Raw genomic sequence first — 72,089 nt, 5'->3', positions numbered from 1 at the left:
GTGGTTCCACCGTGTCTGGGAGATGGTTCAGGCGCGTCCAGCAGGTGGTTCAGGCCTGTCTGGAAGGTGGTTCCAGCGTGTCCAGCATCTGGTTCTGGCATATCTGAAAGGTGGTTCTGGCATGCCCGGAATGTGGTTCCGGAGTATCCGTCAAGTGTTTCAGGCGTATCTGGCAGGTGGTTCAGTATTGTCTGGCTGGTGGTTCAGTTTTCTCTGGCTGGTGGTTATGGCATGTCCACCCGATGGTACCTGCGTGCCATTCTGGTGGTTCTGGCATGCCAGGGAGGGGGTTCCTGTGTGTCTGGCATGAGTTTCTGGTATGTCCGGAAGGTGGTTCCGACATGTCTGTTGTGTGCTTCCGGTGTGTCCTGGTGTTGGTTCCCACATGTCTGGCAGGTGATTCCAGTGTGTCCGCCAGGTGGCTATGGTGTGTCCAGGACCTAATTCCCTCATGTCTGGTCACTGCTTTCAGCGTGTCCAGGTGTTGAATCCGGCGTGTCTGGCAGTTGGTTCCTGCATGTCCGGTGCGTGATTCCAGCATGTCTGGCATGTTGTTCCGGCCTTTTATGGAAATTGGTTCTGGCGTGTCCAGACCTGGTTCCGGCATGTCCGGCAGCTGATTTTAGCATGTCTGGCAGGTTGTTCTGGCGTGTTAGGCTGGTGGTTCCAGCCTGTCTGGCAGGTGTTTGTGGCGTGTCCGGCACCTGGTTCTGGTGTATTCAGCAGGTGGTTTCAGTGTATCTGGCACCTGGTTCTGGCATAGCCAACAGGTGGTTCGAAGTATCTGTCAGGTGGTTCCTGTGTGTCTGGGATGTTGTTCTGGTACGTTTGGAAGGTGGTTCCAGTGTGTCTGGAAGGTGCTTCTGGCATGTCTGGCAGTTTGTTCCAGCTTGTCTGGCAGGTCGTTCTGGCATATCTGAGTGGTGGTTCCGGCATGTCCATTGGGTGCTTCTGCCGTGTCCGGGAGTTGGTTCTGGCGTGTCTGGCAGGTGATTTTGGCATGTCAGAGTCGTGGTTCCAGTTTGTCAGGAGGGTGGTTGTAGGTGGTTCCATCATGTCTGGTGGGTGCTTCAGGCGTGTCTGGCAGGTGGGTCTTGCACATCTGTGTGGTGGTTCCACTGTGTCCGACAGGTGTTTTTGGCATGTCTGTCAGTATTTTCTGGCGTATAAGGGGCCTGGTGCCAGCATATCTGGCAGATGATTTTGGCATGTTTGGCATGTGGTTCCAGCGAGTCAGGCAGGTGGTTCTGGCGTGTTCGACAGTTGGTTCAGGTCTGTCCAGAAGGTGGTTCCAGCGTGTCTGGCACTGGTTCTGGCATATCTGAGAGATGGTTCCGGCATGACCAGCATGTAATTCTCAAGTGTCCGTCAAGTGGTTCAGGCATTTCCGGCAGGTGATTTTGGCATGTGAGTCAGGTGGTTCTGGCGTGTCCTGCAGGTGCTTCCAGCATGTTCTGGACATGATTCTCACATCTCTGGTGGGTGCTTCCAGAGTGTCTGGATGATGGTTCTGATGTGTCTGAGAGTTAGTTCCAGCATGTCAGGCAGGTGTGTCACACATGTCTGGTGGTGGTTCTGGTGTGTGCAACAGATGGTTCTGGTGCATCCGGAAGGTGATTTCAGCATGTCTGGCAGGTGGTTCAGGCCCCACCAGCAGATGGTTCAGTCTTGTCTGGTAGGTGGATCTGTTTTGTGGGGCACCTGTTTCTGGCATATCCAGCAGGTGGCTCCGGTGTGTCCAGCTGGTGGTTCTATCTGGCACATGATTACTGGGTATCATGCAGGTGATTTTGACGTGTCCTGTGGGTTGTCCTGGCATGTCAAGCACCTGCTTCTGGCGTGTCCAGTAGGTAGTTTCAGCAAATCAGGCACCTGGTTCCAGTGTATACAACAGATGGTCCCAGCATGTCTGGTAGGCGATTCTGGCATGTCCGGCACATGGTTCTGGCATATCTGGCAGGTGATTTCAATGTGTGGCAGGTGGTTCCAGCATGTCCGGCACCTGGTTCTGGCGTGTCTTGCAAGTGGTTTAATCATGTCCGGCACCTGGTTTTGGCATGTGCGACACATGTTTCTGGCGTATCTGGCAGGTGGTTCTGGTGCATCTGTCAGGTGGTTCTTACAAGACTGGCTGGTGGTTCAGGCGTGTCCAGCAGGTGTTTCTGGTGTGTTGGGCACCTGGTTCTGGTGTGCCCAGCATGTGGTTCCAGATTGTCCGTGAAGTGGTTCAGGCTGGTCTAGCAGGTGGTTCAGGTGTGTCCAGCAGGTGTTTCAGGCATGTCCTGTGCCTGGTTCTGGCATGTGCTGGACCTGTTTCTGGTGTATCCATCACATGCTTCCAGCGTGTCTGGCACATGGTCCTGGTGTATTCAGCAGGTGGTTTCAGCGTATCAGATGCCTGGTTCCAGCGTATCTGACAGTTGGTTCCATGGTGTCTGGCAGGTGGTTCCTGTGTGTCTGGCATGTGGTTCCAGTATGTTCTTAAGGTGGTTCCGGTGTGTCCTACAGGTGATTCCTACATGTCCTGCAGTTGGTTGTGCTGTGTCCTGGGCCTGACTCTGGGGTGTCTGGTGGGTGGTTCTGGTGTGTCTGAGTTGTGGTTCAGGCTGCCCGTCGGGTCATTCCAGCTTGTCCTGCGTGTGGTTCCTACATATAAGTGACCTGGTTCTGGAGTATCCGTCAGGTGATTTCAGCACGTCCAGTAAGTTGTTCTGGCAAGTCAAACATGTGGTTCTGGCGTGTCTGGCAGGTGGTTCAGTCATGTCTGGTGGGTGATTCGGGCTGCTCCGGCAGGTTGTTCAGGCTTGTCCATCTGCCAGTTCTGGTGTTCCTGCCAGCTGGTTCTGCTGTAACTGGCAGGGGGTTGTGGTGTGTCCCGCAGGAGGTTCTGGCATGACTGGCAGGTGATTCTGGTGTCTCAGTCAGTTAGTTCCTTCATGTCAGTCAGGTGGTTCTGGCATGCCCAGAAGGTGATTCCATCATGTCCAGTGGGTAGTTCCAGTGTGTCCAATGAGTGGTTCCAGCATGTCCGGAAGGTGGTTCCATCATGTCTGGCAGGTGATTCTGGTGTGTCCCATGGGTGATTCAGCTGTGTTCGGGGGGTGGATCAATTGTGTCCAGCTGGTGGATCAATATGCCCTGCATGTGGTTATTGAGTGTCTGGGGCATGGTTCCTGCTTGTCAGAAAGGTGGTTCCAACATCTCAGGGAAGTGGTTCTCGCATGTCCATCAGGTGGTTCTGGCATGTCTGGCAGATTGTTCTGTCATCCCCGTCAGGTGGTGCAGGTGCTTCTGGCACCTGCTACAGGCATGGCAGTCCCGTGGTCCAGGCATTTCTGAAACGTGCTTCTGACATGTCGGAATGGTGGTTGGGTTTGTCTGGAGGCAGTTCGGAAGTGTTTAGCAGGTTCTTCAGGCGTGTGTGGCAGGTGGTCCAGGTAGGTATGGCGGGTGGCTCTGCTGTGTCTAGCATGACCTTCCTGCATATCTGGTCTGTGGTTCCAGCATGTCTGTCTGGTGGTTAAGGGTTGTCCAGCAGGTGGTTCCAGCGTGTCCGGGTGGTGGTTCCCTCCAGTCCAGCGGGTGGTTCCAGCGAGTCCAGCACCTGGTTCTGGCATATCTGGCAGGTGGATCCTGTGTGCCAGGCAGGTGGTTCCAGATTGTCCCTCCAGTGGTTAAGGCATATCCGGCAGGAGGTTCCATCTTGTCCGGCTGGTGGTTCCAGAGTGTCCAGCACGTGGCTGGAGCGAGACTGGAAGGTGGTTCTGTCATGTCTGCTGGGCGGTTCTGGCCTTTCCAGTGGATCATCTCATTATGTCCGGCAGATAGTTCGGGCGTGTCCAGCAGGTTGTTGAGGCATGTCCGTCAGGTAGGCCAGGTGCACCTGGCACGTGTTCCAGACATGGCCATCCCGTGGTTCAGGGGTTTCTGAAACGTGGTTCTGACATGTCCGAAAGGTGGTTTGGCTGTGTCCAGCAGGTGGTTTGGGAGTGTCCAGCACCTGGTTTTGGCATATTCAGAAGGTGGGTTTAGCATATTTGGTACCTGGTTCCAGCATGTCTGGCACCTGGTTCCGGCGTATCCAGCTTGTTGTTTCAGTGAACCAGGCACCTGGTTCCAGTGTATCCGACAGGTGGTTCCCATGTGACTGGAATTTGGTTCCTGTGTGTCCGGCAGGTGGTTCCGGTGGGTCCTGCAGTTGGTTCTGGCGTGTCTATCGGGTGGATGAAGTGTGTCTGTCTGGTGATTGAGGCATGTCCAGCAGGTGGTTCAGGCTGGTCTGACAGATTTTTCAGGCTTGTGTGGCAGTTGGTTCTGGCATTCCTGCCACCTCATTCTGGTGTAACCAGCAGGTGGTGCCAGCATGTCCCGCAGGTGGTTCCGGCATGTCCGGTGGATGATGCCTGCGTGTCAGTAAGGTGGCTCCAGTGTGTCAGTCAGGTGGTTCTGGCGTGTCTGGAAGGTGGTTCTGTCGTGTGCAGTGGGTGGTTCCGGTGTGTCTGAGGAGTGGTTCTGGCATGTCCAGAATGTGGTTCTGTCATGTCCAGAAGGTGATGCTGTCATGTCTGGACTGTGGTTATGGCATGTCCGTTGGGTGGATCAGGGCTGTCTGTCAGCTTTTCCCTTCCTGTTCAGCAGGTGGTTCCGGCGTGCCCAGGACATGGTTCCGGCATGTCTGGCAGGTGGTTCCAGTATGTCCACCACATTGTTCCAGCACGTTGGGATGGTGGTTCTGGCATGTCTGGCAGGTGGCTCAGACCTCTCCATCAGGTGGTTCAAGTTGTCCGGAAGGTGGTTTAGTCGTGTCTGGCACCTGGTGCTGGCTTATCGGGCAGGTGGTGCTGGTGTGCCTGGCAGGTGGTTCTGGACTGTCTGCCAAGGGATGCAGGTTATTGGGCCCCTGCCAGACATGATGGAGCCACCTTCTCGACATGCCAGAACCACCTGACTGACATGCCAGAAGAACCTGACAGACATGACAGAACCACCTTCTGAAAACGCTGGAACCACCCCCAGATATGCTGAAACCAACCACCAGACATGACTGATCCACCTGCTGGACAGCACTGATCCACCTGCCAAACACAGCTGAACCACCAGCCAGACACACCAGAACCACCTGCCTGAGACACTGGAAACACCTGACAGTCACACCGGAACCTCCTGTCAGATACAGCAGAACCAGGTGCTGGACACCATGAAACCACCCACTGGATATGCAAGAAACAGTTGCTGGACATGCCAGAACCACCTGCCAGACAAGCCAGAACCGCCTGCCAGACACACCAGAATAGCCTGCCAGACACGCCAAAATCAACTTCTTGATACCCCAGAACCAAGTCCTGAATACACCAGAACCAACTTCCACACAGGGTGGAAAAACCTGCCGTACATGCTGAAATCACCTGCTGGACACGCCAGAACCACCACCCAAAGATGCCAAAGCCACCATCCGACATGACAGAATCAGGTCCTGGACATGCTGTACCCACCTGCTGCACACGCTGGAATCACCCACTGGACATGCGGGCACCAACTGCCAGACATCCCGGAAGCACCCTCCTGACACATCAGAACCACCTTCCAGACACACTGGAAACTCATGCCAGACACTCAGGAAACCCCTGCTGGACATGCTGGAACCACCTGAATGACACGCCAGTACCACTGGCAGGACATGCCGGAACCACAAGCCAGAGAAAGCTGAACAACCCGCCAGACAAGACTGAACCACCAGTTGGATATTACTGAACCACTTTACAGACATCTGGAACCACATGCCGTGCACGCTGGAACCACATGTCAGCTATGCCAGAACCAGGTGCCAGACATGCAGAAACCACCTTCAGGACAGACCTGAACCACCTTTTGCACATGCCTGAACAACCTACTGGGACACACCACAACCATCTGCTTGACTCACCGGAAAAACCTGCTGGACACACCGAAATCACCTGCCAGATATGCCGGAACCTGGCCTCTTTTACACCGGAACAACCCAACAGACATGCCAGAACTACCCACCGGACACACTGGAACCACCACTCAGACATGCCAGAACCACCGTTCAGACATGCCGGAACCAACTGCCAGACACTCTGGATGCACCCACTGGACACCCCAGAACCACCTTACAGACGTACCAGAATCACATGCCAGAAACACCTGAACCACCTGCCTGACACACCGGAACCACCTGTTGGATATGCCGGAACGAGGTGCCAAATACGCTGAAACCACCTGCCGAATACACCAGAACCAGGTGCCAGACATGGCAGAAACACCTGCCAGACATGTCCAAATCACCTGTCAGATACACCAAAACCATGTGCAGGACATGCCAGAACCACCTGCCGGATACACCAGAAACAGGTCCAGCACAGGCCAGAACCAGGTGCCAGACAAGCCTGCAGCTGCTGCATGACTAGCCTCAACCATCTGCTAGACCACCCTGAACCACTTTATGGACATTCCGGAACCACATGCTGGGCAAGGTGGAACCAACTGCCTGACATGCCAGAGCCACCTGCTGGACACGCTTGAATCGCCTGCCAGACTTGCATGAACCAACTGCTGGTCACACCAGAAACACCTGCCAGAAATGCCAGAGACAGGAGTCACACACGCTGGAACCAGGTGCTGGACACGACTGAACCAACTGCCGAACAAGCCTGAAGCACTTGCTGGACAGGACTGAAATACCTATTGGACATGCTGGAACCACCTTCAGGACACGCTGGGACCATGTGGTGGACATGCAGGAACCACCTACTGAAAATGCCGAAGCCAGGTTCCGGACACACTGGAATCGCCTGCTGGACGTCCGAGAACCAAAGTCCAGACATTCTAGAAAGACACACTGGACATGCCGGAACCAATGCTGGACACACCTGGACCGCCTGCCAGATACCACCAAAGCACCTCCTGGAGAGTCCTGAATCAGATGCTGGACACGCCCAAACCACCTTTTGGACACATCAGAACCACGTTTCAGAAATGCCTGGACCGCGGGACGGCCATGCCAGGACAATGTCCCAGATGCCACTGAACCAGCTGACAGACATGCCTGAACAACATGCCGGACACACCTGAACTTCCTGCTGGACATACCGGAACCATCCCCTGGAAACCCCTGAACCACCTGCCTGACATGCTGGAACCAATTGCTGGACACATCAGAACCACAACCCAGACACTCTGGAACCATGCACTGGAGACACCAGAATCAGGTCTTGGACATGTCAGAAGCCCCTGCCTGACACGCTGGAACTACCTGAATGACACGCCAGTACCCCTGGCAGGACATGCCGGAACCACCTGCCAGAAAAGACTGAAACACCTGCTGGATATGCCCGAAACACTTGATGGACAATCTGGAATCACATGCTGGGCATGCCGGAATGACATGTCAGATATGCCAGAACCAGGTGCTGGATGCGCCGAAACCACCTTCCGAACAGGCCTGAACCACCTGCTGGACACGCCTGAACCACCTGCCTGACACGCCAAAATCACCTGCTGGACACGCAGGAACCACCACCCAAATATACCAAAACCACCACCCAACTTGATGGATTCCGGTCCTGGACATGCCATAGCCACCTGCTGGATGTGGTGAAATCACCTTCTGGACATGTGGAAAGCAACTGCCGGACACCCCAGAAGCACCCACCGGACACATCAGAACCAGCAAACAGACATGATGGAACCACCAGCCACACATGCTGGAGCCAACTGCCAGACACACTGGAATCACCCACCAGACATGCCGGAAGCACCTTCCGAATGTAACAGAACCACTTCCCAGACACACCTGAACCAGCTGCTAGACACGCTGGAACCACGTGTTGGATATGCTGGAACCAGGGGCCAGATACACTGAAACAACCTGCAGGATATGCCAGAACCAAGTGCTGGACACAGCGGAACCTGGTGCCCTAAGGCCAGAACCGCCTGCTGGACACACCCAAAACACCTGCCAAACTAGCGTGAACCACCTGCTGGACATGCTGGAATCACCTGCCGGATACGCTAGAAAAAGTTGTTGCACACACCGTAACCAGGTGCAGGAGATGACGGAACCACCCACTGGATACACTGGAGCCACCTGCCAGATATGCCAGAAACAGGTGACGCAAATGCTGGAACCAGGTGCTGGACACGACGGAACCAAGTGACGGACAAGCCTGAACCACCTGCTGGACACGCCATAACCACCTTCAGGATGCACCGGACCCATCTGGTGGACACGCTGGAACCACCTGCCAAGCATGCCGGAGCCAGGTGCCAGACACGCAGGATCTGCCTGCTGTACAAACCGGAACCCCAGACCAGACATACTCGAATGACATGCCGGACATGCTCATGCTCAGTTATTTCCTTTACTTAACATTAAATCTTGAATAAAGTATAATGTCAAGCTGACTCATTTACTCCTTCATTTTAAAAGCTGAAGACTATTTCCTAGGTTTTTAAATAATGAGGTGTAAAGAAGGGGGTGAGGTGTTGAAAATAACTTCCACTGAGATTGACAGTAGCAACTGCTCTTGATTTTTTTGAAAGTTGTGGGGTCACCCATCAAAGCATGAATGCTATTTATCTTCAGAAATTAAGAATCTGAATTTTATTAGAAATTTTGACTTTTATACACCCTCAAAAAGTAAAATTAGGAATTTATTTTAATTTTTAGCTCTGTTGAGGTATGAGTAATAGACAAAAAATGCACACGTTTTCTATATGCGTATTGATTAGTTTGGACATATGCATACACCCATCATATCATCCCCACAACCAAGTGCTGAACACATCCATGACCTCCAAAACTTTCCTTGTGATTTTTGTGTGTTTTTTTTAAGCTTAGGAATGTCCTGGATTTTAACCTTATGCTCAGATAAAAGAGGGAGAAGGTGAGGTGTACATTGTTTCATTATGGTACCTTAAGACATAGACTTTCAACATACACATGACTTCTGAAAAGCAATATTTATTACTCTCACAATGAAATATTTTCTCCTATTTCCTTCAAATATATGGCCTTCTTATTCTACCCCCCACCCACTTCCTTTTTGAGTAGGGACTCAGGAAAAATTTCCAATGGTACAAACAAACAGGATCCAAGGGGTGGCTGCCCCTCAGCCCTGCAGGCTTTTCCCCTGTGAGAAGTGCCCACTTTGCACGTGTGTGAGCCAATGTGGAACAGGACAGAGTATGTCTGCAGACTGGTTCAGCCTGCTGAGCCCCTTTGCTGCTTCTAACCTATGGCCACGAAAAAGGCTAAATGGAGGGAAATTAAACTTTGATGTGTTGATGATTGAAAAGGAAAGTGCCTTGCTCTCTAAGGGATAAAGTCATTTGGAGGAAAATCAAATAACTATCATAGTTATTTTTTCCTGTCTTATTTTTCCACTGAAGCCACTAGATATTTCAATCTTGCTGACTTCCTAACACAATCCAGTAGTACTTTCCTTTTCTGAGGCCAATGAGCTGTTATGTAAGGGGCTTCTATTGCTTTTTCCAAACCCTCCTGGGATTCTGTTTATCTACTGTTCGTTTTTCACCCCCTGCTTTTCAGATTGCTTTGTTCACTGTCCTTGTAAAATAAATGTGGCTCATTAAAATAACCAGCATTAATATGTATCTCTTTCACTGCATTTTATCTAATAAATATGCTGAAGATTTTCTGCATTCTGCATGTGAATCCTTTGTTGAATATTGGAACTGGGACAATCTCTTTGCATCCTGTGACTTGCAAATTCCCTCTTGTAATGTGTCTTATGATGAACCGAAAGCGTAAATTTTAATGAATCCCAGTTTACCGATATTTCTTGTATGGAGAGTGTGTGTGTGTCTTCTTTGAGAAGTTTTTTCTACCCTGTGGTCCTGAGGATGTTTTCTTATGTTGTCTTCTAGAAGTTTCATTATTTTACCTTTCCCCTTTAGGTCAAAGTGTCCAGGAATTGAGTTTTGTGTATTGTGAGGGTAGGGCTCAAGGTTTCCTTTACATCCATATGCCCGTCTCTACGAGTAATAACGGGTAGCATTGGGACAGGTGGACACAAGCCTGGGAGTTAGGGGTCCTGTATTCTCAGCCTTACCCTCCCTTTAAAGCACCCTCTGAACTTGGGCAGGTGACTTTCCCAGTTCTCCCTCCTCTCAGACTCTTTCCTTCCTCTCTTCCTTCTATCCTTCATTCCTCCCTTCCTCCCTCTTCCATTCTTTCTTTCCTTCCTTCCTTCAATCTATCCACCCGAGCATCTGTCCAGGTATCAATCTGTCCAACTGTCCTCCTGCCTGTTCGCCTGTTTGTCCTTCTTCTCTCCTTCCATCCTCTTTCCTCCCATCTCTCAACTTCTCTTCCTTGTCTTTGTTCTTCCTGCTTTCCCTGTGACCCTCCATTTGTCCGCTCTTCCTCTGTCCATCCAGGTATCCCCTCGATCTGTGCCTCTACCTATCTCTTTGTTGCGTCTCTCTCTTCTTCAAGCACACTGTCTCTCTTGGGTTCATCTCGCTCACAGGCTCGAACATCCCTCTACTCACACAATCCCTCCTTCTGTCACTCACATTTATGGCTCACCTGTGAATGGTTGTCCCGGGACAGCCACTGTTGGAGTGCAGATGAGCCTGTGGGGCTTCACCCACTGTGTGGGGTCTCTGTGTCTGCCAGATGACAGCCCTTTCCACAGCTCCTGATCCTGGCAGCATGTTCCTGCCTACTTCCTCATTGCTTGAGCAACCAGAAGACACCACAGGCCTAGGGGGCCCCTCTTCCTTCCCAGAGGAGCTCTCCAGCCCCACACCTCAACTGACCAATTCTTACTGGGCAGCTGGGAAGCCGAGGTGTGCAATTCTGCTTTGAGGGCAAGCATGCTGATCACAAGGATTAGACCAATATTTCAATCTGATGCGGCCCTCAGAGAGCCCCTGGTCTTGTGAAAGTCACAGAAAATTCTAAGACAAGGTGGGATGTTTTGAGGAGAATCACCTGGCATCCTTTGGGTGGGAAGAGCTCTCTGGAGGGAGTTTTGCCCAATTGGGGTCTTTAAGAAGGAGTAGGAGTTATATAGGGAAATAAGGTGTGGAGCGTATTCCTGGCAGAGGAAATTGCATGAGCAATGGCCCTGTAGGCAAAAACAGCATAGTGTATGGGAGAATTGACAGGAATTTGGTTTGCCTGAAGCATAAAGCCTAACTCAGAGTGAATGCATCAATGAGGCTGAAGAGTCAGCAGGAGCCAGATGTGCAAGGGCTTTGAGGGCCAGGTCAAGCAGTTTGAACTTAACCCTGAAGGCCTTAGGGAGCCATGGGTGATGCTAGAGCAGGAGTGTTCTAGTGAGATCTTCATTTCAGAAAAATGCTTCTAATGTTCAAGGCAGAGAACATCCTTTAGACAATGCATCCAGTGAGCATGTTAGGGTGTTGGTTCCGGTGAGAAAAGATAAGACCTACATGGGACGTGAATGAACAGAAGGAATGCATTGAGGAGCAATCTGTAGGTGCAATTGGTGTTACCGGCAGGTGCGGGAGGAGGAGCTGAGAGATATGCTGGCTTCAACTTGGATGAGCGCAGCATTGGGTGGTGGTTCCACTGGGAGCAAAGGCAACAGATGATACTGAGTTCAGGCTTCTGATCTGGTCTCAGCCCAGCTCTCAGTGATGGCCATCTCTCTCCCTCTCTTCTTGCAGCCAAGGGGCACGACCTGAAGGCCCTCACACTCAACTCCACCATCTCCAACATCCAGTATTTGACAGACATGAGCAAGAGCTCAGCCACATTGAACTCCACTGAGAGAGTCCTGCAGCACCTGATGAGACCCTGGTGCCCACAGCTCCCGGCAGGATGTGTCCCAGCCAGCCGCACCCCACCTGCTGTCTCTCCTGCTCGTCCTCCTCCTGCCTCCTCCCCTGCTTGGATCCTTGTTCAAGAAGAGCAGCCTGGGCCCCTTGTCTTGGGCTGTAGACTGATCTCCCTCAGGGAAGTCCCTTTTCTGAGCATTTGAGAGTCATGAACACTTTCGGTGACCACCCCAGTTTTCACTCTTCCCACTGACTGCCAATTTGCTCCTCCCTCCCTCTGGTCCCCTTCATCAGAGGATTCAGGACATCTCTCTAGAGTCCCCACATTCCTCTCTCCCCGGGCCTGCAGAGGAAGGGGCAGCCTCCATCATGGAAGCTGTCTGCACCTACCACCCTGACCCCATGGCTCATGATGGAGAGTGTGACAGAGACCCCATGTGACAGAGAGCAGCATTCCTGGGTGCTGAGCCAGCTGATCCACCATGTGACCCCGAGGGGCCTCTACTCCCTGGTCAGGGACAGCCTTTTTGTCAGTTGTGAGTGTTCGTGCTGAGCTGGATTGACAGTGATCGTTACTTATGCCTGTTCTGCTTTATTTTCTCTCTCACAAGTCAGCCCATGTTCTGAGTGGGGGACACAGAAACCGCATATGTAAAAAATTTCAACTTACAAACGGAGACTATGTAAATGGATTTGTTGATCCCATTAAAAAAAAATGTGAACTATCTCACTATTAATTTTTACATAGATTGCCTGGACAAATGGTAATATCTTGGTTATAATGGGTTTAAATATACCATTAAAATTAGTTTCACTTGTTTATTTTTACTTTTTTAAATGTGAGTATTTTAAAAAAGTTTAAATTTCATAAGATAGAGTGTGAAATTCTACTGTTGGACAGCACTGTTCAAGACGTGAAAATAAAGCCCAGAGAAAGTGGTTAGGGACAATTTTTCCAAGGAAAGGAGTCAATCTGACCCACGTGGCAAGATGCAGAAAACAGTCTCATACACACATGCATACACACACACACTTAGAAAGCAAGACCAACATCATCATAGAGTTGAACCACTACTTCTCAAGTGGCAAGAGGTTGCAGTCCTACGTTGTTCTAAGTGGACGAACCTCAGGAAAGGAGCCAGGAGTCAAGAAAATTTACCAATCAGGAATATCTAAAACCAGAGAGTAAAGGTCAGGATCTTTTGTGAAGTTCCCAGCGGTGGATTCTGTTAGAGACTCAATACGTTAGTGAGAACTTTGCAAGAAGGGCTGTTATAGAACTCACCTATCCTTTCCTGTGTAAAAATACACAAGTTTTGTAAAGAATACTAGCTCCTGCCAATCAACGAAAAGATGGTAGAACACGAATATTGCCCATGTAAATCACTCCTGGATTAGTGAGCCAGTCAGGGAACAGATGACAGTGGATTGAGTTGGACTGGAAGGAGCCTGAGAAGAGAGAGGAGGTTAGATGGGGACAGCAGGGCCAGAGGGCAGGAACTGGCAGACTGTGCTTTTCCCGTCGCTCTCTGATGACACTGCTCTAAGACGTTGCACCTAGAAAATACAAATCCTTAACATCTCACAAATTCTGTGTGCCAGGAATGGGGCACAGCTTAGCTGGGTACCTCTGCCTCAAGGTCTCTGTGAAGCAGGGGCTGCAGCTCTATTGTGGCTCGACTCGTGGAGGGTTTGCTCCCAAGTTCACTCACATGCATGTTGACGGGGTTTGTTTGGACTGAAAGTCTGAGTTCCTGCCTGTCTGTTGGCCGATCATTCCCTCCATTCTCTCCTATGGAACATCTTCATAGGACAACTGAAAACATGCACACTTGCTCCCCCAGTTCCAGAGATATAAGATGCAGAGAGAGAGAGAGATGGAAACAGAAGGAGGGAAAGACAGAGGAGACTAAAGCCAATGAGTAAGAAGGAAGGGCCAGGCTTTTTGTTCTTAACCCTGGGTTGCAGGCCATCCCATCACCTTGGCTGCATTCTATTCAGAAGGCAGTTCCTGACCACTTGTGGTTCCACAAGGACGTGCACAGCAGAAGACAGTGAGCACCAGGAGCCATAGTGGAGGCTGCCCACTACAGAGGCCGACACAAGGCACTTGGGTCTGATTCTAAGTCAAACAGGAGACCGTGCAAGGTTCATGCCAGTGAATGGAAATATCTGAATTTCCCCTAATTTCCATCTCTTAGAGGTGCAGACCTGGAAACGAGGCCCAGAGAGGCAGTGACTTTCTCAAGGTCACAGAGCTGGAACCCAGTCCTGTTTTGAGGGGTACTCCACACTACATCCCACCCCTTCTTGTCATTCTTTCATCTCTAAGTGTGTGCATCAGACACATGCAAACCAGACCACAGGTGTTGTCGCTATTGTCTGTTCTACACCTGAGGATGTCCCGAGGGAGCTATTTCTGGCCTCGTCCCCATCGTGCAGGTTGGGTGATTGAGGAGGCCCTGGGAGGCCCAATGGCATTTCCAGGACACAGAGCTTGTAGGAAAAAAGAGGTCGGAACTCAGCTGCATGTCCTCAAGCTGGAGCACTGGTTCCATCTCAAGGTCCTGTGTTGGGATCTGTGCTGGCTATTTGTGTACAGTTCTGGAGGTGACATGGGCAAGGAGGGTGAGCAGCCAAGATCCCAGAGAGGTTTTGGGTGGGTGTGATTGAAGGAAGGGGCCCAGGTAAGGGAACCTTGAGGAAGTGACCTCACTTCCTTGGAGACAGACTCCAACAGAACTTAGCACACTGGTCTCCAGGCGCCCACATTCTAGACATAACATCCTATCGAGCCCACTTGAGTGGTGACACTGAAGACAAGAGGATGTTCTATTGCTGTCTCCCGAGTTGTGGAGGCTCTGGCTTCAGGAAAGCCAAGAAAAAGAGCCTTTTCAGTCACTATAGACACTGGCTTGGCCCTCACCTGCACCACCTCTGTCCAATTGGCAGGAGGAGCACTCAGGTAACACAGGGAAAGCCAACCGGGTTAGGCCACAACTGGATGCCACCCCCACACCCCTCTGAGCCTACTTGTCTGTCGGAGGGGAGTGAGAGATGGATGGCGGGGCAGAGCGGGGACCCACCCTGGGTAGGAGCTGTTCACTCGGTGTTGGAAGCCTGGCAGTGTGTCATGTTCCCAGCCTAGGTGGTGGCTAGAAGGATGGGAGAGTGGGTGCTGGGAACCAAGCTCCTCTAGCCATAGGTTAGTCCCGATCCATCCGGTTGTCATATGATTCCCTCCCTGGCTGGAGGTCTATGCAAATGCTGCTCGGTACCTGATCTGTGCTGGGGTTACCTCCTGTGGCCAAGTCGAGGCAGGCCCCTGAGACCTCCTGGCCCAGCTCTCGGTCACTGTCTTTGCAGAGCTGCATGCAGGAGGTGGTCGAAGAGCTGACGGATGGCTTCGGGTACTCCATCTCCCTGGACAGGGGCCAGCTGCACCGCACCACCATCAATCACCTGGGCTGCTCTGAGGTGAGAGTGGGCACGGAGGGGTCTTCCCACCCAGAACCTTGAGATGACCAGTGCAGGCCCAGAATAAAAACTCAAACTGCCCATCTCCTGGGACCCTAACAGGGCTGTCCCCCCTGAGTGTCCCACAGTCCCAAAGGAATCTGGACTTCCGCTCCTCCCCACCAGCTGCATAGGAGGGTAGGAGGGCACTCTCTGCATTTCCCTAGGAAGATTAGAGAAAACGTTGATGTCGTTGTCACTTCCCAATAGGCCCTGAGTATCTTTGAATTTTGCCTTTTTTGGAAAATGGAACCTCGATAATGAGGGTCTCCAAACTCCCTTTAATGTAAGAGAAATAACCATCAGCGTGTTTTGGAAGTCAAAGGGATTCTCAGAACGTGTCACTGCCCTTTACACTGTTTCCAGACCTGGGAGGGGTGAGGTGGCCACATAACATTTCCCTCCGGGTCAGGGTCTGATGAAGCCTCAGGCAGTTAGAGGGGATGTCCCTCAGCCCCCAGTTTGGGCGGTCCTCAGTTCTGACCCACAGGACCTAGAGAAGCCACTTGGCATGCCTAAGCCTCTGTTCTCCTCTCTAGAGAGGGCGTGTCTGTTGAGGACTCACTGGGCTGGTGCTCTTCACAGAGGGAGGTCTGTTGTCCCTCGGCGAGCAAATGGCCTCGAGGGAGCTCAATGTGGAATCCTTTGCAGGCTCAAAGTCAGATTGTACTTTGAAAGCCCAGAGCCTTGCTGAGTGTGGGAGCCCCTGTGTCTCCTGTCGCACACGTCTGGGAGGGGCTAGGAGTTCCTGTGTCAGCTGCAGACCTTGATAATCCTGGTGGTTTGCAGTTGTGGCCCTGACCCTGTGTCCTCCTCATCCCACCCAGAGTGAAGATGAGTCCACTCTGTCTGTAACTGAGGCCTGCAGGATGCGTGCCCTCCAGGCAGGCATGATGCAGAGGCTCTCAGAGACTGTGCTGCCAGCCTTCCCCAGCAGAGTCCTCTGCAGTGTCATCACCTCCCTCTGCAGCTACTCAGGCTCCAGCACAGCCCACCAGGTGCTGGACCAGCTGTTTCCCAGGTGACGGCCCACCTCCTCCTCAGCACAGTGGTGACTCTGCCCACTGCCAGCTTGTGTCTTGCCTTGGGAATGTCACCACATCTCTCTGAGCCTGAGTTGGCTCCTCGGAAACGTGGGGTGGGAGAGGATGAACTTGCTAGGCTTCTCCTAGGAATGAGTGGGATCAGCCCTTCAGGTGCTACCCTGGTGCCCGGCTCTGCAGAGAGGGTGGTGGGCCATGCTGTGGTTGCTGGTGGTGATTATTTCTCTGCCTCCCATGAAAAGTAGTCTTCCTCTCCCTTCACTGGCTTGTGGCTTTTTGAGTTTGGAAAAGCACCTGGAGAGCACCCTGTCAAGGAGTTTGAGATGCCATCCAGCTGGCCCTGGTGCTTGTCCTTGGTGTAGCCACTTAGGGATCTCTAGGCCCGCAGAGGGGCCACAGGCCCACTCAGACACCTGCGGTGGTTCTGGTTGGAGTTCATTTAACAATGTCTATGAAGGACGTACTGTGTGCAGGGCATCTGGACACACTAAGTGTCACTCAATAAATGAAGCAGACAGCCTCCCTGGGCCTCCTCTCTAATCTGAGAGTCAGTCACACTTGACATCATTCCTAGGTCCCATCTACCCTCCATCCCGGCTGATGCCCTCATCCCCTTTGGGACACATGGAGGCAGCTTGGCCCATTGCGTGCGGGATGCTGGAGGACAGGGCCACCTCCCAAAGTGAGTGGTCTTTGGGTCGAGAAGGAGGGCCTCCTGTCTCTAGCAAACAGGGTGCGGGGAGAGGATGGAGGCTGTGGCCGGGTCAGGCCTGGGAGAACCCTGCATCTCACCCATCTTGTGATTCCCATGGGAGGGCTGAGTTCTGATGGCTTCCACTCCGGCAGGACTGGACTCAAAGAGAGCTATGCATGGGTCCCAGGCCCCCTGAGAACCGGAAGGGAGGCTGGGCTGAGTTGCCTCCTAGAGACCCAATCCCAGCAGAGTCCCAGCTCATTCTGCCTCCCTTTCTCCACATCCACCCCTTGTGAGCACCACCGCCAGGTCCATAGTAGGAGGTGTGTGAGCAAGCTGCTCACAGATCTTCTCGAGTCTTCATTCCAGTGGCCCATTTGCATGGAGGGCTGGGGTGGGCTGTGTCCAGACCCTTGGGGAGGAGAGTGTGGGTGGGAAAAAGAGACTCTCACAGACTCTGTGTTCAACCTGCTGGATGAGCAGACCTGCCACAGCCAGGACAGCCAGCCGGGGCTCAGGGCTGGGATGGGCCCCTCCTCTGGAGGGGGAGGAGATGGCACAGGGGCCCAGATGCTAACAAGAGTGCCTTGGGAGGGTGGTGTTTAAGGAAAGGCCGGGCCACTGACTCTCTGGCCCATCTGCCTCCCTTCAGTGCTATCTATTTCCTGCTGGGAACCTGGCTGGGCCAAGGGCAGGATTGCAGGGAGCCCCTACAGTTTCCATGCTGGACCCTGCAGCTGGCCATTCTGCACGTCAGCTTTGGTGGCTCACATGTGGCGTGCCATGCCTACCTTCTGCCAGGACACCTGGAGCACCTGAAGGACATTGAGGCCAAACAGAAAGGTGAGGGGACTGGAGTCTGAGAAGACTGTCTGTGTTGAGGTTCATGGGCTAGAGTTCCCTTAAAGGCAGTGGAGTCCTTCCTGTCTTTGGAAAGGCACAGAAACTGTCAGGTGTGTGGGTGAAACTTTCTCCTTATCCTGCTGCAGAGCCAGCTCCAAAGCTCCTGCCACATCCAGAGCCAGAGCCGGAGCCAGAACCAGCCCCTGGGCTAGAGCCATCTCCAGCTCCAGCCCCACCACCCGTGGCAGAGCTGGAGCCAGCGTCACCTGCATCGGACCCTACAGGGCTGGAGGAAGGGGCACCATTAGCTTCAGCCCCAGTGCCAGCTCCTGAACTAGAGCCCACTGAACCCTGGGCTGTGACCACCGAAAACCAGCTGAGGGAGGAGAAGCTGAACATCTTGGACTTCCCTCCCCGGCTGGTGGCAGAGCAGCTGACGAGGATGGAGGCGGTGAGCAGCAGGGCTTGCAGGGCAGGGGGGCCCTGCCTTCCTGTGCCGTGAGCTGCCCCACACCTGCCATTCCCTGATCCAAAATCTGATGATCTGGGTCCACATTCCTGCTCCCCCGTTACCAACACTGCGACTTAGGCACTTTCTTAACCCCAAGAGCTCGCTGTCCCCACGTGCACAGCAGAGCCAGACACTAAGAGCACCTGCTGCACGGGGTGGCTGTGCCGATGAATGAGGTGGAACAGAGAGGAAGTTGGGCAGGGTCTGGCCCTTTGGTGCAGGAGGGAGCTCACTGAAGTGCTGCCAGGTCCTTGGGCCAATCACGCGTGTGCCCAGGGGGCCTTCAAATCCTCAGCACGTATCAGGCATGTGATGTGTACTGACTCCAGCGGAGACAATCAGATAAAGCAGGTGCTTCTCCCTGCCTCAGGGGAATGTGCATGGGAATGGGGAGTGGGACCCAAGGGGGACTGTGATGGGTGGAAGATGTCCCTTGGGGTGGCCTGTGAGGGCTGTGTTCTGGAGCTTGGAGGAAGTGAGATGGGGCTGGGAGCAAATGCCCTCCCTTCTGCACAGCACTGTGTCCCGGGTCATCTTGTGCTGAGACCTTCAGTGGACACAGACAAAACCCAGGGAATCCCACACACCTCAGAGATCACATCCTCTTCTTCCTGAGCTCCCGCTCTGTCCTCAACCCGCCTGGGACTGTGGAGGACCATGGATGCCGAGCTGGGGTGAGGCAGTGCTGGCAACACTCTGAATCTTCCTCAGGAGCTGTTCAAGAAATTGGTGCCTGCCCACTCCCTGGGCTCCATCTGGTCCCAGCGAGACCACAGGGACCACAAGTACCTGGCACCCACCATCCATGACACTGTGGCACACACAAACACCTTGGCCAACAGTGTCATCGCTACGTGCCTCGGGGCCCTGGGCATGACAGCGCAGGACAGGGCCAGGATGGTGGAGCTGTGGATTCATGTGGCCGAGGTAAGTCATGGGAGGCCCATGGAGGCCCTGTCTGGAGTCATGGGAATTGCCTCTTGTTTCTCAGCTGTCGATATTGAAGTCTGTGGTCTGAGTCCCTGCACTGGCCCTAGACACTCCTGCCAGGGCCACACTGACCTTGACTTGAGGTCCTGGTGGTGGCAAGCTCACTTCCTTCCTGTGCTCCTTCCTTGTGTTCAGCTAAAAATCCTTATGCCTGGCAGTGTTACTCCTCAGGTCCCAGGTGTGCCCTCCCTGGGTTTCCTGGGCATCTGTCTCATCCAGGACAGGAGAAGTCCATGAGGGGACAGAATCCAGAGCTGGAGAGCTCCAGCCCCCACTCACAGCTCAATCTCTTCCCTTCCCTAGGGGTGCCTAGGCCTCAGAAATTTCGCATCCTTCCACACAATCCTTTCTGCTCTGCAGAGCCCTGCCATTAAGCGTCTCAAAGACACCTGGGGACAAGTGTCCAGGTGGGTAGGCTGCTCTCCATCCAAGCACCATGAGGGGGAGGTGGACCCTGCACCCAGCATTGGGTGGCCATGGCCCCCGCAGTCAGCTGAGACCACCTGGGAGAAGTGAATGCCTGGGACACGGACTGATCTGGTTCCTGGGTCTCTGAGCCTCTCAGGGCCCTTAGGCCAGCGGTTCTGCCCAGGAACTCATTTCCTTCAATATCAGATCCTGACTTGAGCCCAGTTGGAGATTCTCAAGTGTTTCCTTTGCAGCAACAGAAATCTCCATCCAACTGAAACCAAGAGTGTTCAAAACAGATCTATGTGGTAGATATGGGAATGGAGGCCCCAGGTGACAACAGGAGAGGCCCCTCCCCAGTCCCATGGGGACCTCGGGGCTCAGAGCAACCCAGTGAAATCCCTCATCCAGGCCCCAGGCTGTTTGGGTCTTCTGGGATCTCAAACAAATGGGATTTGCCCTTCAACCACCCCATAATCTTTCTTTCTTTCTTTCCCACTCCCCCAGGGAGAGCTCCTACACCTTTAAGAAGTGGTGCAGGGGACAGCAGCATGTGAGCAAGAGACTGTTCCTGAAGGTAACCTGGGGCTGGAGATCTGGGAGGAGGGGTGTGCGAGGGGGCCGGGAACATCCTGAGGGCATCCTAGGAAGTGAGGCTATGGTAAGGCCATCCTGGGGTTCAGAGATCCCTGTCGGTGGGGCAGGAAGGAGATGCCGCACGGCCACCACCAACACCCTCTGCCCTCTCCCTCCATGTCTCAGTTTGGTTATTGTTGGGACACACTCTGGGAGTGCAGAGGTCAGGACCGTGGTCAGTGGTGGGGCAGGGCGAGGGGTGAAGGCAGCAGGGACAGGGACTCTGGCTGGGACAGAGAGTGGCCTCTCCTCAGTGGGTCCTTGAGCAAGTCTCTGCCCCTCTGTGGGCCTCGGTCTCCTCCTCTGGGAAATGGAGGGAGATGACATGGTGCAGGCCTCACGGTGGGGTGATACCGTCCAAGGGAGGACAGGAATGGGAGGAGATTTGTGCTGGCTCCTCCTTGAGAGCTGAGGGGAGAGCAGTGATGACAGTCAGATGACAGGGAGTCCTCAGGAGAGCCCTGGAGGCAGGTGGAGTTCTCCCCACTCTTTCCTGATGAGGAAAGAGTCTCAGGGAGGCCTGGGCAGGCCCAAGGTCACACAAGAGTGAGTCCTGGAGCCAGGACTGGTCTAGAATCAGAGCACCCTGAAGGTGGGAACAGCATAGACAGCAGGGGACTGGAGCCAGATGGCCAGGGTCTGAGGTCAGGGGCCTTGAGGGACATGTGGAAGGGAGCAGGGCCTCTCTGACCCTGTCCTTGGCACTGACAGGAGGCGACCTCCGTGTTGGCCACTGCACAGAGGGGCCGCCATAGAGCCCGGGAGAGGCGGCAGCAGCAGGTGAGGGTGCCTGGGGGGAGGTGCCCAGGAGTCAGAAGAGAGGGTGCTCCCCCTCCCAGCTAGAGGCCTGCCCTAGGAGAGGGGCCTTCCTCCTCCAGCGTATCTGCTGTGGCTGCCGAGCCTGAAGGGCCTGCATTGGCAGTGAGCAGGAGGAGGCCTGGAAGGGCTGAGAGCAGGATGGTTTTGGGGTGGGGAGGGGCAGGGGCCACACTCCCTGGGATTGGCCCACACCCAGCCCTGGGACGTGACTGGGGGAGTTTGGTGTTCCTGGAGGGGAGGGGAGGAGGGCATTGTGTGTGGTGGGGGCTCCTGAGGGTCCTAGGCTACTGTACGTGGGAGCCTGGGGTGGGCAGGTGGCTGGGGTAAGGGGTTTCAGGGGAGGGTTCATGGGGTCACCTGAGTGCTGGAACTCATCACCGTCCCCACCTTCATGGATCAGGGTGTCATCCCCTCCCTCGAGATGATCTTCAGTTACCTGGAGCTGCTGCATGATGAGACGGATTATTATGTGGAGGTGAGTGAGCCTGGAGGTGGGGCCGTGGGATCAGGCTCCTGAGGGTTTGGGAGGAGAGAGTCCTGCCTGAGCCCTGAGCTCTCACACTTGGAAAGGTCCTCTGCAGAGCCTCCCAGCCTCCTGTGGAAGCCAGGGCATCAGGCCCATCTCAGCAATGAGTGATGGGAGGCTCTGCCTAGGCCGCCATCCAGGCTCCCAGGGCTGCTGAGGCTCAGAGCTGCCTGACTGTGTGGCCCCAGGAGGTGGTGTCTGAGCTGGACTCAGCCTCTCCCTCTGGCCCTGCCCATGAGGGAAGAGAAGTCGGGCCCCTCCCAGTCAGGAAGCACATCAGTGGCTGAGCTGTCCCTTCCTGCCTGAGGCCTCAGTCTCCCCATGTGTCATCAGAGAGGGTTAGATTACAAGGTCTCAGCTCCTCTGCCCCCAGGTCTGGAGCCCAGAGCCTGGCCCAGGTCCAAGTCCGGTCTCTGGAAGGGCCTGCCCACTGGCAGCAGTGCAACACTGGAAGGGGTGGGATGGGGGCTAGTTCTGGGCTAAGGGGGCTGTTTCTGATGGACTTCGGCTGTCTGCCTTCCAGGGCAATGTGCTCAGCTGTCGGAATGAGGTAAGGAGCTGCGGCCTCACTGTGGTGAGTGTGGGTGTGTGGGAATGAGAGAGCCCCCCTTTCATAACAAGCCCTCTAGCTCAATCCCTGGGGTCGGACATTTATTTGCAGAGTTTGATATACAGAGCTGGGGATCCTATGGTGTTGGCGGGTGGGGGAAGGGCTGGCATCAATGACCCCTTCCTGGTAGAGGATCTATTTCGGGCCAACTGTGAGAACAGGCACGTCCTGACTGGAATTGCAGGGAAGGAGAGTTCCCAAGTTGGCAAAGGCCCCACACTGGCTCCTTGTTCCCCTCCTCACCCCCTCCAAGAGCCCTGCAGGGTACCCCACCCAGGCCATGTCTCCATCCTGTCCTTCCTCTGTCCCAGGAATTCAAATTCATCAAGGACATCGAGATGGTCCAGAAGGCTGCAAATCTGTACACCGTGCAGCCCGATGAGCATTTTGGGGCCTGGTTCCAGGCCGTGGAGCCCCTGAGCGAGGAGGCGAGGTGAGGCGGGGCAGGAGTTGGGTGAGGGCAGGGCAGACTCTCTCTGCAGACCAGCTCCAGTGTCCATGGCCGTGGCTCCATGGTCAGCCTCAGATCTGGCTGCATGGCGACCCCTGGGGCCCTGGGACTCCAGCTGCTAGGAGGCTCTGGGAGGCACAGCTCAGGCGTGGCTCCTGGGAGCCAACAACTCGACTCTGTCCTGTAGCTACAGCCTGTCCTGTCAGCTGGAGCCACGATACCAGTGGACCAGAAAGATTCGACTCTTCTTCACAGACAAGAAGAGCCACTCATCTTCCCGCCCAGGGCTGAGTGAGTGTCTGGACTGGCAGTGGCTGAATCCAGGGGCTCAGTACAGATTCAGGCCAAGTCTGGGCCAGGGGAGTCAGACAGCTGTGGTGCTGGGGCCCCAGCTCCACCGCTGAGCAGTCCTGTCATGGGCGATTCCCCTCGCATTTCTGGGACTGGTTTGTTCCTCTGTGAAGTGGGTGACACTAAATATCAGCCCCTGTGTCAGGGACATGGGGTGCTGTTGGCTGACTGAGCACTCAGAACCGGGGCTGGGGCACAGGGTACAGTGGGTGCGGGGAGGGGGGAGAGTATGCTGTGTTTCTGGGGGAGGCCCCCTAGGAAATTCCTCTCTCTATCCAGACACCAGGCCCCCAAATAAGAGCCCAGCGGTGGTGGCAGATGATGCTCCTGAGACCAGCTGAACTGCAGCAGGGACACAGCGGGGACACTCAGGTGCATGGGGCCACCTCTCAGAGGCTGATGTGAATAAAAACTTTGTGATCCATTTCCTGGGGTCCCTGAAGGCAACAACGGAGTGGACGATCCCCCCATCTCCCTCACACATTTTCCCCAGCGCCTATTTCCCTCTTTGGAGGGGCCATGTTTTTGTTGTCAATGATAAATGCTAAGTTTGGGTATTCTATTAAATTTCTGTTTTTTTCTCAGCCTGGGGGTGGACATGTGGTTCTTTCGCTCTCTGTGCTCATGAAAATGAGATCCAGAATCTCACATTCCTCCTTGAATTCAGAAACCTCGCAGAGTCCTCAGCTCAGGGCATGTGATGAAGAGAGAAGTGCCAGTGCCGTCCCTGGCTGCTGAAGGACATTCCCGTGTCCCCCTCACTCAGAGGACAGGATCATTGCAGTGTGGTTCACCTGGTCCTGGAGCAGAAGCAGCCCCTCCGATCTCCCGGGGCTGAGACGTTGGAGGGACTTTCTCTGGCAGAACAACAGCCACGGAAACGGGGGTGTCTTTAAAAGTAGCACTTGCTTGGGGCCAGCCCAGTGGTGCAGCGGTTCAGTTCCCATGGTCCCCTTTGACCGCCTGAGGTACGCTGGTACAGATCCTGAGTGCGGACCTAAGCATCCCTTGTCCAGCCACGCTGTGGCAGGTGTCCCGCATATAAAGTAGAGGAAGATGGGCACGGATGTTAGCTCAGGGTCAGTCTTCCTCAGCAAAAATAGGAGGATTGGCTGCAGATGTTAGCTCAGACCTAACCTTCCTCAATAGCCAAAAAGCTGGCCCTGGCCTGTGCCTAGCACAATTCCTGCCCAGGACCGTGGCTGCCTTTCTGCACTTGGAGGACGAGGGAACATTTTCCCAGTTCCTCTTGCCCAAATGAGGAACTTGTTTTCTGATTCAGCCCCTGGAATTGCATCCACTGTAAGTGGGGAAAATCCTGTAAAACCTCAAAATGTGCACGTGGAGAGGGCGAGGCTAGAGGAAGGTCCTGTGCAAAGGGACTAAGGGCAGGCAGGACCCTCCCTCTCTGGGCCCCTCTAGGGTCTCCCTGTTCACCTTTGACCTGGGCTTGGTCCTCCTGGGATTCGGGTCCATGACTCTGATTCCCACTTCCTGCTTATTTTCTCTCCAAGGGGAAAGATTGGGGAGGCAGATTTTAGCGCCACAGCTGGGTCTCCCTCCACGAACCTGGTGCTCCCTGTGAACTAGGATTTTCAGCATCCCTGCACTTCCGCATGCAATTCTCTCTTAGGGCAGAAATTCCCTAGATGCCCCTAGCCTTTCTGTCAGGTCCATCATGGCCACTCCTTCCAGGCTGGATCTGATGGATCCCAGGTGAGCTCTGGTTTTCCAGGATAACAGACCATCACCCTGACCAGGAATGACCCCACAGTGTTCCTTGCTGCCCAGGGTGACCTCTGGGCCCGTGTGGTTCTCAGGTCCATGGACTTGGACAATCACCAGTTTACACACTCTGGTGTAATTTGACTGGCTTTTCCGAAAGTGGCAGCTGGGCCCGAGCCCATGAAGCATGTAGCCCCTGGGGTGACTGGAGTCTTTTCCACAGTCTTGGCGGTGGTTCTGTCATCGAGGTGTGAACCTTTCCTGTTGGGAAGTTGGAAAGATGAGGCCTAAGAAAGGTGTGAGTTGGGGGTCCTGCGGGCGATGCCACCAAACTAATGTTCTGTGGGTGTGCATGGACACAGCCTCACCAAGTATAATCCGGAAATGCTCCCCATGTGGGTGTCCAACAGACACTGGTCTGGCTCAACCGGAGAACCCGCCTGAGAACCAACAGCTAAAGGGTGACCTCCCTGCCTTTCGAGCTTCATCCCCAGGAAACACCATGTAAGCAAGGAGCAGATGAATCGCTTGTCACTTCTGAGTTATCCCCTCCTTCCTGATCACTGCAAGTGTCACTCAGACACTTGGCAGGCCGGACTCTGCCAGGGAGGCCATCTCAGGACAGCCAGAATCTGAGGATCAATCCTGGTTCCCGGCAGCCCAGGTCCTTGCTGATGCGGCACAGCCACCCAGGAAAGAGACTTGCCAGAGGAAGGTGGGGAAGGCTGTGCTGTCCCTCCAGGGAGAAAGAGTCGCGGCAGGTCCCAGGGCTAGTCCAGGGCTGGGATGAAGGCACGGGTGTCCCACGAGTGTCTCCTCCAGGACTGGGGTGCTCCTGAGAGCCAACCCGGCAGGTAGCAACATTCAGTAAGTCACGTGGGTACAGCTGTGGCAGAGGAGGGACAATTTATCCCATCTTTGGGTTTCCAAATTGGAAATTGTTTGCTGAAGTCCATGAGTAAAGCAGTTAGAAAATCTGGATGACATGTTAATTTTTGAAGGAAAGTATGAGTTACCAAAACTGGCTTCCCAAGAGCTAACTAAAGGGAAGAGAAAATAACAATGTGAATCTCTTGAAATCCCTCAGGTGCATATAGTGTCAGAGAGAAATCATCAGAATATTTGAGGAACTGGAAAGCAGGGTTCTGTTTAAACTGTTGCAGGTGTAAGGTGGGGATGGGTGCTTGCATCTTGTCTTCCAGTGTAAGTGAAAACAAGATCACATTAGGAGTGAACTCAGTCTTTCCAAAGTGGTGTCAGACATGGGATTGTACTCCTCACTCACGTCCCTCAAGAATATCTTGCCACGTGGTCCATTCATTGATGCATCTTCCATTTACAGGAGCTAACAAAAAAATCTGTCCCATTGACAGCCATACCATCCAGTTAAATTCCACCTCACCCAACTCACAGTGTCCCGCAAGCCTCTCTTGGTGATCTGTCTCATCACAGTGAGGGATTCATGCCAGAGTATTCCAGAACCTTGGGAACCATATTCATACCACCTCCAATTGCCAAGACAGGAGGGTCTCTGGGGAAATGGGAATGGGAAACCTGACTCTCAAACACTGCCTTTCCCTTGGCTCGCCTTAGGATTTCTCCCTGAATGACATGATTGCCCCATTCACCTGACTGCTGCCCCCTCGGTTTTGGTGGCTCTGGAAGAGGTACCAAGATGTACTGGCCTTTCCTTCACCATTGAGGAGACCAATGAGAACCCTTCTTGACTCCTCAACCTGCCCTTAGGTTTTGATGTGTACACTGCCTGTCCCAGTGACCACAAGACCTTGGAGACCACTCTGACTCTCCTTAGGGAATTGAACTCTCTCTAACTACAACCACCAGACTAGAGCAAAACTGGGGCCACTGTTTTAGGAACAACTTCAGCATTTGCAGCTAAGGTTGGAACACTTCTGGAGATCTACCAAAGCCCCTGGGTAAGGGGTCTGGATTCTGGAGAGAGAGATTCCGGTCTTCACCAATGAGTTCTCTCATCCAATCATAGGGAAAGGCAGAAGCTCTACGTATGTCATCCCAAGGACTTCTCAGTTTGTGAGATTATTAACTGCGTTGGGAAGGAAGATGAGGGTGAAGAAGAAGTGCCATGGAAACATTGAGACTCAGCCCAGGGTCATGCTCAAGGCCAATGCATCCACCGCACTGCTCCTGGGAACATTGGCTGAGGACAGCTCACAGCTCTTTCCCTCACAGGACATGCCCACAGCATAGGGAACCGCCTAACCTTAGGACACAGTCCTCTCGAGGGACAGCCAGAGGCCCATGTCTGGCTGATAAGGGAATAAGAAGCCTGGTCTCAATTTGGGACAACACCAAAGGGCTGTCCCAGCTCCAGAGATCCTTGAGAGTTGGCAGAGACTCAGTGGCAACTGTCTTGGCCTTCAGCTTCTCCTTCAACTATCCCCGCCTTGCTAACTTCCCATAGGGATATCTCCCCAGAACGCTTCCCTAAACCTTCCACATGGAATCCTCCCCCTCACAGTCTCTTTCCAGGGCTCCATCTGTGACAGGCAGTAATCAGGAGACATTAATGCAGAACACAGCAGCATGAGATTCGGCAAATGCTGTTCTGGAAGAATGATCTGTTAGACAATCTGAGAGGGTAGGTCATTGTAATCTCCAGGATAACTTAGGTAATGCTCTGGTAATAAATGCAACAATTGAGAAATTCATGACTAAAGATGTATTTCTCCTCAGATTTACATCATACATTGATAGTTGAGGTGAAGGGACCCCTGCTTCCTAAGTCACGTGGGGCAAGGCTGATGGAGGCCCCACGATCTTGTTGGTACACCATCTGAAACTGATGCCTTCTTCAGTTGCCACCAAAGGACAGAAAGAGAACCTAGGGTCTTACACCTCCTCTTTTATTCTTTGGCTTAAAAGTGATGCCATTGGTTGGAAGGTGCCACATATCCTTTCCAAAACCAAGAGGTCTAGGAAACATAGTCTTCTGTGTGCCAGAGTGAAAGCAGAAGTGGATGCTGGCCACCACACTCTCTTTCTTTTCACCAAAGGATATGATTGCTTTCCCTCTCACATAGAGAATTAACTCACCCTCTTTCCCAAGGAGGACATCTGAAGACCCGGTAGACTCAGAAACCCTAGCTGACCCTTGGGCTAATGGGACAAAGACTTCAGGGACCACACATGACAAAGAATACAGAACTCGCAGGAGTGGATCAGAAAATTCACTAAAGAAATGAACAAGGACTATTGTAATAAGCAGAAACAAGAAACGCTGGGGATGGGGAGAACCTGACATCCTCAATTGTCACATCATCCTATTCCAAATACTCAGTCTCCTGCAAGAAGTTGCAGGGCATACAAAGGGACAAAGAAGGATGGCTCATACAGAGGAAAACTTCATGATTAGAAGGGGCCCTTGAGGAAGCACTGAGGGGTTACTGCAGAAACTTTTGTCTGCTTGCTGCTATTCACATTCCTGTGCTGAGCCTATGTCTTCATAAGCTTGTCGCGGGGATGCTGAACAGCTCTGTTTCAGGGTAAGACAGAGTCAGAGGGCATGGATACCAGCACCTGATTTGTCTATTCTCTTCTGTCTTTCTCCATGACTATATCTACTGTCTCATCTTGCTTTACAAGCAAAACCTGGAAAACCTACCAAAGCAATTATTTTTGGGTTTTTCTACCAATAGTACAGAAAATATGGCTGTTACTTTTGGTGCTGAAACTCAATTTTGTGGAGCAAATTTCAACCTGAATTTGAAGTTTGTTTAAAATAGTTAAACATAGTATAACCATATGACCTGGCACTTCCACTCCTAGATATTTACCCCCTAACATCGAACACAGGTGTACAACCAACAATTTGTCTAGGAATATTCACATCAGCCCTGTGCATAATAGTCCAAGGTGCAAGGTCCATCAACTGATGAAGGGAGAAACAAAAATGGGGACATCCATGCAATGGGATATGAATCAGCCATGGAAAGAAGTGAACTGCTGATGTGTGTATAATCTTTAAAAACACTATGCTAGTGAAAGAAGGCAGACACAAAAGGAGAAATCTTTATGTTTCTATAGATACGAAAAGTCCAGAAAAGGCAGATCAATAGATAGAATGTCCCTTCCTGGTTGCCAGAGGCTGGGCGTAGGGTGGAATGGGGAGTGGCTGCCTAATTTATATGGGGTTTCCTTTAGGATGATGAAATCTTGTGGTCCAGACAGCAGTGATGATTGCACAGCACTGGGAATGTCCTAAACCCCACTGAATTGTGGGTGATTCACCTTTTCACAGTGAATTTTACGTGACGTGAATTTTACCTTAATTTAAGAAAACAATACAGAGTTCATTAGCTCCCACAACAGAGTGTCAAGAGCCCCTGTGGCTCAAGGATGAAAGGGCTCTATCAACAACCTCATGACTACTCCAGGAGTGGTAGATTTTCATTTTCTCTCATAGTGAGAGTGTTCTGTCCATTGTCACAAGACTATTCGATTCTTGGCCCCAAATGTCCAAAGACAGTGAAAGAAAATATGCCCTGTCATACCCCTTTTCACTAGACAGGGCTTTCCTTCCAGAAGCCCCAAGGGAACTTTCTGGGTCAGGGTTGCAATCCAGCCCATCACTAAGCTACACTTTGAGCAGTGACAGGATTGCATTCAATTCCTTCCCCACTGTTCTCAGGTGAGAAGAAAAGGTCATGTCGCCTGAGTCCATGAGATGGGAAACACCCAAACCAAACTTAGGTTCTAGCAAGGAGAAAGCCATCAGTACACAAATAACTCCCTGTTCTAGGATTTAATTTTCTTATTAATAGACTTCACTTTTTAGAATAATTTTAAGTTTACAGAAAAATTCTTCATGGGGCTGGCTCAGTGGCATAGTGGTTAAGTTTGTATGTTCCACTTTGGTGGCCCGGGTGTCCCAGGGTTGATCCCGGGTGCAGACCTATGTACCACTGATGAAGCCATGCTGTGGTGGTATCCCACATACAAAATATAGGAAGATTGGCACAGATGTTAGCTCAGCAGCAGTCTTCCTCAAGCAAAAAGAGGAAGATTAGCAATACATGTTAGCCCAGGGCCAATCTTCCCCAGCAAAAAATAAAAAAAATAAATATATATATATATATATATATACAGCAGACAGCACAAGTTCCAATATCCTCCCTCATACCCCAGTTCACACACACTTTCCCTTGTCATCAATATCTTGCATTTGTGAGATACATTGGTTATATTTGATGAGCCAACACTGATACAATATAAAGTAAACAGCTTATATTAGGGTTCACTCTGTGTGTTTTATCTTTAATGGGCTTTGAAGAATGTATAAGGACATCTATCCACTGTTACAGTATCATACACCATAATTTCTCTGCTCCAAAATTCCTCTGTGCTCCTCCTATTCATTCCTCCCTCCCTCTGCCCAAGTCCTGGTAACTACTGAAGTTTTTACCATCTCCTTGGTTTTGCCTTCTCCAAAATGGCACATAATTGGAATCATACAGTGTGCAGCCTTTTCCAATTGGCTTCTTTTACTAAGAAATGTGCATTTAAGATTCCTCCATGTTTTTTTCTTGGCTTGATAATTCATTTCTTTTCTATTGTTGAATAATATTCCATTGTTTGAATAGACAACAGTTTGTTTATCCATTTACCACTTGGAGGGCATCTTGTTTATTTGCCATCTTTTCCAATAATGAATAAAGCTGACATAAACATTCAACTGTAGGTTTTGTGTGGATATATGTTTTCAATTCATTCAAGTATATACCAAGGAGTGAAATTGCTGGATCTTAGGGCAAGAATGTCTAGCTTTGTAAGACACTTCCAAACTCTCCTCCAAAGTGGCCGCACTGTCTTGCATTCCCAACAGCGATGGATGAAGTTTCCTGTTGCTCCATGTCTGCCTCAGCATTTGCAGTTGTTAGTGTTCTGGGTTTTGGCCGTTCTAATAGGCCTGTACTTGTATCTGATTGTTATTTCTAATTTGCATTTCCCTGATGGAAAGGATGTTGAGCATCTTTCTGTGTGCTCATTTGCCATCTGTGTATGAAAGGGCAGAAACAGAATGGACTGCAGGAACAGAGATGGCTGGGATGACAGGAAGGTGGAGGCAGAGATGATCTTCAGGGCTGACTAGGCACTGACTATGCCCTCTGTCAGATAAATTGTGGTCTACCTAACATTGAGTTTTGAGTGAAAACTCCATAGTATCTGGTTGTGCACACATATATCTTATTGAGGCTTGAGTTTTTATATATGTTTTTACTGAAAGATGCCGTAAGCCCTATGTATAAACAGGTTGCTGTACAGTGTCCAGCTGCCACGTGACGCCCAAGCTTAAGCAGAACGAAGGAGAACACATTGAGTCTGGAATGGGAAAAGATAGTCCCACAAGAGGTGACAAGTCCAGCACAGGCTGTGCAGACTCCTTACCTCTTGGTGAGGAAGTGTTCCCCGCCCAAGACTCCTTCCTAAGTGGCCCAGCAGGTGATGACAGTGTCAGAGATGATGAGAGTCTATCTTGAGTGGATGGTGTCTGCCATGCAAGCAGCATGTGTTGCCTATCACCAGAGGCAGAAACCCAAACACTTCTGCCACTGCGTCTTAGTATTGGAGTCTCCAAGGAAAACACAATGCAGCCAAGCACTGGGTGGAACAATGCTTTACTCACATAGAGGAGACAGAGCAAGATCAGTTTCAGTGGTAGGCAGTGGTCCCCCATGGCCAGTGGGTTCCTCCTGGCAGCTGAAGCAGTGCAGCTGGCCTGCACACACCCTTCTCATGCTGTAGAAGAAAGAACCTGACCCCCTCTGCAAGGGACAAGTATAGCAGTGGAGTTGGCCAGCTGCCACGTGACGCCCAAGCTTAAGCAGAACGAAGGAGAACACATTGAGTCTGGAATGGGAAAAGATAGTCCCACAAGAGGTGACAAGTCCAGCACAGGCTGTGCAGACTCCTTACCTCTTGGTGAGGAAGTGTTCCCCGCCCAAGACTCCTTCCTAAGTGGCCCAGTGAGGGTCCACAGACCACATGAGCTGGATTGCCTCTCCCGGCAGTGTCAGTGGCAGCCAATGCCTCTCCCATTACGCATTTTCATTTTGCATTTGCCACCAGAGAGAGCCCTGAGAGGAGCTACATCTCTTTTATCTCTTGGAGGACACTTCATTCCTGAGAAGTTTCCGTATTCTTGGCTAATTGGGTTCATAATCTAATCATTTTTATATTTGTGTATGTAGCATGCGCAGTATCCCCTCTCTAATGCTCAGTTCACTTGCAACACTGGAGGTGCTTACTATTATATTTCTATTTTAGAGCTGAAGATTCTGAGGTCAGAAGAGATTACATAACATCTACGAAGTTATTACGTTTACTAAGTGCTGAAGCCATGTTACCAGGTCAGACAAGCTTCCTTCAGAGCTGACCTTTTTAACCTCTAATGACTTCTTGTAGAAAAGAGAAGAGTGAATGCAGGTTCTTTCTCAAGATCATTGATTGAGGGAGTTCTTTGAAAATAAAACAAAAAGCAACGCCTTCGTGTTAGGAAAAAACCTTACAGTTCTCCTTTACCCGGTGTCTCATCTTAATTTTCACACGGAACACCTCACTTCACCAAATCTGTGTGGGTTTTCCCCACACCAAGCAATTCCGTGGACACCAGCTGGGCGTTCTACAATTTAACCTCATTCTGACACTCTGTAGCTGGAGATAGCATCAGATCCCACTGGTTGAGGGCTCAGTCCCATGACACTGCCCCCCACTTCAGATGCCAATGGCAAGTAGTAGGTCCCCAAGTTACCCACATTTTCTGTCCAATTTAGCTACAAATCAGAGGTTACCACAACTTCCTCCTCAGGTTCGATTAATTTTCTAGAGCAGTTCACAGAACTCAGGGAAACATTTATATATGTTTACCAGTTTATTGAAGGATATGATGAACGATACAGATGAACAGCCTAATGAAGAGACACACAGGCTCAGGTTGGGGAGGGTCCCGAACATGAGAGCATCTGTCCCTGTGGAGTCGGGATGGATCACCCCCACTGTAGACAGATGTGTTCACCAACCTGGAGGCACCCCAAAGCCCATAGTATTGGGATTTCATGGAGGCTCCCTCACATAAGCATGACCGCTTATTAACTCCACTTCCAGCCCCTCCTCTCTTTCTAGAGAAGTTGGAGGAGAAAGGGGGGATGGAAATCCCAAGCTTCTAATCACAGCCTGGTCTTTCTGGTGTCCAGCCTGCATCCAAAAGCCATACAGGAGCCCACCCAGAGTCGCCTAGTTAGAACAAAAGAAGCTTCTATTGCTCTTGGCACTTAGGAATTTACCAGTGTTCCAGGAGCGCTGTGTCAGGAACTGTGGGCAGAGACCTATCTATATTTCCTATTATCTCACAACGTTTTTTCCATTTCACATTACTGTCTCCAGATACTGACTGTCGATACAGCACATGTTTGCACCCTTCTCTGCTGTATTAAGCCTGGGTGGGCTTGACTGCTCCCAGAGGCCACAGACGGGGAAGCGTCCGTAATCTGTAACGCCTGTTCATGAGTATCTGACTACAAATACTCTGCTCCTCAGGCATATGCAGACATGGATAAACTGCAGCCAGAGGCTCAAAATCCGGAAAGAAGGGGCTATTAGAAGCTGAATCCCTATAGAGGATAGAGGGGGGAAGAATTTTCCCTCTATTCTTCTAGGTTCTTCTGGCTGTTCTAAGAGTTAAATTGACATAAGACAGAAAAAAGGAGAAAAAGAAAACAAAGTTTAATAACATGTATGCATGGGAGAAACCTAGGAAAACTGAGTAACTCACCAAAATGGCTGAAGCCACCACCTTAATTACCAACTCAAGCTGAAGACACAGGGGATGTTGGCGGTGGGGGTTTGGGACTTCCAGGGGCAATTCATGTGGAGATGGAAAGTAAATGTTTGGTAAATAATTGTTTGCCGTACCTGGCAGAGACTTTGGAGACAGAGAGGACTGTGATCCACCGGGCCTTGCTGGGTTCCTCGCTGTCTGTCACACCTCGTTCATATCACACTGTAGTTTCCATGGTAGGAGTTCCCTCCTGGAACAGGCCTTCCATCTAGAATTCTTTTAGGCAGTTATGGGGAAGGTCAAAGTCTTTTGCTCTTAAAAATAACCAAGCCAAAGAGAGACATTTTGGGGTAGCAAATTCTGCTCCCCTACAGTAGTTAGATTCATGAGGATCTGGAGCAAATGGGAAATGTAAAGTTCTCCTCAAAGGAGGCCCACATTTTAGTTATCAGCATTATTACATATTTAAGTATGTAATGCATACATAGCACAACCGTTCAAAAGGCAAAAGGGGTCAGCAAACTTTCCTTCCAAGTGCTCAGACACACAGTAGTTCACTTCAGAGAGAACAGTGCTTTAATTTTGGTGTGTATCCTTGCAGAGAAGTTACTTTCATATACAAATAGGCAGATGCTGAAAATACACACACCTACCTATAAGCGTATATAAATATATAGGTCTATACTATGTTAATATGCAATCTCAAATACATATATGCATTTCTAAGTATTTATCTTTTTCTTCACACACATGTGGTTCCAAATCAGTACATTAGACGTGTCATCATTTCCCACAGCTTCAAGTTAGGTCACAGTATGTGTGGCTGCACCCTAGGCTAAATAACCCATCTTCTACTAACACGCATTAAGGATTTCTCTGTATTCTTACAAGCAGCGCTCCAATTATTAAAACTGCGTAAACTACAGTTTGCATCTATCTAGGCTTACACGTAAGTTAAATTTTCAAAAGTGTATTTTCTGTGTGCATTTTCACTTGTGATGAGTTTTCACTTGAGTGTCTTTTCACTTGAAAAATTTCTCATGGTGACTGTACCATTTTACGTTTTCACAGCAATGTGTGAGTGTCTGTTTCCCCAGCCCACAGTTCCTACTCTGACTCTCCATTCTTCTTGCGCTAATGCTCTACTTTCTCCTCACCTCAAATATCATTCAAAGAGACATTTTCCCTCTGTGTCAAGGCTCAGCGAGGATTCCACACTTGTCACTTTAGCCACATCTGTACTACAAACAGGAGAACACTGCAATATTATTCCTTTTGTAGGTTCAGCAAAATAAAATCTCATTCACACACATATTTCTAAGATTACTTAGGGTATTTCAATCTCTGACAATGGATAAAAACTAGGCTGAGAACATGATCCAGTACCTCTATAAAGAGTTTAACTGTTTAAAAAAATGTTACATTTTGTGGACACTGAAAGCTCATGGAATAGGAGTAAACATGAGTTGGGAACTGTGAAATAACAAGAAATATATATATTGATGTCAGCCCCTGGTTCCTGACACAGAGCTCCTAAAACCCTTGTAAAAACCTAAGTGGTGAGAGCAGTAGGAGCATCTTTTGTCCCAACAGGTGACTCTGGTGGGCCCCCGGATGACTCCAGGATGGGGGCTGGTTACCAGAAAGAGCAAGTCTTGACTAGAAGTTTGGAATTTTGAGCCCCATCCTTCATCCTCCAGAGAGGGAGAGGGGCTGGAAACGGAGTTAATGATTGATCATGCCCACGAGAGAAAGCCTCCAGAAAACCCCAACAGTACAGGGTCTGGGGAGTTTCTGGGTGAACACGTGGAGGTGCTGGGAGAGTAGCATGCCTGGAGTGTGCATGGATCTGTGCCGGTTCCCCATGCCTTGCCCTAGGCACCTCCTCCATTTCGTTGCTTCAGAGTTATATTCTTCTATGATAAACTGGTAATCTTAGAAGTAAAACATATCTCTGAGTTCTTTGAGCTGCTGTAGCAAATTAAATTGAACCCAAGGAGGAGGTCGTGGGAACGTCTGATCTATAGCCTGTCGGTCAGACGTGCAAGTGACAACCGGGGCTTGGGATTGGCATCTGAAGTTGTGGGGGGGAACAGTCTGGTAGGACTGAACCCTCAACCTGTGGAATCTGATGCTGTCTCCAGGTAAACAGTGTCAGAATTTGGGTGAATTGAGTTGCATTGTAGGACAGCCAGCTGGTCCAGGGTCCTGGGTCCAGGAACCTCAAAGAGGAACAGAGAAGGAAGTGACATGAAATAGCTGTTCTTCAATAATTCTAAGAATTAATAATATTATCTGAGGAAATGTGGAAATCACACAAGCCAGGAAAGGAGAGACAAATGGCCATAAGATGCTTGTACAATAAAAAGAAATGAGAAAATTTGTGTGCCATAGAATTTTGCTTGTGTGTGTGCATTTTAAAGTATAATAACTTAATATACAATTATAACCCAGTTTCAGCTATCAGTATCGTAACAAAATAATTTCCCCATACAAAAAATTAAACACAAACATTTTAACGGCTACAAAATTATATTGAGGGTGTTTCGTTACTTACTTAACCATCTCAATCTTTGGGAAATTTAGTTGTTTTCCGTAATATGCGATTATAAACGATGCTGGTATTAACATATATTCATACTAAAACATTCTGTATATTTTTTATTTTCTTACGCTAGGCGTATAAGAGAGCGTGAACTGAGAAAAATTTTAATTGCTCCTAATTTATATTTCCACCAGCACTACATAAAGCTTCTTACCTCAACAGCGTTACCATAAGGGATTAGTATTTCTTTAAACAATAATTTTGGAAAGGGAGCCTTGGAATGCAATCACAAAGGTAACCATTGCAGGACAGGAATTCTGAGTTTCCTTCCTATATAGATTTTAAGAACTCTGCCTAAAGCCAAACAGAAGCCTGATCTTCTTTTCTTTATTTTTTTATTTTTCCCAAGGATTGGCACCTGGGCTAACAACTGTTGCCAATCTTTTTTTTCCCTGCTTTTATCTCCCCAAACCCCCCCTGTATAGTTGTATATCTTAGTTGCACGTCCTTCTAGTTGTGGGATGTGGGACACCGCCTCAACGTGGCCTGACGAGCAGTGCCATGTCTGCGCCCAGGATCCGAACCCTGGGCCGCCACAGCGGAGTGCATGAACTTAACCATTCGGCCACGGAGCCGGTCCCTGGATCTTCTTTTATTTTATATGAATTTTTTTTTCTTTTTTACCCCTTTTACAAAAGAAAGATCCAACATCAAGTGATGGAGCCATTGGCCTCCCCAAAGATGTTCACAGATCGCTGCATCCTTTGTCTCTCTTTTCTGGGAGGGGTACATGTGATCAGGCTGTGTTAAACAACTTGATCACGAATATCATGTTGAGCTAGCTGATTTAATTACTCCTTCCCTGAGACTTCAGTGCCACAGGGACTGCTGGATTTGGAAAAAATGACCCGAGACCAAAAGGGGATATTGGATAGGTTCCAGAACTTTTTAAAAATCTCTACTGCAGCGGAATGAATAAGACAACAGAGAGAAACTTTATTAAGCTGGATTTCAGGGTTTCTCAGCCTAGGCTTCCACTATAGGGATAACGTCCTGAGCAGAGAAATTTTTCTGTTAATCCTAGATCACTTAGAAGAACTCTTACTTACTTTTGGAGTGCCAGAACTGACATGTTGAACTAGGACATGGGAAGCAGGAAGAGTTAACAGTGGATGTCTGTGGAGTGTGCTGAGGAAAAGTTTATCTTGCCATGTCTCCTTAATGGACACAAGAAGGTTCATACGTACAAGGAAACTCCATTTTCCTATGAATATGTCCTTGCCTCATTGAAATACAGGAATTTTCTATAATTCAAAGGATGGAATATATCTTCAAGAAAATTCTGAATGAGAATCAAAGCAAACAATGCTTTATTTTGATAAAAAACAATAATAACAAAAACACTGAAGCAGTTATGCAGGTGCCATATCCCTCTGGTGAGCTGGGTTCCCTGCCCTGGTCTGAAGAGGAGAGTCCTCGCTACGACCTCACACAGCATTCCCTTCTGTGTGTCTATGACATCTTCCATGTGTTTACTCCTGGAACACAAGGAGAGATCTCCAACTCAGTGACACCATGCCAGTTGATGCACGCGGGCCAGCTGGCCACTGAGGGCTCTGACAGTCTTCACTGATGGTCATGACCTCATGATGCATGGCACAGAACAATCTTCTCCACTTTGCCAAGTTTTAATATCCTCCACGATTACAGTGTTTAGACAATGAGTTACATGCTTATACATTACAGTAGCTGGGAGGGGTTTCCTTCCAACTTCTGGTATTGGAGGGAAAGAAAGGACAACTTTGTGAGTCAGTCAAGCCATAGGAGACACACAAAGGCTGTTCACATTGTAGGAAATAATCAGATCTATTTTTTTTAAAAAATCAGTCTGTTGAGTGTTGAAGTCATTCTCTCCAACGTTTTGTCACTTGCAGAAATTCTTGTATGAATTCATTATAGGAGAAACCGAGTTTCTTCTGACTTTCTTATTATAATTAGAAACAGTGAGATGAAGGTGCTTAATAGGATTACTCCAGGGCAAGAGGGGTCCCTCTCTGAAGGGTCCTGTAGATGTGGATTTCCTACATAAAATAAGTAGAATGATGGGATTTCATCTTTAGTTTGAGAAGAGGTCTTTTCATTAAACTTTCTTGGAAACAAGAGGGCGAGATGTTCGCAGTAGCAGGGATAACGAAACTATTTTGAAATAAGCAGAACTTCAAACTGAGGAAACCTAGGGGATTTTTCCAGTGGCAATGAGGAAAGCGGGAACTGGAGAGAATATGCCACCAGCTTGGGATAACAGGAACCTCACAGCTCCAACGGTGATCTGTCAGCATGAAGGAGGGTTAAGTGGTCTGAATCATCAGAATATGAAGAAAAGGACAAAAAGAAGACACCACAAGTCAACTCAGACCTAGGAAGAGACCCAGAGGCTTCACTTTGGGATCCTCCATGGTTAATAAACCTGTGTTCTTTCATAATTGTGAAAGGAGGCTTGCCTCCCCCAACAGTCACATTCAATTTCTATTATTAAGTTGACAAAATTAAGAATTTTCTTCTTTCTCCTCCAAAGCATACTGACAAATAAATACTAGATTTGCTGAGGCAGGATTCCTGTTTTGAGATCCACAGAAAAAAGAGCCTGAGTGAATTGTAGCTCTGTGAAAATAATCTTTGAAAATGTCCAGTTAAGCTTATTTTAAGTACTGAGGCAATCAGATTGTAACCTACGGACTCAGAGGTCAGTGTGAGCTGGTCATTGACGTGAAATACATTTACAAAGAACAGTTACACTTGTCCTGAAAACAGTGTTTGTGCTTTCACTTTTTTAGAATCTGAATTTGGAGAAGAACCTGATTGACCAAAATTATAACTTTAAGAACTTCATGAATAGAGAAATTTCTTTCTTTTCACCTTCCTTTCTTCTATTTCATTTTCATTGTGAAATATACAAACACAAAAAATGGATACATATTAGACAAGGAGAACTGATCGGTGGTTACCAGGGGAAAGGGGGGGTGGGGGGAGGGCACAAAGGGTGAAGTGGTGTACCCACAACATGACCAACAATAATGTACAACTGAAATCTCACAAGGTTGTAAACTATCATAATCTTAACAAAAAAAATGGATACATATAGATGGTTATTAAATAAACAACTGTGTGACATCAACCCAGGTCAAGAAATAGAGTACTACTACCACCAGTAGGTCTCCTGCATGCCCCCTACTGTTGCTAGACTCCTCTTGCCCCCAGGGTATCAAATATCCAAATTAGCATAATAACCCTCCCTTGCCTTTCTTTATACTCTTATCATGTCTATTTCTATGCCAAAATCATAGTCTGATTTTTGCCTGTTATTTTTCCCTTGTGTAATTAGGGTAACATATATATACTGTTGCATCTGATTTCTTTCATTCAATATTAAGTATTTAAGATTCATACTCAGTGCTGCAAGTTAATCCTATTAATACACCATTTTGTTTATTCCTTCGATTGTTGATGGAGGTCTGGATTGTGTTCACTTTTGGCAGCTACAAATGATGCTTCTGAGACGATTCTTCTGTGTGTGTATATATATATACACATATATATATATCTGGTTACCATTCACATGGATTTACTTATGGTATTAAGCAGGGATCATAGGGTAACCATATCTTCAGCTTTACTGGGGATATTGTCATTTTTTTTCTTCAAAGTCAACAAACCAATTGATAGTCCCACACTGTAATTCCCATATCTTCACATTCTTGCTGACACGTAATACTGTCCAGATTTTAATTTGAGGCTTCTGGCGGGTGTGTGGTGATGATTGTGGTGTAAATTTACTCAGCCTTTTCTTTTCTGTAACTCTGTCCCTGGTCAAGATTTGTGTGGGGGGGGACAGGGTAGGGGGGAACCCGGGATTCCTACATCATCCTACGTGAAAATGTTTGTGGGGCACTGATATCATTTATTTCTTTTACTTTACTTGGTATTTCAAGTGCACTGTCCAGTAGTGTGGCCAGGACACAGAGTCATTTCTCAAGGACCCCACGGAGTCTAAATATTAGGCTCTAAATATTACGTCTTCTTGTTTCCCTTTGAAATAGCTTCTTTTGTCCATCTGATAAAACAACCTCGAGTACTCTTTTTAAAAACAATAATTAAGATATAATTGACATATTATATTAGTTTCAGGTGTACAACATAGCGATTCAATATCTGTGTATATTGTGAAATGGTCACCACAATAAGTCTAGTTAACATCCATCACTATGCATAATTACATATTTTTTTCTTCTGATGAGAAATTTTAGGATCTACTCAGCCACTTTCAAATACACAATATAGCGTTATTAACTATAGTTAATATAAATATAAATAGAGTCAACAAGTGCGTTACATCCCCAAGACATTTATTTATAGCTGGAAGTTTGTTATTCAACCCTCTTCATCCCTTTCACCCCGCATCCCGACCCCCCACCTCAATTACTCTTGAGGGAGCATAAAATCCTCATACTGACTAATCGTGGGTACTTCCAAATTATTTGTCGGCTTCCACCCAGATCTTGCATTGAAAATCTCAAAGAGAGAGTTTAGATTTTCTTTCCTTCTCACTGCCTGACCTGACCCAAATGTCATGCATCGCTACTGGCCTATTGCTACATCCAGGAGAGTCACTTGAGGAACAGACAAAACTGGAAGAAAAAACACATGGATAATTTATCACTACATTGTCATCACAAGCATGGAATTCACCAATGATGCCTAGGAAGAAATTGGGATCATTTATGGAATAGTGTAAAGAGAATATAGGAGATATCTCAGCTGAAGAGAAAGAAGCTACAAAAAATAATTATGCAAAAGATGGAGCAATAAAATGCATCAGGAGATTCAGGAGCATAAACAGAGTTAAGGGGGAAAAATGACCCATATTTTCTTAGTTACTCATTATGGAGAGCAGGATCAATTCCTAAAAGGTCAAGTAATTCTGATTCTGATGTATTTGATGATAATGTTTAATACTAATGGTAATTTGTATTTTCAACTATCATCATGTAATGCTGATAATTTGCATATATAATTTATATTTCTATAGTTATTGCTACTCTCCTCTTAGACTAGTGACCATTATTTTGAGCGACAAAAACACAGTGCCTTGAGATTATCTGTCTGTTCATTATATGTGTTAAGTTATTGAATTTTTGTCTTGCATCAATTTTTATTTCATTAATTGATTGTCATTTAGATGATTCGGATGTTTACACATAATTATCAAGTCAAATCTCAGTATTCCTCTAGCATTTCTCTCTTCAGTTATGGTTGGAAAATCTGTCCCTAACTTAATATTACAAAAACATATGCAGATGTATCTCCAGATCGCTTTTACATTTAATTATTCATTCCATTTTGACTATTATAGCTTAGCCTAGAGAATTAAGTAAATATGTATTACTTCACTCCTACACACCTTTTAAACGCAGCTAACAGACACTGAATAAACCAGCCCATCCTGGCGGGATCAGGAGTTGCTTGCCCCGTATGCTGTCCCCAGGCTGCAGCCGCCTGAGGGGACTCGCCCGGGGCCCCGCCCTCAGAGCTCACACCCGCCGTGCGCTCTCGCCCCGGGGCCGCCCCGCGGACCCTCCCGCGCGGCTCTGCGCGCACAGGCCGGACGCTCGGAGCCGGCGCCGGGCTGCCCTGCTCTGCCTCCCCGACGCAGCGGCGCCTCTGGACCGAGCACGCGCACCAGCGGCCTCCGCGCAGGCTCCGTGCCCGCGCACGCGCCCTCGCGTCGCGCTCCTGGCGGAGAGACCTGCGCTCGGGGCCGGGGGCCGGGCTCCGGGCCGTTCTCGCGGTGCCATTCTCGCGGAACTTCCGCGCTTCGGTGGCCTTTCGGACGAGCTGCGGCGCCCGGAGATGTTCAGGTTGGAGCGACACTTCCCAGAGGGCAGCGGTCACTCCAGATCTTCGGCTTCCATTCCGTTTTCGCGCGGTTCTCCCTCTTTGCAGGGTGACTTGAGCTCATTTGTGGATGTGTTAGCACAGGATGCGGGAATCCTGTGAAGTGAGTCAATTCGGAGCCCGACGTGAACCAGGAGGGGTGGCAGTGGAAGCGCTCACAGCGTGGAGGCCGGTAGTAGGGACGCCAGTCCTCACGGGACTCTCGGGCCTGAACGGCAGAGGACGGTGTGTGTCTGTGGGGACAGACGGGCAGCGTGTGGCGGGGTGTGTGTGAGACGCGAGTGAGCGGTGGGATGCGCCTCCGTGCCGTGGGTGTGGCTGCGAGGCTGTGACAGGTGCGTGGCTGTGCTGGGGTGACGGGGATTTGGTGCATGTCCTTCACCTGTGCGGGTGTGATGGCTGTGGCTCTGTGGCGTCACTGTCTGGTGGCTCTGGGTTCCCTGGTGTTCCTCCTCTTTTCTCCTCACAGCTGCTTGGCTGCAAGAGGGAAGTAGGATCTTGAGCCCTAAAGGGAGATTTCCAGCCAGGGGGCACCGAGGTTAGTTTGGGAAAGCCTGGAAAGTTCTCTACTTGGGAGCTCTGAGGGGCAGCTACTGTCTCAGAGCCTCGGGGTTCCCAGAGCTCGGACCCCAGGAACGTGCTGTAAACCTATTCCCGTAGTCCAGGCTCTGTCCTCTTTTCCATCTGTTTATGTGTATGAGCAGGGCGGGTGTGGACCTGGAGAGTGTCGTGTAAGGAAGTCATTCTGTGCCCCAAGAACAGCCTGGTGCCTCCTGACTTCCTCCTCAGTCCTGCCATCCCCAAAAGAAGAACCTTGATGAGGGGAAAGAATTGGTTTACACACAAAAGTCAACATTGAGGATGGTTGATTTTCTTTCATAAAATCATTGATTTTAAATTATTGATAGAAGAAAAGTTTAACAAAACTTTGCATTAACATCTGATTTTTAGTTGTCTTCCCTAAAACATGTCCAAATACTAATTGAAATAGAAGAAAATAAGGAATCATTTTATTTACCCACATGCCTTTTGTTGCTGCTTAAGGGCACTGTCAGTCTTACTAATGTTCTCACTGTATGAGACGCTTGATCACATCGGATTTTTTGGGCAGGTTATAATTCACAAATGTCTCTTTGTTTCTGCTCCATTTCGGTGGGAGGGAAATTTCCTCTTTCCTAGAAGCTCTTGATTTATAAATTAAAAATGCATTCTCAAGTAAAAGTCCTGATTTTTCCCCCCTTTTTTTTTGTGAGCATTATCAGAGCAGGGCTGATAAGCACAATTTTATCCTAAAAAGGCAAATTGTTTCTTTTATAATACCCAGTTAGGGGACATGCAATGTTCTTCAATAAAAATAGCTCACATATTTATACAGGATTACAACATATTATTAAGTTTTTATGTAGATTATATTTCTCTAAGATATTCATGCTTAAGAAGTGATCTTCATACTCTTGCCTCTACTGATGAAAACCCCAAGACACTAATATGTCATGAACTCTAAGAGCAGTTACATTTAGAAAATCTGAGAACAGAATCTATGTCTTAAGTTTCAACTGGATACCTTTCCCCAGTTATGAGTGTGCACTTTACACTGGGACCAGTATCATCCTGATTAATAATCCTGTACGTGCCATCACATAGCAGGACCAAATTAATTAACCTGTTCCCTCTTAGATTTTTGTGTTTCTAGTTTTGGCTGTCAAAAACTGCGTATTGAAGATACTCATATCTCTTCTAGCCCAGTCTCTTCTAGCTGGTGTTTACGTATTCACTGACCAGATTATTCTCTCCTATGTGCTCAACTTAGTAATATTAAGAGCTATAATGGAGGAAGGAAGAAATTAAGTCCTGTAAAGAAATGATTTGAGCTTCCCGTGTCAGGACTGTAGTTGCATGAGAGATGGAGATCCCATTTGGCCAAGCAGGGAAAGACTGACATTCTCACAGACATGAGTTTTCTGGATAAATGTGATAAAGCCCAGCAATGAATGGTCTCTGGAGGCTGAGATCCAATGCTCTGTGAGGATTCTGGAATTGAATAGCAATATGAATTAGTGATTGTAATATATGGATCATGGTTCTTGGTAAGGAATTTCTGAATGATGAGTACAATGAATATTTTATTGCTGACTAGGAGGTGCTGAAATTGAATGACCTTAGTATAACTCTGCATCATCATACATCGAGTATTCTCTAAATCAGGAACCACAAAAGTGTTCAGTGAGGGATTGTTAATGGCCATAAAAGAGAATAAAAACATAAGCTGTTGAAGTTATCAGAGATGAAGAACAGAAAAGACCTTAGATATGTTGTCCAACCTAGTGTACAGAAACCTAGTCATCTGGAGATGATTAAATCTATTATAACTGTAAGTTTGAGTGCTATGCAGCCATTCAAAATATTTGTTAAAATAAGAAAACTATGTGGCATAGGATTTAACATAAAGAACTTGAGGATTGAAGACATCCCTTAGTTTATCAAACCCTCTTATTTTTCTATCCCTTGTGACAATGTCTTTATTTCATTTGGAGTGTTTAGCCCATTTACATTTAATGTAATTATTGATACAGTTAGATTAAGATCATCCATTTTATTATTTTCTGTCTTTTCCATCTGGCTTTTGTTCCCATATTTCTCTGTTTTGTCTTCTTGGGTTAATTAAGTATTTATTTAAAATTCCATGTTAATTTGCTTCTTTGCTATACTTTGTGATCATTTTTAGTGGTCACGGTCTGTATTATAATATATATTCTTAACTATTCAGAATCTACTTAGAGTTAATATTGAACTCTGCTCTTACTCGTCAAGTGTAAGAACCTTGCAATTTATAGCCCCATCTTCTATATTGCAGCTGCCATATATATTGCATCTATCTTTATATAAAACTATAATACCATGTTTTTAATAACATCTGTATTGATAGAGAACACAGCATATATTTAAAGTATACACTTGGATTCATTTATTTAAAATTTTGATATAATAGACCTATAACATTATATTAGTTTCAGGTGTACAACATAATGATTCAATATTTGTATATATTGAGAACTGATCACACTAAGTCTAATAAATATCCATCGCCACATATAGTTACAAATGGATTCATTTTGAAATGTGTATACATCCATGAAACCATGACTACAGTCAAGATCATGAACAAATCCATCACTCCCAAAGCCTTTGTAATCCCTCCCACCTCCCAGCCTCCTCCCCCTCTGCCTCCAGACAACCACTGATCTGCTTTCTGTGACCATAAATTAGTTTGCAATTTCTAGAAATGTATATAAATGTAATCAAACAGTATGTTTTCTTTTTTGTCTTGTTTCTTCCACTCAGCATAATTACTTTGAGATTCATCCATGTTGTTTCATGTATCAGTTCAATCCAATATATAGCTGAGTAGTATTCCATTATATGGATATATTATAATTCATTTATCCTTTCTCCTGTCAACAGACATTTGAGTTGTTCCAGTTTGGGGCTATTATGAATAAAGCTGCTATAAACATTTCTGTGAGAGTATCTGAATGGGTCTAAGTTTTTATTTCTCTTAGGTAAATACCTAGGTGTAAAATTGTTAGGAAGTAAGGTAGTTGTATGTTTGACTTTAGGAGGAATTGACAAGCTGTTTTCCAATTTTTAAAACTGTTTTATATTCCCACTATTAATTTATGACTGCTCCATTGACTCCACATCTTTATCATCCTTCTTATTATCAGACTTTTGAATTTTAGCCATTCCCTCTAAACTCATTTTTAACCTGAATGTCACAAATTTTGACATGTTCTATCTTCATTATTATTCAGGTCAACATATTTTAAGTTCCATTTGAAATTTCTTCTTGGACTCATGGGTTATATAAATATGTATTGCCTAATTTCCAAACATTTCCCAGATATTTCTGTTACTGATTTTAATAATTCCATTTTGGTCTAAGAATACACTCTGTGTGATTGGATATTTCTAATTTATGAGACTAGAGTTTTGTTTCCCAACATATGGTCTAACCTGGTGACTATTCCTCATGCACTTAAGAGAACAGGTGTTCTGTTGTTGTTGGGTGGAGTTTTCTATAATTGATAATTAAGTCTATTTGTTTGGTAGGGTTTTCTTCTTTGCTATTACTGATTTGCTATCTATTTACTGAGAGAAGTGTGTTGAAGCATCTTTACCATTTTATTTTTTTCCTATTACTTTTCACTTCTGTTTGTTTCCTATGTTTTGAAGCTATTATTATGTACATTCACACTTGTGAATGTGGGCTTGAGGAATTGGATACTTTTTCATTATGAAATGGCTTTCTGACTCTGGTAATATTCCTTGTTCTGAAGTCTCCTTTGTCTGGTATTATCACAGCCACTACAGCTTTCTTTGGATTAGTGTTTCCATGATATTCTCTGTCTACCCTTTTACTTTTGACCTATTTTTCTTTAAAATGTACATATTGTGTAAATGTGTATATATATTAAAATGTGTAGTATTGTCCTTTCTTTCTTAAACCCAGCCTGACAATCTCTAAATGTAATCATTAGACAATTTACAATTGATGTAATTATCTATATCAGCAGTTCTAAAACTTTAACTTGTAGAAGAGTCAGCTGGAGAGCTTGTTAAGCCATACTTTTCTGGACCCATCACCAGTATGTTCGGTGGAGCCCATGAATCTGCAATGCTCTCAAGTTCATAGCTCGTTCTAATGCTGGTCCAATAACCACATATCTATGTATTTGTGTCTCTCTGTACCACTGGTGCCTTTTTTCCTGTCTGCCTATCCGCTGCTTGTTTCCTTTTCCCACTTTCTTGCCTTGTCTTAAATTGAATTTTTTCTTTTGTATTTCCACTTTGACTTATCAGATATACCCCTTTATTTTATTTTTTGAGATTATTCTATGGTTTCCAGTATTTACCCCAGTCCATCCTCAAATACTGTTATACTGCCTAGCATATAAGGTAATGTTCAACAGTATATTTACCTTTCACCTGCCTATCCTCTGGATTATTTTTATCATACAGCTCACTTCTGCCATAATGTACATCATACAATGCATCATTATTATTTTTGCTTTATGCATTTAGTCCTTTTTTAAAGAAATTTTAAAAATTCATTCTTCCCCTCCAAAATTCTTACACCTGGCAGACACAAACTAAGGAGATCTCTCAGAGCTTCTTTTTATCTATTAATTTAAACCAAGTGGTAACATAATTTGATTGGAATACAGCCACACCCATTCGTTTATATATTGTCAATGGCGGCTTTCCAGCTACAACAGCAGAGCTGAGTAACTACAAAAATATTTATTATCTGGCCCTTTATGAAAAAAACTGCTGATCCTCAGTTAACGGCTCTAGAGGAGCTACCGGAATGAATGTCACTCAGGGGGATGCACTGCGGTGGTGCTCGAGGCGCTCTGCCCTGGGCTTCTTCCCTCCCCCTTGGCTTTCACTCACCAAGTGGACACAAAGTAGAGAGCAGCTTTGGTCTTCCTAAATATACGTTAGTGACAAGGTAGCTGGCATATTTAGGGGATTAAGAATTCCTTAATAACCAGACACCGAATAGCCAGACAGCTGAGGAGGACAGTGCAATAAAACCTCATATAACAATGAATAAAACCGCATATAACACTTGAGGCAGAATATAACATGCTTGGCCATGGCATATTATTCTCTTGAAAAACTGCTCAGTTTTTCTTGTGAATATTTTATTCAGAAGTTTTGTACAAATATTCAAAATTGGTATTAATATTGATTTCATACATTAATACTCAAAATTAAGAATTTAATAGTCTTAAATTTTTGTTATCGCCATTACATGTTCATTAAAAGTTAGAGGTGCAGGCCTGGTGGTTAAGCTCGCATGCTCCACTTTTGTGGCCCAGAATTCGCAGGTTCAGATCCTGGGTATGGACCTATACACTGCTCATCACAGCATGCTGTGGTGAGCATCCCACATACAAAATAGAGGAAGATTGGCACAGGTATTCGCTCAGCAACAAACTTCCTCAAGCAGAAAGAGGAAGATTGGCAACAGATGATAGCTCAGGGCCAATCTTCCTCACCAAAAAAATAAAAACAAAAAATATACATACAACTTGATTGCTAACCCATAGGGCTGTTTTTTTCATTTCATTTCCTTTCTTGTGATTTTAATATTAGAGTGTTAACCACTTTCCCAAATTCATCTGACAGACTAGTGTTTCCATTTATACTTTGTTTGAAGCCAACAGATTACCTGGGTACCTGCCCCAGCCCAATTCCTTTGAGCACTTCTCATCCTGGTAGTACTGCTGAGTCCCACATAAAGGGAGCATCTCTAAATGAGCCCCTCAGTGAAAATCAGGTATCATGTGTTGTTGGCCAATAGTATGCTGGAGCTCAGGGCCATTCTACAAGAGTATAAAATGCCATGTGGCTGCTTAGCCGTGTTTCAATACTTACCAGCAAACTTAACAATAGTGCAGATTCTTTAACGTGTGAAGGTTTTAAAGCAGGGTGAGAAATATCCACTAATAGTTTTATTTGTTTAATGTACCATGCCTAAAGTTATAATTGTCAAATAATTGTCATTTCATTAAACTATCAACATCCCTCTAGATTTGCGCTGTCAGATACAATAGCCACTAGCTACTTGTGGCTATTTAAATTTAATTGATTAAAATTAAATAAAATTAAAAATTGAATCCTTCACGGGTACTAGCCATAACCAAGTGTTCACTAGCCACGTGTATTGGACTTTACAGATAAAGAAGTTTTCTATCATCATAAAACTTTCTATCAGATAGGAATATTCTGAATACCTACATTTGACATAAATAAAGAGAATTTTATGGATTTAACTAATTAAATACTGCCACACATTTAATCATTTGCAAAATTAATTGAGTACTGTAAAGCATATGGTTAAAATCATAAATCTTTGTCAGATATTTGAAAGCATCTTAATTCTTGTCTAGTAGAAACAATACGCAAAAATATTGTTTAAAAATAGTAAATTGGAAAAAAGTTGACTTACATTTTGTTATTACCATTTTTATGTTTATACATTCTCATATTCTCATTTCTTACCATATTTCCCCTATGATTATGATAACTGGACGATTTTAGATAATTCCTGCAGTTTCCGTGTTTTTGCCTCACACACACACACAAAGTGCAATCGCAAAAAGTGAATGTTTTGGATCTAGCTTATCAACCAAATATTTCTCAGTCAGGGCCTAGGTCTTGGTGACCTTGCGATGGAGGCCCCTAAATATCTCTCCTTTATTTCCTTCTTACAAACACGTGATTGAGATGGGTTAAGTTATAGTTTCAGACCCTTCCTCCCCTATGATGGAGTAACAAGGATAGCAGGCACTCTTTCACCTCAAACAATTTAAAAATATAAAAAATATGTGTGAAATGACAGTGTTCAGACATTAGTCAACTGCTCAAGACTAAGATCCCTGACTGCATAAACAGTCAAGGTGAACCCTAGTATTTCTCCAAAAGTAATGAACCAATAGCCACAGTGGAAAAACTCCATAATATATGGAATATTGGGTAAAGTATGCAAAAGGAGACTGGCTTAATAGAGAGGAAAAATTAGACCTATGACATAAAAAAGCCCTTAACCTTTTATAAGCTACTCTGGTCTTGCCTAACAAAGCTTAAAAATGCACCTTGAAAGGATCAAACACTTTCCAAGTTATACCACCTGCAAAGAAGCAGGAAAATGTGATACATGATCAGGAGAAAAATCAATATTTAAAACTGACTCAGATATAGAATTAGTAGACAGGTTATTAAAATAGTTATACCTATGTTTCATATGGTGACAAAGATAGAGCAAAATATGAGCATGTTAAGAGAGTCATGGGAGATTTTTAAAAACCCAAATTAAACATATGGAAATGAAAACTACAATGCCTGAAATGTAAAATACATTGGGGAAATTAACAACTGATTAGGTACTGCAGAGAAAAGATTATTGAGGTTGAAGGTATACTAATCAAAAAGAAACAGAATGAAAAGACTGTAAACTTATCAGTGAGCTGTGAGACAACTTTCAGTGACCTAATATTATCATTAAAGCTCCCAAAGAATGAAGAAAGAGGAGGGGACTGAAAAATTATTTGAAGAATATGGTAAACAATTTTCCAAAATTGATGAAAATTATAGACCTAAAATTAAAACTCAGTGAACTGTAATCATAGGAATGTAGAAATATAAACCAAGGCTGATCATAACCCATGATTTTAAAACAGTGATGAAGTAAAGAGGAAGTCAGCAGAGAAAGGAGACTCATTATGTAAAGAACAAAAACAAGAATAAAATCAGATTTCCTTTGGGAAAACAAAGGTAGAAGGCAATTGAGCAAAATCCTCATGCAGTGCTGAAAAGAAAAATATTTCCTTGAATTCTATGCAAAGTAAAATATTTTCGTAAAAAAGTAAAAGTTTGTGTATGTCCAATTTTCTCACAGACATAAGAAATGAAAGAATTGATTTAATAGCATACCTGCACTATAAAAATGTTAAAGTCCTCCAGACAGATAGAAAATAAAATCAGATGAAAACTTAGATCTACACAAGACATGATAAAAATGTGTGTAAGTATATTTCTTTCTTATTTTTTAAATTAGTAAAAAGATAACTGAGTGGGACCCTCAGAATGGTGTAATGAGGAGCTTGGCAATTTTCCCCAAAAAGCAATGATGAAACTGCATAACATTATTAAACTAATTACTTTCACTCTATGGAAATTGAGCAAACACATAAATGAATCAAGACGCATTTATTCAAGCAAAACTACTGAACTCCAGGAAGGGACATTGGGAGTGTCCAGAGTTTTAGCCTAGGGATGCTCCCATCTCCTTCTGGCTTTGTTTTACCAGAGCTGAACAAGCTATGAAAACCAGCAGCTTTGAGCTCTGGGATACTGACGTGAGTTGGAATGGAGTATGGAAAAACCCCATGCCTGGAGGTGTTGTGCAAAAGGAATATGAACCTCAGTGCAAACAACTGGGGATGGATAGCTAACACAGACGGTCTGAGGGTGCAATATCATGAGACTAACCAGAGGTTAATCAAGGCAATTCTGGAAATGAGAAAGCCAGAGAAGTTCTTAATAAGATTTGACATACTCGTAGGGGTCCGGAAGGTTGGTTTATGCATAAAGTTGTGAGAACCCTAGCCATCTGTCCATCTCTGGCTGAATACGAGGCCTTGAGTATGCAAAGAGGTGACAGGAGAAGGCCCTGCAGAAAGTAAAAAGCCAAGGATTTGTTTTTTTTTTTTTAATTTTATTGAGGTCATAATAATTTATATCACTGTGAAATGTCAGTTGTACATTATTGTTTGTCAGTCACTATATAAATGTGCCCCTTCATGCCTTGTCCCTACCCCCCAGCACCCTTTGCCTCTGGTAACACTAAACTGTTCTCTTTGTGTGTTACTTTATCTTCCACTTATGAGTGAAATCATATGGTGTTTGTCTTTCTCTGTCTGGTAAAAGCCAGGGATTTTAATGTGTTTCCCAACCAACACTCAGAGCCATTGCCAAGGGGTAGAAGGCTCACCTAATCAAGGGGCTTATGGACAACATCTGAGCATTCATTGGCTGACCACTAAGATATGCTGACCCAGAAGTGACTCTGTGAAGCCAGGCTTAAAGGAAAAAAAGAATTTAAAAAATAACAATAAACTGGTCAGAGACATCAGCATCTCCACGTTGCAAAGGAGACAGATTCCAGAATTAGTCAAGTCAGTACACAAAAGCAACAATATCAATTCCTGGGGGAGTAGTAGATCTAAATCCAGAGTTGGTGCAATATTATCTAAAATATCCAGGTGTCAACAATAAAAAATGGGAACTGCAAAGAAATGGGAAAGTGTGAACCATACATGGGGAAAAGTGAACAGAAACTGTTTCTGGGGGAGGTGAAGATATTGGACTCAGGAAAAAAATACTTAAAAGGAGCTATTATAAATATATTCAAAGATCTAAATGAAACCATATTTGATGAACTAAAATAATGTGTACAATGGCTCATCAAATAGAGAATCAATAAAGAGAGATTACTTTTTAAAAAGAAGATAATAGAAATTCAAGACATAAAGTGTTGAATATCTGAAATGAAAAGTTCCAAAGACAAGCTCAACAGCAAATTGAGTTGTTAGAAGGAAGATTTTGTGAACCTGCTCATAGGTCAATGGAGATTATCCAGTCTGAAGAAACAAAGATAAAAGGAATAAAAATTAACAGAATGTCACAACCTGCTGGGAAAACAATCAAGCATAGCAAGCATACACATGACAGAAGTTCCAGGAGTATAGTAGTTACTTTGAAGGAGAGTAGAGAAAAGGACAGAAAAGTTCTTTGAAGAAATAATGGCCCAACATTTCCCCAAATGAGGAGAAACCAATCTACAAATCCAAGAAGGTCAACAAACTTCAAGTAGGATAAACAAAAGGCAATTCACATATAAACACATCATAGTCAAGCTACTGAATGCCAAAGACAAGTAGAAAATCTTGCAAGAAGCAAGAGAAAGAGGGCTCATTACGTACAAGGGAACCACAAGCAACTGACAGCTGACCTCTCTTCAGAAACAATGCAGGCCAGATGACATTGAAAATGCATCTTTCTCTTTCTTTTAACTGATGGTAAAGATGATTGCACAAAACAATGAAAAAACTGTAATGTTGGACCTATATAAATATGTAGTATATGAAAATTGCACAAAGACAGGGAGGAATGGAGCTATATCGAAACAGTTTCTAAACCTTACTGGAAGTAAATATTAATCTGAATAGTATTATGTTAAGATGTATATTGTCTTCCCTTGAGTAACTACTAAGAAAATAATTCAGGCTATTAAGAGAACCAGTAAAATGTTTCTCTAGAAAAAAATATATTTGATATGAAAAAGCAGTAAAAAGGCACAAAAGCACATAAGACATAGGAAACAGCAAAATGGGAGATAAAAAGTTAACAATATCGATAGTTGAATTAAATTTGAAATGTATGAAGTACTCCAATTGAAAGCTGAGATGGTTGGGGCCAACTCTGTGGCCCAGTGGTTAAGTTCATGTGCTCTGCTTCGGTCACCCAAGGTTTGCAGGTTCTGATCTCAGGTGGGATCTATCAGCTCTCATCAGGCCACACTGCAGCGGCATCCCCCTAAAGCAGAGCAAGATTGGCACAGATGTTAGCTCAGCAACAATCTTCTTCAAGCAAAAAGAGGAAGATTGGCAACAGATAGCTCAGGGCCAATCGTCCTGGGGGGGCGGGGGAAGCAAAGATTGTCCGTCTCAAAACAAAACAATATACAACTGTATGCTGTTTACAAGAGACAAACTTTAAATTCAAATAGACAAATAGGTTCAAAGTAAAATCATAGGAAAGTACACCATGCAAATAGTAACAAAATAGCTGGAGTGGCTATATCAATATCAGGCAAACTACTGTTTGATGCAAAAAATGCCACTAGAGACAAAAAGGAATATTTTATAAGGAGGAAACTGGCAACTTACATAATTATTTAACACTTATAAACATATTTGAGAGCTGAACAACAAAATATATGAAGCAAGTCTGGCAGAATTAAGATATAAACAAATTGTCAACAATAGCTGGGGTCTTTAATATGCCATTCTCAGTCTGCGTCCAATGAAGGAAGAGAAACCTCACAGTAATTTGAACAGGAAACTGTTAATATAAATGACTAACATAAGGGGATTAGAATAATGAGAGATTAGCAAGTAAGTAAACAGAACGCTACAGAATGTAAGACTAGAGATATAAGGAACACTAAACAGGGCTGAGATTGAGAGCCCATGGGAGATCCACTTGACAGGACTGAAATCCAGACCTTGTGGGAGAGGGCAAGGCCTTTACTTACTGACAGGACTCTGCGAGTAAGCCATGGTAATGGATCTTCAAGAAGCCCACCCCCTAGTGTGCTGCGTAAAGCTGTCCGTGGGGAATCTCACCAGAGATACTTAAGTGCGAAACTGTGCAATGGAGGACACACATGGAAACTGCTGATTACTGAGAGCTGCTGGCACCAGGCACTGGAGAAGCTCTGAGTGACGCAGGAGCCAAGCAGATACTCTGCCATAAAATAATCCAAGGATGGGTGTGTGATTAAAGAGCACAGATGTATTTACAGAGCAGCCAGAATGAATGATATTATACCTGAGTCAATAATTTTTTAACTGTCACACAGCATTCCCAATAATGGAGAGAAAAACTAGATTAAAAAATGAATATGAACAATCTTATCTGCCAATTTGAATGACGTCACATGTGTAGAATAGAGGCAGAGACCATATGCTAGGCTATAAAATGACTCAATATATTTAAAAGAACTGAAATAATGTAAAGTTCTCCTATCACAACATAATTGAATTAAAAAGCAACAGAAAGAAATGTGGGAAAATCTCAAAGTTTGGAAATTAAACTACATGCTTCTAAACTGCCCACATGTCAAAGAAGAAATCACAATGGAAACTAAAAATAATTTGAATGAATGAAACAAAAACAACATCTCACAACTGATAAGAAGTAAACGAGGATGCAGAGGAAAATTTATAGCTTTAACACCTGTATTAGAAAAAATTATTTTAAATAAATACCTAATTGTTCACCTTAAGAAGGTAGAAAAGAGGAGCAAACAAAACCAAAAGCAAGCAGAAGGAAGGAAATGATCAAGAATAGAGCAGAGATGGAAGTCTATTAGAAATAATAAAAAATTACAGCAAAGATGCAGGGTACAAAACAAACTTACAAAGATCAGTTGCATTTCTATACTCTAATAATGAACTAAGAGAATTCAAGAATACAATCCCATTTACAACTGCAACAAAATGAATAAAATATCTAGGAGTAAATTTAATCAAGGAGGTAAAACACCTATACAATGAAAACTATATGACATTACTGGAAGAAATTGATGATGACATAAAGAAATGGAAAGATATTCCATGAACTTGGATTGGAAGGATAAACATAGTTAAAATGTCCATACTACCTAAAGTGAGCTACAGATTCAATGCAATCCCAATCAGAATCCCAACGACATTCTTCATGGAAATAGAACAAAGAATCCTAAAATTCATATGGGGGAACAAAAGAACTCAAATAGCTAAAGCAATTCTGAGGAAAAAAACAAAGCTGGAGGCATCACAATCCCTGACTTCAAAATATACTACAAAGATATAGTAATCAAAACAGCATGGTACTGGTAAGAAAACAGGCACACAGATCAGTGGAACAGAAGAGAAAGCCCAGAAATAAAACCACACATCTACAGACAGCTAATCTTTGACAAGGGGGCTAAGAACATACAATGTAGAAAGGAAAGACTCTTCAATAAATGACATTGGGAAAACTGGACAACCACATGCAAAAGAATGAAAGTAGACCATTATCTTTCACCATAAACAAAAATTAACTCAAAATGGATCAACTACTTGAAGGTAAGACATGAAACTATAAAACTGTTAGAAGAAAATATAGGCAGTAGACTCTTTGACATGGGTCTTACAAAGATCTTTTTGAATACCATGTCTCTTCAGGCAAGGGAAAAAAAGAAATAACTGGGACTTCATCAGACTAAAGAGCTTCTGGAAGGAAAAGGGAACAAGGATCAAAATGAAAAGACAACCAGGGCTGGCCCGGTGGTGCAGTGGTTAAGTTCGCACGTTCCACTTTGGCGGCCCAGGTTTCGCTGGTTTGGATTCAAGGTGTGGATCTGGCACCACTTGGCAAGCCATGCTGTGGCAGGCGTCCCAAATATAAAGTAGAGGAAGATGGGCACAGATGTTAGCTCAGGGCAAGTCTTCCTCAGCAAAAAGAGGAGGATTGGCAGTAGTTAGCTCAGGGCTAGTCTTCCTCAAAAAAAAAAAAAAGAAGAAAAGAAAATATACTAAGGCAGCAGGGCAGAAGAAAATAGCTTGCAAAGGAACCACATCAGGCTTTCAGTGGATTTCTCCGCAGAAACCTGACAGTCTAGGAGAGAGTGGAATGATCTATTCAAAATCCTGAATGACCAAACTTTCAGCCAAGAATACTCTATCCAATGAAAATCTCCTTCAGATATGACAGAGAAATAAAAACTTTCCCAGATAAACAAAAGCTAAGGGAGTTCATTCCCACAAGTGCCCCCCTACAAGAAATCCTCAAGAAGGCCCTCATATCTGAAAAAAGAAATAGGAAAGGCGCTACAAAGCCCTGAGCAAGGAGATGAATAGGTAGGCAATAATCAAGAAGTGGCATATCTCTATCAGATCAGGTTAGTAAACAATTCTAATGTCAAGGATAATATAAACAGAAAATACCAAAACAAAAATGACCTCATCTTTTTATCCATAGACTCACAACACAAGTTGGAAAATGATATGACAAAATAACTTAGAAGGGAAATAGTAAAGGGATGGAATCAGTATAGTCTAAGGAAGTAGGAGGCTGTCAGAAAATGGACTATCTCAACTATGAGATTGTTTATATGAACGTAAGGGTAACCAATAACAAATAATCAGAACAGACATCTTTACAATAAACGAGGAGGAAAAGAAGAAAACCAACAGAGAAAACTACCTAATCAAATTGGTAGTCCAAAATACACAGGAAGGAAACAAAGGAAATGCAGAAGAACCAGGAAATGTGTGAGAAGATGGTAGTGTTAAGCCCTATATATCAATAATCTCTCCAAATGTAAATGGATTGAATTCTCCAATCAAAAGACACAGAGTGACAAGATGGATTAAAGAACAAAACCCAACAATATGCTGCCTCCAGGAAACATATCTCAGCTCTAGAGACAAACATAGGCTCAGAGTGAAGAGATAGAAGACAATACTTCAAGTCGATGGCAAACCAAAGAAAGCAGGTGATGCCATACTTATATCAGACAAAGTAGACTTCAAGATAAAACTGATAAAGAGAGACAAAGGGGCAGTGTATAATAATAAAAGGGACTCACCACCAAGAAGACATAACACTTATAAACATGTCTACACCCAACACAGGAGCACCAAAGTACATAAAGCGACTATTAACAAAGCTAAAAGGAGATATTACCAACAACACAATAATAGTAGGGGACCTCAACACTCCACTTACATCAATGGATAGATCATCCAGAGAAAAAGCCAACAAACAGATACTGGACTTAAATGAAAAACTAGATGAGATGAATGTAGTAGACATATATAGAGCCTTCCATCCCAAAACAGCAGAATACACATTCTTCTCAAGAACACATAGAACATTCTCAGGGATAGAGCAAATATTGGGAAACAAGGCAAACCTTAATAAATTTAGGTAGATTGAAATCATATCTACTATCTTTTATGACCATAACGCCATGAAACTAAAAATCAACTACAAGAAAAAAGCTGGGAGAGGAACCAAAAATGTGGCGACTAGACAACATGCTACTGAACAACCACAGGGTCGTCAGAAAAATGAAGAAATCAAAAGATATTTGGAGGCAAACATGAATGCAAACAGCATGTTGACTCTTATGAGATGCAGTAAAAGCAGTCCTAAGAGGGAAATTTATAGCAATACAGCACCACGTTAACAAACAAGAAAAAGCTCAAATAAACTATCTTAATCTACACCTAACAGAATTAGAAAAAGAAGAAGAAAAAAGCCCAAACTCAGGAGAAGCAGGGAAATAATAAAAATGAAGTGCAGAAATAAATGAAATAGAAACAAAAAACACTGTGAAAAGGATCAATGAAACAAGGAGCTGGTTCTTTGAGAGGATGAAGAAAATTGACAAACCCTTAGTGAGACTAAGAAAAAAAGAAAGAAGTCTCAAATAAATAAAATTAGAAATGAAAGAGCAGAAATTTCCATGGATAGCACAGAAATACAAAAGATTACGAGAATACTATGAAAAACTATATGCTAACACACTGGACAATCTAGAAGAAATGGGTAAATTCTTAGACTCTTACAACCTCCCAAAACTGAATCAAGAATAAACAGAGAATCTGAATAGAGCAATCACAAGTAAAAAGAGTGAAACAGTAATCAAAAACCTCTCCAAAAATACAAATCCAGGACCCGATGGCTTCTCAGGAGAATCCTGCCAAACATTCAAAGACAATTTATTACCTATTCTTCTCAAACTATTCCAAAAAGTTGAGGAAGATGGAAATACCCCTAACACATTCTATGAGGCCAACATCACCCTGATCCCACCACCAGACAAGAACAATACAAAGAAGGAAAATTACAGGTCAATATCGCTGATGAACATAGATGCAAAAATCCTCACCAAAATATTGGCAAACTGAATACAGTAATACATTAAGAAGATCATACACCATGATCAAGTGGGATTCATACCAGGGACACAGGAATGTTTCAACACCCACAAATCAGTAAATGTGATACACCATATAAACACAAAAGGAGGAACAAAAACCACATGATCAGCTCTATAGAAGCAGAGAAAGCATTTGACAAGATCCAGCATCCATTCATGATAAAAATTCTCAATCAAATGGGTATAGAAGGAAAATATCCCAACATAGGAAAGGTCATATATGACAAACTCACAGCCAACATCATACTCAATGGGGGAAACTGAAAGCCATCCCACTGATAACAGGAACAAGACAAGGATGCCCACTCTCTCCACTCTTATTCAACATAGTACAGAGGTTTTGGTCAGAGCAATTAGGCAGGAAAAAGAAATAAAAAGAATCCAAATAGGCACTGAAGAAGTGAAACTTTCACTCTTTGCAGTCGACATCATTTCTATATATAAAATGTTTAGAAAACTCTAAAGAATCCATCGGAAAACTCTTAGAAATAATCAACAACTACAGCAAAGTTGTAGCATACAAAGTCAATGTACAAAAATCAGTGGCATTTCTATACTCTAATAACGAACTAATAGAGCAAGAACTCAAGAATACAACCCAATTTACAATTTCAACAAAAAGATTAAAATATCTAGGAATAAACTTAACCAAAGATGTGTAAAACCTATACAAGGAAAACTATAGGACATTACTGAAAGAAATCGATAATGACAAAGAAATGGAAAGATAGTCCATGTACACGGATTGGAAAAATAAACATAGTTAAAATGGCCATACTACCTAAAGCAATCCACAGATTCAATGCAATCACAATCAGAATCCCAATGACAATCTTCACAGAAATAGAACAAAGAATCTTAAAATTCGTATGGGGCAACAAAAAAACCAGAATAGCCAAAGCAGTCCTGAGAAACAAGAAGAAAACTGATGGTATTGAAGTCCCTGATTTCAGAACATATTACAAAACTGTAGTAATCAGAACAGCATGGTACCAGTACAAAAACAGGCACACAGGTCAGTGAAACAGAACTGAAAGCCCTGAAATAAAACCACACATACATGGACAGCAAATCTTCAATAAAGGAAGCAAGAGGGGCTGGCCTGGTGGTGCCGTGGTTAAGTTTGCACGTTCCTCTTTGGTGGCCCGAGGTTGGCCAGTTTGGATCCTGGGTGTGCACATGGCACCACTTGGCAAGCCATGCTGTGGTAGGCATCCCACATATAAAGTAGAGGAGGATGGGCACAGACGTTAGGTCAGGGCCAGTCTTCCTCAGCAAAAAGAGGAGAATTGGCAGCAGACATTAGCTCAGGGCTAATTTTCCTCAAAAACAAATAAGTAAATAAAAAATAAAGGAACCAAGAACATAGAATGGAGTAAGGAAAGCCTCTTCAATAAGTGGTGCTGAGAAAACTAAAGAGCCACGTCTAAAATATGAAAGTAGACCATTATCTTTCTCCATAGACAAAAATAGACCCAAAATGGATCAAAGACTTGAATGTAAGACCAGAAACTATAAAACTTATGGAAGCAAATATAGGCTCCATATGACACTCTTTGTCATCAGCCTTAAAAGGATCTTCACAAACATAGTGTCCACTCAGACAAGGGAAACAAAAGAAACAATAAACAAGTGGGACTTCATCAGACTAAAGAGCTTCTGGAAGGCAAAGAAACCAAGATCTAAATGAGAAAACAACCCAGGAACTGAGAGAAAATATTTGCAAATCATATATACGATAAGGGATTAATCTCTGCAATATATAAAGAGCTCACACAACTGAACTATGAAAGAATAAATGACCCAATCAATAAGTGGGCAGAGGATATGAAGAGACATTTTTCCAAAGAAGATATACAGATGGTCAATAGGCAGATGACAAGGTGCTAAACATCATTAATCATCAAGGAGATACAAATCAATGCTACAGTTAGATATCATCTTATGCCTGTTAGAACAGTTACAATGACCAAGACAAAAAAATAAATGTTGGAAAGGTTGTGGAGAAAAGGGAACCCTCATCTACTGCTGGTGGGAACGCAAACTTGTGCAGCCACTTTGGAAAACAGTATGGAGATTTCTCAAAAAGTTAAAAATAGAATTACCATATGACCAGGCTATCCCACTACTGGGTATTTATCCAAAGATCTTGAAATCAACACTAAGCGACGTATGCACCTCTATGTTCATTGCAGCATTATTCACAATAGCCAAGATGTGGAAGCAACCCAAGTGCCCAACGACTGATGATTGGATAAAGATGATGTAGTATATATATACAATGGAATACTACTCCACCATAAAAAGCACATAATCGTCCCATTCACAACCACATTGGTGGAACTTGAGGGCATCATGTTGAGAGAAATAAGCCACACAGAGAGAGAAAAGAACATATGATTTCACTCATATGTGGAATATAAACAAACTTATGGACAAAGAGAACAATTTAGTGGTTACTGTGGCAGCAGGAGAGTGGGTACAAGGGGTGCGGTGGCACATCGATATGGTGTTTGATAAATACTGATGTACAACTGAAATTTCACAGTGTTATAAACTAGTTTGACCACAATAATTTTTTTTAAACTGGTTTTTTGGAAAGTTCAGAAAAGGTGAGACAACATGAGTGACATCAGCCTCATGGTGGAATTTTCCCCCTTGTCACTCCCCTCTAAGTTACAGCCAAATGGACATGCACTGACCAACACAGGATTTCCTATACAGCAGTAGAGGATGCCTAAGAGATCCATGCGTCTATACATCTGAATGTGGGTGGACTCAACCCCCAGTAAGCAGTGGAACTAGGGGAGAAGCCCCCACCACCCTCCCTGAGTGGCAGCAATCCAGGTTGTGGATCCTCACACAGTGGCTTGCACAAGTGGTGAGGACAGCCCAGCTCACCTGACTGCCAGTGAAGCATGGATGGTGGCAGCCTGGCCTGTGTGACTGCTGGCACAGTGGAGGTGGCCTGGCCCACACAACTGTGAGCAAACTGGGTGGGGGCAGAAGAAACAGCCCCTTTGCCCCAGCACTGGCAGGTGGAACCTGTGACCAGAGGCTTCAGGAAACACAGCAGATCTGGTGACCTAGCCCCCACTGGTGGCACCCCCCAACACCAGCTCAGCTGGAGATACATATAGTTCTCCAGGTCCCTGGCAGGGATAGTGACACCTATGAACCCAGCACCCCTGGCAGCAGTGCAACGAGCACCTTCAGACAACCCAGGACAAGCATCACCGGTCATGCATGGGGCAGCAGCATCCAAGCCTATGGGAGCCAACAGAAAGCCAGTGGGGTCTCAGATAAACCAGCTTCTCTATACCTGGAAGACCTAGAAAAAGAACAAACAAAGCCCAACGTCAGGAGAAGGAAGGAAATAATGAAATCAGAGCAGAAATAAATGAAACAGGAAGTAGAAAAACAATAGAAAGGATCAATGAAACTAAGAAGTGGTTCTCTGAGAAGATAAACAAAATTGACAATATCTCAGCCAGATTCAGAAAAAAAGAGAGAAGACTCGAATAAATACAATCAGAAATTACAGAGCAGTAACTACAATGGACACTGCAGAAACACATTGGATTACAGAAGAATACTATGAAACACTATATGTCAACAGACTGAATAGCCTGGAAGAAATGGATAAATTCTTAGAACCATATGACCTCCGAAAACTGAATCACGAAGAAATAAAGAATCTGAATACACCAATCACAAGCAGAGATTGAAACTGTTATCAAAAGCCTCCCAAAGAAAAAGTCCAGGACCATACAGCTTCTCTGGTGAATTCTACCAAACATTCAGAGAAGATTTAATTCCTATGCTTCTCAAACTATTCTGAAAAATTGGGAGGATGGGACACTTCTGAATTCATTTTCTGAGGCAAACATTATCCTGATATGAAAACCAGACAAGGATGACACAAAAAAGGAAAATTACAGGCCAATATCAGTGATGAACATAGACGCAAAAGTACTCAACAAAATATTAGGAAATTGAATACAACAATACATTAATTGGATCATAGACCACGATCAGGTGGGATTTACTGTAGGGGTGCTGAAATGGTTCAACATTAGCATATCCATCAATGTGATGTACCACATTAACAAAATGAAGAATGAAAATCACATGATCATCTCAATAGATGGAGAGAAAACATCTGACAATTTCCAATATCCATTTATGATAAAAACTCTCAATAAAATCGGTATAGAGGGAAAGTACCTCAACATTACAAAGGCCATATAGCACCAACCCACCGCCAACATCATACGCAGTGGTCAAAAAGTGAAAGCCATTCCTCTGAGAACAGGAACAAGACAAGGGTGCCCACTCTTGCCACTCTTCTTCAACATAGTACTGGAAATTTTAGCCAAACAAGTAAGGCAAGTAAAAGAAATAATAGGTATCCAAAAAGGAAAGGAAGAATTAAAACTGTCACTATTTGTGGTTGACATGATTCTATATACAGAAAACTGTAAAGAATCCAACAAAAAACTATTAGAAATAATCAACAAATACAGTAAAGCTGCAGGGTACAAAATCAACATTCAAAAATCATTTGCATTTCACTCCGTAATGGGGGCCTGCAGTTTGCCAGTTTGGATTCCGGGCATGGACCTACACACCGCTCATCAGGCCATGCTGTGGTGGCATCCCAAATAGAAGAACTAGAATGATTTACAACTAGGATATACAACTATGTACTGGGGCTTTGGGGAGAAAATAAAAGAGGACGGTTGGCAAAATACGTTATCTCAAGGCCAGTCTTCCTCACACACACAAAATCACTTGCATTCCTATACACTAATAATGGACCAGCAGAAAGAGAAGTCAAGACTATAATCCCATTTACAATTGCAACAAAAAAGAATAAAATACCTGGAATAAATTTAACCAAGGAGGTGAATGCCATATACTCCAAAAACTATGACATTAATGAAATAACTCAAAGAAGACAAAGACATGGAAAGATATTCTATTCCCATGTATTGGAAGAATAAACACAGTTAAAATGTCCATATTACCTAAATCAATCTACAGACTGATCTACAGATCAATCTACAGATTTAATGCAAACACGAATGGAATACCAATGACATTCTTCATGAAAAGAGAGAAAAGAATCTTAAAATTTATATGGAAAAACAAATGACACTGAATAGCCAAAGCAATTCTGAGGGAGGAAAAAAAAAAAAACACTTGGATGTATCATGCTCCCTGAACTCAAAATATACTACAAAGCTGTAGTAGTCAAAACAGCATGGTACTGGCATAAAAAACCCAGATATACAGATCAATGGAACAGAATTGAAAGCCCAGAAGTAAAACCACACATCAAGGGACAGCTAATCTTCAACAAAGCAGGCAAGAACACACAATGAAGAAAGGAAAGTCTCTTCAATTAATAGTGTTGGGAAGATTGGACAGCCACATGCAAAAGAATGAATGTAGACCATTGTCTCACGTGATACTCAAAAATTAACTCTAAATTGATTAAAGACTTGAATGTAAGACCTGAAACCATAAAACTCTTAGAAGAACATATAGGCAGTACAGATTTGACGTAGGTCTTAGTAGTATCTTTCTGAATACCATGTCTCTACAGGCAAGGGAATCAAAAGACAAAATAAAGAAATGGGACTACATCAGACTAAAGAGCTTCCTCAAGGCAAAGGAAACCATCATCAAAATGAAAAGACAACGTACCAATGGGAAGAAAATATTTGCAAATCATACATCTGACAAGGCGTTACTTTCCAAAATATATAAAGAGCTCATACAACTCAATAACAAAAAAAAGAATAATCCAATCAAAAAAATGGACATAGGATACGAACAGACATTTTTCAAAGAAGATATCCAGATGGCCAATAGGCACACAAAAAGATGTTGGACATCACTAATCGTCAGGGAAATGCAAATCAAAATGACAATGAGGTATCACCTCACACCAGTCAAATGGCTATAATTACCAAGACAAAAAATAACAAATGTTGGAGGGGATGTGGAGTAAAGGGAATGCTCTTAAACTGGTGGTGGGAATGTAAACCAGTGCAGCCACTTGGAAAACAGTATGGAAATTTCTCAAAAACTTAAAAACAGAAATACTGTATGATCCAGCCATTCTGCTACTGGGTATTTATCAAAAGAACATGAAATCACTAATTCCAAAAGATATATGCACCCGTATGCTCACCACAGCATTATTCACAATAGGCAAGATATGGAAGCAACCTAGGTGCCCATCAAGGGACAAATGGATAAGAAGGTGTCGTATATATATACAATGGAATACTACTCACCCATCAAAACAGACAAACTCATCCCATGTGAGACACCATGGATGGATCTTGAGCAAAACAAGTCAGACAGAGAAAGAAATACTGTATGATTTCACTCCTATGTGGAATATAAGCAAACACATAGATGAGACTAGATTAGTGGTTACCAGAAGAAAAAGGGATGAGGGAGGATGAAATGGTAAAGCCACATATGTATGGTGACGGATAAAAACTGAATTATTGGTGATGAACACAATGCAGTCTAAAGAGAAACTGAAATATTATGATAGACACTTGAAATGTATACAAGGTTGAAAGCCAATATGACCCAATAAAATAATTATATATATATATAAATACATATATATACATATATATATTTAAATACAGACAGTGACCACTAAAAATAGGCACATATAGAAAAAGCAAGTTAAAATGGAATTTTAAATAAATATTATTAACCCCAAAGAAGAAAAAAAGAGAAAGGGGAACAAAAGCCAAATGGAAAAAAAGAAAACATACAGTAAAATGGATGACCTAAATCTGTCAATTATTAGATTAAATGTAAAAGGATAAAATTCTCCAATTGAAACTTAGAGTTTGTCATAACAGATAGAAAAACAGGATTTAAAAAGAAACAAAAGAATATCTTAAATACTCAAAATCTTTGTTAAATTCTATCATACATAGTTTCCTTATTTTGACAAATATTTTGAATGGCTGCATAGCACTCTAACTTATGGTTATAATAGAATTAATCATGTTTAGGTGATTATGATTTTATACATTAAGTTTGACAACATATCTAAGGTCTTTTACTGTCACAGAACTATACACTGAAAAGTGGTTAATGGCAAATGTAATGCCATGTATACTTTCCAAAATAAAGTAAAAGAATGATGTGCTTATCTACCACATGGACGAACTTTGAAAACCTCATGCCAAGTGAGAGGAGCTAGACATAAAAGGACACATATTGCATGATTCCATGTAGACTGAATTTCAAGACTCAGCAAATCCATGGAGACAGAAGACAGGTTAGTGGTTTCCAGAGTATGGGAGGACCAGGGATAGGAAGTGACAGCTAACAAGGACAGGGTTTCTTACTAAGGTGATAAAATGTTTTGGACTTAGATAGTGGTACTGATTTGTACAACCTTGTGACTATAGTAAAATGTTTTCTTTTGAGTACATTTTTACAAGGTGAATTTTGGAGCTGGCCCAGTGGCGTAGTGGTCAAGTTCAGCACACTTTGCTTTGTTGGCCCAGGTTCACAGGTTTGGATCCCAGGCATGGTCCTACGCCACTCAACAAGTCATGCTGTGGTGGCATCCCACATACACAATAGAGGAAGATGGGCACAGATGTTTTCTCAGGGCCACTCTTCCTCAAGCAAAAAGAGGAAGACTGGCAACAGGTGTTAGCTCAGGGCCAATCTTCCTCACCAAAAAAAAGAAAAGAAAAGACTGAATTTTATGATCATGAATCTATCTCAACTTAAAAAGTAACGTAAAAATTTACAACATAAATTCCTTAGCATCATGGTGCTCTCATAGGTCATCAGAGTTTAATCACAACCCGACAGTGGTGACTGCAGTCAGAATGACATCACTGCCTTATAAAACACCAAGTCACATTATCTGAATCTCCCTAGTGGCCTTCGATGCATCTATTCCTATTCAGGGTTTACTTTACTTACCAGAAGGAACGTAAAAGTGTCAACTATGTCATTTGAATCTTTTTATCACCCCGAATACTAAGATGGCATGGTCTGGAATATCATAAGCACTTACTAAAAATCTGATTATTCTACCCCAAATTCTAGTTCTAGACATTTCTTAAGAAAATACTGAGAGAAAGAAATGCATGTACGAGTATGTTCAATACTTAGTTTTTGACACCCAAAACCCAGAAACACAAAACTCTAACAGGGAACAGGTTAATTAATTTGGTTCTGCTACATGATGGCAGGTACAGCATTATTAATCAGGATGATACTGGTCCAAGTGTAAAATATGCACCCATAACTGGGGAACGGTATCCAGTTGAAACTTAAGACATAGATTCTGTTCTCAGATTTTCTAAAAGTAACTGCTCTTAGAGTTCATGACATTTTAATGTCTTGACTTTTTCATCAGTAAAACTAAGAGTATGAAGATCACCTACTAAGCATGAATATCTTGGAGAAGTATAATCTACATAAAAACTTAATAATATGTTGTAATCCTATATAAATATGTTAGATATTTTTACTGAAGAACATTGCGTGTCCTCTAATTCGGTATTATAAAAGAAAATTATTCTTAGATTAAAATTGTGCTTATCAGCCCTGCTCTGATAATGCTCACAAAACAAAGGGAAAAACAATCAGGACTTTTGCTTGAGAATGCATTTTTAATTCATAAATCAAGAGCTTCTAGAAAAGAGGAGGAGGAAATTTCCCTCCCACCGAAATGCAGCAGAATCAAAGAGACATTTGTGAATCACAACCTGCCCAAAGAAGCTGATGTGATCAAGCGTCTCATAAGTGAGAACATCAGTAAGACTCTCAGTGCCCTGAAGCAGCAAAGAAAGACGTGGGGAAATACAATGATTCCTTATTTTCTTCTATTTCAATCAGTATTTGGAAATTTTTTGGGAAGACAACTAAAAATCAGATATTATTGCAAAGTTTTGTTAAGTTTTTCTTATATCAATAAGTTAAAATCAATGATTTTATGAAAAAAAACTATCCTCAATGTTGACTTTTGTGTGTAAAACAATTCTTTCCCCTCATCAAGGTTCTTCTTTTGGGAATGGCAGGACTGAGGAGGAAGTCAGGAGGCACCAGGCTTTTCTTGGGGCACAGAATGACTCCTTTACACGACACTCTCCAGGTCCACCCGCCCTGCTCATACACATAAACAGATGGAAAAGAGGACAGAGCCTGGACCACGGGAATAGGTTTACAGCACGTTCCTGGGGTCCGAGCTCTGGGAACCCCGAGGCTCTGAGACAGTAGCCGCCCCTCAGAGCTCCCAAGTAGAGAACTCCCCAGGCTTTCCCAAACTAACCTCGGTGCCCCGTGGCTGGAAATCTTCCTTTAGGGCTCAATGTCCTACTTCCCTCTTGCAGCCAAGCAGCTGTGAGGAGAGAAGAGGAGGAACACCAGGGAGCCCAGAGCCACCAGACAGTGACGCCACAGAGCCACAGCCATCACACCCGCACAGGTGAAGGACATGCAACCAAATCCCCGTCACCCCAGCACAGCCACGCACCTGTCACAGCCTCGCAGCCACACCCACGGCACGGAGGCGCATCCCACCGCTCACTCGCGTCTCTCACACACACACCCCGCCACAAGCATCCCGTCTGTCCCCACAGACACACACCGTCCTCTGCCGTTCAGGCCCGAGAGTCCTGTGAGGACTGGCGTCCCTACTACCGGCCTCAACGCTGTGAGCGCTTCCGCCGCCACCCCACCTGGTTCACGTCGGGCTCCGAATTGACTCGCTTCACAGGATTCCCGCATCCTGTGCTAACACATCCACAAACGAGCTCCACTCACCTTGCGAAGAGGGAGAACCGCGCGAAAACGGAATGGAAGCCGAAGATCTGGCGTGACTGCTGCCGTCTGGGAAGTGTCGCTCCAACCTGAACATCTCTGGGCGCCGCGGCTCGTCCGAAAGGCCACCGAAGCGCGGAAGTCCCGGTGGAACGGCAGCGCGAGAACCGCCCGGAGGCCGGCCCGAGCGCAGGTCTCTCAGCCAGGAGCGCGACGCGAGGGCGCGTGCGCGGGCACGGAGCCTGCGAGGAGGCCGCTGGTGCGCGTGCTCGGTCCAGAGGCGCCGCTGCGTCCAGGAGGCCGAGCAGGGCGGCCCGGCGCCGGCTCCGAGCGTCCGGCCTGTGCGCGCAGAGCCGCGCGGGAGGTCGGCGGGGCGGCCCCGGGGCGAGAGCGCACGGCGGGTGTGAGCTCTGAGGGCGGGGGCCCGGGCGAGTCCCCTCAGGCGGCTGCAGCCTGGGGACAGCACGTGGGGCAAGTAACTCTGGATCCCGCCGGGGATGAGCTGGTTTATTCAGTGTCTGTTAGCTGCGTTTAAAGGGTGTGCAGGAGTGAAGTAATACGCATTTACTTAATTCTTTAGGATAAGCTATAATAGTGAAAATGGAATGGATAATTAATTGTAAAAGTTCTGTGGTGAAAATTTTGTAGATATTTTGTAATTTTGATTCAGGGACAGATTTTCCAAGCATGCCCAAAGAGAGGAATGTTATTAAAATTTTAAGAGTTGACTGGATAATTATTTGTAATCATCCTAATCACTTGAATGCAAATCAATTAATAAAAGTTAATCCTAGACAAAGATTTGATAGACTTATTTTTTAAAAATATAATGAGCACACTGATAATAATCTTAATTCCATTTTTCCTCAATAAGATAGTTGTCAGTAGTCTAAGTGGAAAGGGAATGGTGAACTACCATAGGACCCAGCTATCCCACTACTGGGTATCTCTTCAAAGAGCTTGAAGTCAGCAATTCCAAAAGTCCTGTGCACCCCAATGTTTATTGCAGCATTATTTACAATAGCCAAGACATGGAAACAACCTAAGTGCTTCCATGGATAAAGAAGTTGTGGTATGTATATGCAATGGAATACTACTCAGCCATAAAACAGAACAAAATCGTCCCATTTGCAACAACATGGATGGAGCTTGAGGGAATTATGTTAAGTGAAATAAGCCAGATAGAGAAGGACAATCTCTGTATGACTCCACTCCTATGAGGAATTTAAACATGTGGACAAAGAGAACAGATTAGTGGCTACCAGGGGAAAGGGGGGTGGGGGGTGGGCTCAAAGGGTGAAGGGGTGCACCTACAACACGACTGACAGACAATGATGTACAACTGAAATTTCACAAGACTGTAACCCATCATTAACTCAATAAAAATTTTAAAAAATATTTTAAAAAATTAAATAAATAAATAAGACTATTTTAACACACTGCCTCCTCAATATTTATGACATATTTGATAAAGAATTCACACATTAAAATATGCCTATGGGCACTAGGCCTTTACTTTAAAAATTCACTATTAAATTCCTTCCCGTATTAGGAAGACCTGCTAAAAAATCCACACCGAAAAACAAACCCCCTTAGCTTTATACAGATAAACAAATAATTTAGCCAAAAAGAAATACTTGGGAAACGACTAGAAGGAAACACTAACAAAACTTAGCAAGAGTGACAAGGCAATGGTAATGAGCATGCCGTCTTTCAAAAGAAGAAATCATTCAAAATATTTCTTTATCAGAGTCTCAAAAACAATCATGTCCTCTGGTATAGTAAAACCACTTTAAAGATATATTCCAGCACCCTGCTCCATTCCATCCCATTTCCTGCATATATTCTCTATCAGTGCACATCACACTATATGTTTATTCCTGAGATCTAAACTTTGCGTACAAAATACACATCATCCTTAATAAGAGAGAGGGCAAGACGGCACAGTCAAGCACACAGACTCAGCGCCCTCTTCACACTCTACTTTCCTTCAGAAGGTGGGCAAGTTCCTTGACCTCCAGATCTTGTTTTTCTCCTCTGCCAATATTTATTCATCCACTGCATCCTAGTTACTGTCCGAAGAAATTTATCAGCAGTTCTCTATACCAGACTTCCCTCTGACATACTAATGGCAAGCATTACCCCATTCCATTGACTTTCTTTTTATCTTTGTTTTCTTTGGTGTAAATGTTTCTTATTTCCCTATATATAGGATTTGATTTTTTCTTTTTTGCCACCAATAATTTCCTTTAATGTTTCTATAATTTCTATGTTACTCAGTAATTCCCCTGTCTGGGGTTGTCTCCTAAGAAATTATCAGAAACTTGGACACACTGAAAGGGATCACACTTATGTGGAGATGGCAGTGGTGGGGAAGGACAGAAAGGGCTGGAAATGTGTAAATCTTGCATTGTTTGACAGGCATCTCTACTTCTTTCAGTTTTTAAAAGAGTGCCATTCCTGTCTTCCATTGTAAAGACCAGGGAAATAAAAATCTAATGTTGAGTCATAAAAGAGAAGCTTGAACAAAAATTGACATTTTAAAAGATGTTAATTGAAGGATTATGTATAATAGGAAAATTAGAAATACCTTAAATAGCTAATACGAAGAGAGTGATTAATTTGTAATATATAGCATATATAAAACATAAAAAATATACAGCAATTAATTAAAACATTTTCTTTTCAAGAAAGATGTGGGTTTTTAATAACTGAAAATTTAACATTTAATTAGATCATCAGGGACATAATTAGATTGAGCTATTTGCAGGAATTTTTAAACTATATTTTTTGTATAAAAACCATTATTACGCTGCTGGTGGAAATTAAAACACAAGAAAGGTTCATGCGATCTTGCCAGATCACCCAGCTCCTCCCAGGCTTTGTCAATATGTGTGTGTGACTTGTAAATAATTGCAGTCTGTCAACTCTGTATTTATACATTTTCAGAGGTGATTTTGGAGATGTGTGCTTAAATTTTACAGAGATTTTTTTAAAGTGTTTTGAATCATATTTCATGAGTTCTAAAGCACCATAAAAGAAAAATATTTGTCACCTTATATAAAACATCTACATAATAAAAATGCCAATCAACATATTTATTGTATTTCTGCTATGTTTTCTCAGACAGTTACTGAGGGAAGAATCATCAACAGCTTTTACTTATTGCTGGAAGAAAGCAGCAATAAGTGGATGAAGAAAGAAAAGTTTGAATGAGTTCTACTTTCTTTAAGTCTCCAAATGGACACTTAAGGGGGAAAATGCTGATTCAGAGCAATGGCTGACAGTGTTCTGGATTAAGTGAGACCCTATTCATCCTTTAGACATGTAAGACTGATTGGGAAACAGTTCTATATTTGTTTTCTAGAAAGACTCCACCAGTTTATACTTGTGGCCAACTAATGTTAAATTTTATCATTCTTACTAATTTTTTATAGCAATACCTCTTGCACTTGATGTCTCAATACTTTACCTAAAAATGCTCATAATTTCTAATGGTAGATCCAGGGATATTGTTATTACTGTTGTTGTCATTATTAGTATTTTAAAGTACCATTTATTGAAAATCTATTATTTGCCAGGTACTGTAATACAATTTATCTTAAAACTCCATGGAGAAGAGATTGTTGTCAAACTGAGGTTTATGAAGGATTACGCCTCTTGCCCAAGGCCATATATGGCCTTCAACCTTTGGATTTAA

General features: G+C 44.8%; 2 protein-coding genes across 2 annotated transcripts; both read left to right on the top strand.

Moving 5' to 3' along the window:
- Positions 1–14,597: 14,597 nt before the first annotated feature.
- On the top strand, positions 14,598–23,775 carry LOC138922948 (ral guanine nucleotide dissociation stimulator-like). Its single transcript, XM_070259407.1, has 14 exons — positions 14,598–14,758; positions 15,160–15,270; positions 16,137–16,330; positions 17,699–17,889; positions 18,036–18,340; positions 19,112–19,327; positions 19,694–19,797; positions 20,306–20,375; positions 21,146–21,214; positions 21,654–21,728; positions 22,303–22,329; positions 22,701–22,822; positions 23,028–23,131; positions 23,471–23,775. The coding sequence occupies exons 1-14, from the start codon at positions 14,621–14,623 to the stop codon at positions 23,530–23,532; spliced, it is 1,788 nt and encodes a 595-aa protein (XP_070115508.1). The 5' UTR covers positions 14,598–14,620; the 3' UTR covers positions 23,533–23,775.
- Positions 23,776–24,136: 361 nt separating this feature from the next.
- LOC111772043 (uncharacterized) lies at positions 24,137–69,188 on the top strand. The gene is made up of 4 exons (XM_070259409.1): positions 24,137–24,167; positions 41,862–42,277; positions 67,960–68,054; positions 68,209–69,188. The coding sequence occupies exons 1-4, from the start codon at positions 24,137–24,139 to the stop codon at positions 68,480–68,482; spliced, it is 816 nt and encodes a 271-aa protein (XP_070115510.1). The 3' UTR covers positions 68,483–69,188.
- Positions 69,189–72,089: the final 2,901 nt, after the last annotated feature.

The sequence above is a fragment of the Equus caballus genome, unplaced genomic scaffold (assembly GCF_041296265.1).
Source record: "Equus caballus isolate H_3958 breed thoroughbred unplaced genomic scaffold, TB-T2T haplotype2-0000437, whole genome shotgun sequence".
Taxonomy (NCBI): Eukaryota; Metazoa; Chordata; class Mammalia; order Perissodactyla; family Equidae; genus Equus; species Equus caballus.
Note: the sequence above shows the minus strand (reverse complement) of the source record. Positions and strands in the feature narration are given on the sequence as shown.

What these genes read in the sequence shown, in the direction of transcription:
- LOC138922948 (XM_070259407.1), top strand. Translation starts at nt 14,621, where the DNA reads ATGTTCTATTGCTGTCTCCCGAGTTGTGGAGGCTCTGGCTTCAGGAAA. An exon ending in CTGGACCAGCTGTTTCCCAG is followed by an intron (nt 16,331 to 17,698) that starts GTGACGGCCCAC and finishes GCCTCCCTTCAG; the next exon opens with TGCTATCTATTTCCTGCTGG. An exon ending in TGCTCAGCTGTCGGAATGAG is followed by an intron (nt 22,330 to 22,700) that starts GTAAGGAGCTGC and finishes CCTCTGTCCCAG; the next exon opens with GAATTCAAATTCATCAAGGA.
- LOC111772043 (XM_070259409.1), top strand. Translation starts at nt 24,137, where the DNA reads ATGGTCCCCTTTGACCGCCTGAGGTACGCTG. An exon ending in TGACCGCCTGAGGTACGCTG is followed by an intron (nt 24,168 to 41,861) that starts GTACAGATCCTG and finishes CCCCGCCCTCAG; the next exon opens with AGCTCACACCCGCCGTGCGC. An exon ending in CGGTTCTCCCTCTTTGCAGG is followed by an intron (nt 42,278 to 67,959) that starts GTGACTTGAGCT and finishes TCCCTCTTGCAG; the next exon opens with CCAAGCAGCTGTGAGGAGAG.